A 72089-nucleotide genomic window follows, 5' to 3' on the forward strand; every position below is an offset into this window, starting at 1 on the left:
GTCCGTCTAGTCAAGGCTATGGTTTTTCCAGTGGTCATGTATGGATGTGAGAGTTGGACTGTGAAGAAAGCTGAGCGCCGAAGAATTGATGCTTTTGAACTGTGGTGTTGGAGAAGATTCTTGAGAGTCCCTTGGACTGCAAGGAGATCCAACCAGTCCATTCTAAAGGAGATCAGTCTTGGGTGTTCATTGGAAGGACTGATGCTAAAGGTGAAACTCCAATACTTTGGCCACCTCATGCAAAGAGTTGACTCACTGGGAAAGATTCTGATGCTGGGAAAGGTTGTGGGCAGGAGGAGAAGGGGACGACAGAGAATGAGATGGCTGGATGGCATCATCGACTCTGTGGACATGAGTTTGAGTGAACTTTGGGATTTGGTGATGGACAGGGAGGCCAGGCATGCTGTGATTCATGGGGTCGCAGAGAGTCAGACATGATTGAGCGATTGAATTGAACTGAACTGAACTGAAGTATATTAAATCACTTTGTATATCAACTTATTGGGGAATAAGTGAGATGGTTTAATTACATTAATATATTTTACCAGGAGTCTCCAAATCAGTATATGAACGTCTGTATGAATTTTATATTAAAACAGGTATGTATTAATATTTTTAGTCAATGAAGTGAAATAGCATAGGTAAAAAAGCAAAAAAAAAAAAAAGTCAAATGTTGCTAATTCTAGGGAGAAGGTAATGGCAACCTACTCCAGTACTCTTGCCTGGAAAATCCCTTGGATGGAGGAGCCTGGTAGGCAGTCCACGGGGTCGCAAAGTGTCGGACAAGACTGAGTGACTTCACTTTCACTTTTCACTTTCATGCATTGGAGAAGGACAGGGAAACCCACTCCAGTGTTCTTGCCTGGAGAATCCCAGGGATGGGGGAACCTGGTGGGCTGCCGTCTATGGAGTCGCACAGAGTTGGACACAACTGAAGAGATTTAGCAGCAGCAGCTAATTCTAGATAAGCTAAATAAAAAACAAAAGCAATATTGATAAATAATAACGATATCAATAACTGATCAAAAACAAGTTTTATTAATGAATTACTGAGTGATCTGCATTGTGCCTAAGAATTTCACTGCATGACTTTACCTAAATGGTCGTGACTAAACAACTTCTGTTACATGACCCAGCAGTGTCTTATACTTCACTGAAATCCTTGCAGTCTTTCACCTGCTTATTTAGTTGTAATGTATTTTTAGGTTTTTATGATATAGTAACATTTTTATTTTATTGAAGGATAGAAGAGGATAAAATGAAGCATTTATAATAGTATAGAAATGAGAGTGTTAATAGCCTCAGTTAGGGAAGCCAGAGGTCCCCAAGGAGCCGTAGGAAACAAACTGAAAGTGACAAACTGCGAGTGGCAGACATTTTTTTTTTTCCTCTTCTAATCCTGTGTTGACTGTATAGAGCTTCTCCATCTTTGGTTTCAAAGAATATAATCAATCTGATTTCTGTATTGACCGTCTGGTAATGTCCATGTGTGTCTTCTTTTGTGTTGTTGGAAGAGGGTGTTTGCTAGGACCAGTACATTCTCTTGGCAAAACTATGTTAGCCTTATAATGGTGTGATCACTCACCTAGAGCCAGACATCTTGGAATGTGAAGTCAAGTGGGCCTTAGAAAACATCACTATGAATAAAGCTAGTGGAGGTGATGGAATTCCAGTTGAGCTACTTCAAATCCTGAAAGATGATGCTGTAAAAGTGCTACATTCAATATGCCTGTAAATTTGGAAAACTCAGCAGTGCCCACAGGACTGGAAAAGGTCACTTTTCCTTCCAGTCTCAAAGAAAGGCAATGCCAAAGAATGCTCAAACTACCACACAATTGCACTCATCTCCCACACTAGTAAAGTCATGCTCAAAATTCTCCAAGCCAGGCTTCAGCAATATATGAACCATGAACTTCCAGATGTTCAAACTGGTTTACAAAAGGCAGAGGCACCAGAGATCAAACTGCCAACATCCTCTGGATCATGGAAAAAGCAAGAAAATTCCAGAAAAACATCTATTTCTGCTTTATTGACTATGCCAAAGCCTTTGACTGTGTGGATCACAATAAAGTGTAGAAAATTCTGAAAGAGATGGGAATACCAGACCACCTGGCCTGCCTCTTGAGAAACCTATATGCAGGTCAGGAAGCAACAGTTAGAACTGGACATGGAACAACAGTTCAGTTCAGTTCAGTTCAGTCACTCAGTCATGTCCGACTCTTTGCGACCCTATGAAGCACAGCACGCCAGGCCTCCCTGTCCATCACCAACTCCCGGAGTTCACTCAAACTCATGTCCATCGAGTCGGTGATGCCATCCAGCCATCTCATTCTCTGTCGTCCCCTTCTCCTCCTGCCCCCAATCCCTCCCAGCATCAGAGTCTTTTCCAGTGAGCTAACTCTTCACATGAGGTGGCCAAAGTATTGGAGTTTCAGCTTTAGCATCAGTCCTTCCAATGAACACCCAAGACTGATCTCCTTTAAGATGGACTGGTTGGATCTCCTTGCAGTCCAAGGGACTCTCAAGAGTGTTCTTCAACACCACAGTTCAAAATCATCAATTCTTTGGTGCTCAGCTTTCTTCAAAATCCCACTGTCACAGCCATACATGACAACGAGAAAAACCATAGCCTTGACTAGATGGACCTTTGTTGGCAAAGTAATGTCTCTGCTTTTTAATATGCTATCTAGGTTGGTCATCGGAGAAGGCAATGGCAAGCCACTCCAGTACTATTGCCTAGAAAATCCCATGGATGGAGGAGCCTGGTAGGCTGCAGTCCGTGGGGTCGCTAAGGGTCGGACACGACTGAGCGACTTCACTTTCACTTTTCACTTTCCACTTTCACACATTGGAGAAGGAAATGGCAACCCACTCCAGTGTTCTTGCCTGGAGAATCCCAGGGACGGGGGAGCCTGGTGGGCTTCCGTCTATGGGGTCACACAGAGTCAGACATGACTGAAGTGACTAAGCAGCAGCAGCAGCAGGTTGGTCATAACTTTCCTTCCAAGGAGTAAGCGTCTTTTAATTTCATGGCTGCAATCAGCATCCTCAGTGATTTTGGAGCCCCCCAAAATAAAGTCTGACACTGTTTCCACTGTTTCTCCATCTGTTTCCCATGAAGTGATGGGACCAGATGCCATGATCTTAGTTTTCTGGATGTTGAGCTTCAAGCCAACATTTTCACTCTCCTCTTTCACTTTCATCAAGAGGTTTTTGAGTTCCTCTTCACTTTCTGCCATCAGGGTGGTGTCATCTGCATATCTGATGTTATTGATATTTCTCCCAGCAATCTTGATTCCAGTTTGTGCTTCTTCCAGCCCAGCATTTCTCGTGATGTACTCTGCATATAAGTTAAATAAGCAGGGTGACAATATACAGCCTTGACGTACTCCTTTTCCTATTTGGAACCAGTCTGTTGTTCCATGTCCAGTTCTAACTGTTGCTGCCTGACCTGCATATAGGTTTCTCAAGAGGCAGGTCAAGTGGTCTGGTATTCCCAGCTCTTAAAGTATTTTCCACAGTTTATTGTGATCCACACAGTCAAAGGTTTTGGCATAGTCAATAAAACAGAAATAGATGTTTTTCTGGAACTCTCTTACTTTTTCCATGATCCAGCGGATGTTGGCAATTTGATCTCTAGTGCCTCTGCCTTTTCTAAAACCTGGTTGAACATCTGGAAGTTCACGGTTCACGTATTGCTGAAGCCTGACTTGGAGAATTTTGAGCATGACTTTACTAGCGTGTGAGATGAATGCAATTGTGTGGTAGTATGAGCATTCTTTGGCATTGCCTTTCTTTTGGATTGGAATGAAAACTGACCTTTCGATAGATACATTAAAAATCATTTGACAAAATTTAATATAATTTAAAAATAAAAATTTTCACAAATTATGTAGAAGAAATGTACTTCAACATAATTTATGCCAAATAAGACAAACAGGGTTAAAATCATACTCAGTGATTAAAGATTGGAAGCTCTGCACTTGAACTAGAAACAATATTAGTTAACCTCTCTTAAAATTGCCATTTAACAAAGAATGAGACATTCTGGAAAGACCAATGAGGGAATAAAAAGAAATTAAGAGGCACCAAAATCAGAAAGACTGAAGTAAAATTTTCTCTGCTTCCAGAAAATATTATCTTATATTTTTAGAAAAATCCCAAGGAGTACACAAAAATTTTGTTAGTGCTCGTAAAGTAATTAAGTGAAGTTTTTGAATAAATATCATTATATCAAATCACTGGTCTTTTAATACATGAACAACAAAACATCTGAAGAAGAAACAGTCTCACTTATAATAGCATAAAAATATTAAAAGATTTTGGAGTAGGTTTGACAAAAGAAGGGTAAATCAGTACAGTGAAAATACAAAATACTAATGAGAGAAACTGAAGATACAAATAAAAATTAAGATATATTGTGCTCATGGTACAGAAGAATAATTATTTTCAATATATCCAACTACAGAAATCTATTTTTAGATTCGTTAAGTCACTATCATAACTCTAATGGCATTTTTACAGAAGTAGAAACAATACTGAAATTTGAATGGAACCATGAAAGACCAGAGTAGACCAAGCAAACCTGAGAAAATATAATAAATCTGGAGGCACATTAAAGCCTGATTTCAAGTTTTATCAAAAAAGTGTAGAAATCAAAGATAAGGAGTCCATAAGTGCATGGATTTATCTCTAGGCTTTCTATTTTGTTCCCTTGATCTATATTTCTGTCTTTATGCCAGCACCATACTTTCTTGATGACTGTGGCTTTGTAGTAGAGCCTGAAGTCAGGCAGATTGATTCCCCCAGTTCCATTCTTCTTCCTCAAGATTGCTTTGGCTATTCAAGGTTTTTTGTGTTTCCATACAAATTGTGAAATTATTTGTTGTATCTCTGTGAAAAATACCATTGGTATCTTGATAGGGATTGCATTGAACCTATAAATTAGTTTGGGTAATATATTCATTTTCACAATATTTATTCTTCCAATCCACGAACCGGGATATTTCTCCATCTATTAGTGTCCTCTCTGATTTCTTTCACCAGTGTTTTATAATTTTCTCTATATAGGTCTTTTGTTTCTTTAGGTAGATATATTCCTAAGTACTTTATTCTTTTCATTGCAATGGTGCATGGAATTGTTTCCTTAATTTCTCTTTCTATTTTCTCATTAGTGTATAGAAATGCAATGGATCTCTGTGTGTTGATTTTATATCCTGCAACTTTTCTATATTCACTGATTAGCTCTAGTAATTTGCTGGTAGTCTTTAGGGTTTTCTGTGTAGAGGATCACGGCATCTGCAAACAGTGAGAGTTTTACTTCTTTTCCAATTTGGATTCATGTCTTTTTCTGCTCTGATTTCTGTGGCCACAACTTCCAAAACTATGTTGAATACTAGTGGAATCAGTACTAATGAGGTGTATGAAACTGGAGCCTATTATACAGAGTGAAGTAAGCCAGAAAGAAAAACACCAATACAGTATACTAACGCATATATATGGAATTTAGAAAGATGATAATGATAACCCTGTATATGAGACAGCAAAAGAGACAGATGTATAGAATAGTTTTTGGACTCTGTGGGAGAGGGTGAGGGTGGGATGATTTGGAGAATGGCATTGAAACATGTATATTATCATATGTGAAATGAATCGCCAGTCCAGGTTCAATGCCTGATACAGGATGCTCGGGGCTGGGGTACTAGGATGAACCAGAGGGACAGGATGGGGAGGGAGGTGGGAGGGGATTTCAAGATGGGGAACACATGTACACCCGGGGCAGATTCATGTCAATGTATGGCAAAACCAATACAATAATGTGATAAAAAATAAATAAAATAAAAAAATAAAGTTTAAAAAAATTGTAGAAATCAAAAGGATATACTACTGGCATTTAAAGAGACCAATGGAACAGAAATGAAACCCATAAATAAACTTACATATATACAGTCAACTAACATTTTTAAAAGGAGACAAAAATACACAATGAGAAATAAAATAGTGCATTTAATAAATGGTGGCAGTAAGCTATATATTCACATGAAAAAGGATGAAATTACATTTGTAAATTTATAAGTTTCGAGGAATTCTTATGTGACGGTCTAAGGTACTGGCCTTTGGTTTTTGCAGCGTATTTAGATTACTAATTCAGTTTCACTAAGTGATCAGTCTGTGTTTCTTTCCGATTCAAATTTGGAAAACTGTATGCTTCTAGACATTTATCCATTTCTTTTAGGTATTACAGTATATTAATATATAACTTTTCACTAGATAGCAGATTTTTTTCAGAAATTTCTTATTCCTTAAGTTAGAACTGTGTTCCTGAAAAATTTCCCCTTAGAACTGCTTTTGCTGCATCCCATATATATAATATATATATTACATTGTCTAGAGGTATTCTGTAAATATTTCATTGATCTTCTCATTAACCCATTGTTTTTGTTTCTTTTTAGTAGCAAGCTGTTTAGTCTTCAGATGTTTATGTTTTCCAGTTTTTCCTACTTTCTAGCTTTATTCTGTCATGGGCAGAAAAAAATGCTTGTTATAATTTCTATCACTTTAAATTTGTTGAGATTATTTTTTGTGACCCAGTTTGTATTCTATGCTGGAGAATCATCCACTAGCAGTTGAAAAGAATGTTTTGAAAAGTGAAAAGGAAAGTGAAAGTCGCTCAGTCGTGTCTAACTCTTTGCGACTCCATGGACTATGCAATCTATGGAATTCTCCAGGCCAGAATATTGGAGTGGGTAGCCATTCCCTTCTCCACAGGATCTTCCCAACCCAGGGATCAAACCCAGGTCTCCCTCATTGGCAGGTGGATTCTCTACCAGCTGAGCCACCAGGGAAGCACAAAAAGAATGTGTACTCTGCTGTTTTTTTGGTTTTGTTTTTTAATGGAGTTTTCTAAGTCCAATGGATCTAATATGTCATTCAAAGATTCATGTCAATGTATGGCAAAACCAATATAATAATGTAAAGTAATTAGCCTCCAATTAAAATAAATTAATTTAAAAGAACACTTTTTCTGTATTGATTTTTTTAACCTGGGTGTTCATTCACTGATGTAAGTGGGGTGTTACATTTCCCTTCTATCATTATCAATTTCTCCCTTTATGTCTGTTAATAGTTGTTTATACATTTGCATGTCCCAAGGTCCGTCTAGTCAAGGCAATGGTTTTTCCCATGGTCATGTATGGATGTGGGAGTTGGACTATGAAGAAAGCTGATCGCCGAAGAATCGATGTTTTTGAACTGTGGTGTTGGAGAAGACTCTTGAGAGTCCCTTATACTGCAAGGAGATCCAACCAGTCCATTCTAAAGGAGATCAATCCTGGGTGTTCATTGGAGGGACTGATGCTAAAGCTGAAACTGCAATACTTTGGCCACCTCATGCGACGAGTTGACTCACTGGAAAAGACTCTGATGCTGGGAAAGGTTGGGGGCGGGAGGAGAAGGGGACGACGGAGAATGAGATGGCTAGATGGCATCACCGACTCTGTGGACATGAGTTTGAGTGAACTCCAGAGATGGACAGGGAGGCCTGGCGTGCTGTGATTGATGGGGTCGCGGAGAGTCGGACACGACTGAGCGACTGAACTGAACTGAACTGATATTTGCGCATCCGCTTTCCTCATGGCTCAGTGGTAAAGAATCCAGCTGCCAGTTTATGATACATTGTTTCCATCCTTGTGTGGGAAAGATCCCCTGGAGAAGGAAATGGCAACCCATTCTTTGGTATTTCTGCCTGGGAAATCCCATAAACAGAGGAGGTTGGCAGGCTATAGTTCTTGAAGTCACAAGTCAGACATGACCTCGCAACTCAACAGCAACAATTTGTATGCATGTTGTTGTTGTTCAGTCATCAGTCATGTCCGACTCTTTATGACTCCATGGACTGCAGCATGCCAGGCTTTCCTGTCCCTCTCCATCTCTTACAGTTGGCCCAAGTTCATGACCATTGAATCAGTGATGCCATCCAACCATCTCATCCTCTGTTATTGTCTTCTCCTTCTCCTTCAATCTTTCCCAGCATCAGAGTCTTTTCCAATGAATTGTCTCTTTGGATCAGGTGACCAAAATATTGGAACTTCAGTATCAGTCCTTCCAATGAATATTCAGGGTTTATTTCCTTTAGAATTGACTGTTTTGATCTCCTTGCTGTCCAAAGGACTCACGGGAATCTTCTCCAACACCACAGTTCGAAAGCACATTCTTCAGCGCTCTGCTTTTTTTATGATCCAACTCACATTCGTACATGCCTATTGGAAAGATCATAGCCTTGATTATATGGACCTTTTCCAAAAAAGTGATGTCTTTGCTTTTTAATACACTGTCTATGTTTGTCATAGCTTTCCTTCCAAAAAACAGTCATCTTCTAATTTCTTGGCTGTAGTCACCATCCACAGTGACTTTAGAGTCCAAGAGAGGAAATCTGCCACTGCTTCCACCTTTATCCCCTCTATTTACATGAAGTGATTGGGTCATATACCAGTTTCTTTTTTTTTCTTTTTTTAAATATTCAGTTTTAAGCTGGCTTTTTCACCTCCTCTTTCACACTCATCAAGAGGCTTTTTAGTTCCTCTTTGCTTTTTGCCATTAGAGTGATATCTTCTGCATATCTGAGGTTGTTACTGTTTCTCTTGGCAATCTTGATTCTAGCTTGTAACTCATCCAGTCCAGTATTTCAAATGTGCTCTACATTTAAGTTAAATAAACAGGTTGACAATATACAACCTTGTCATACTCCTTTCTCAATTTTAAACCAGTCAGCTTTTCCACTTAACGTTCTAACTTGCTTCTTGACATGCATACAGGTTTCTCAGGAGACAGGTAAGATGTTCTGGTATTCTCATCTCTTGAAGAGTTTTCTACAGTCTGTTATGATCCACACAGTCAAAGGCTTTAGTGTGAAAAAGATGTAGATGCTTTTTGGTTCACTGATCCCTAAGATGTTGATGTTTATTCTTGTCATCTCCTGCCTGACCACGTCCAATGACCAGTGACTATGACCAATGTGTTCCCTTGACCAATGACTACTACCAGTGTGTTCCTTTGACAAAACTCTGTTAGCCTTTGCCTTGCTTCATTTTATACTCCAATGCCAACTTTTCCTGTTATTCTGAGTGTCTCTTGACTTTCTAGTTTTGCATTCTAATTCACTATGATGAAAAGGTCGTCTTTTATTCTGTTAGTTTTAGATGGTCTTGTAGGTCTTCAAGTAAACGGTCAACTCCAGCTTCTTCAGCATTGTTGGCTGAAGATTTTTGGTAGCTGCATGAATAGCTTTTTAGTAACTTGTTTTTAGTGTGGATATTTGATAACTGCGATGCTGAATGGTTTGCCTTGGAAATGAACCAAGTTTTTTTTTTTTTTTTAAGATTGTGCCCAAGTAGTGCATTTTGGTTGCAGCATGTGGGAGCTAGTTCTCTGACTAGGAATCATAACCAGGTCCTCTGCATTGGGGGCGTGGATGCTCAGTCACTGCCTTTGGAATCTTTTTTGACTTCCAGTGGATTACATTTTTTCAGAACTCTTCACAATGACCTGTTCATCTTGAGTGACCCTGAATAACATGACTCTTAGCTTTATTGAATTACACAAGCCCTTCTACAATAACAAGATTGTGATTCATGAAGGGGTTGTGTACAATACCAAAATGTTGTTTACCTTAAAGATACTGATTGGTGCAAAAAAGAGTGGAATATATGGCTGGGAGATACTGGGCCACATCTAATAAAAGTTCTTAGCTTAAGTAATTTCTTATGACCCTATTAATTTTACTAGCTCTATTGCTTGTATTCTACTTTATTACAATTGTTTGCATTATCAAATGTGTGGCTGAGTCTCTGATAAAAGTAGTGATAATCAGTGGCTTGATACAATTGATCAAATATATGGTTGTATATGATCAATGATTGTAATATTGTAACTCTAAATATGGGAGGAAGCAACAGAGAGAACCATTTCCTGGACCATAACATAAGAGGAAGATAAGAAGTCAAGAAGCTTTTGGCTACGCTGTTAAAAGAGCCTAATCCAGTAATAGCTCACTGAGTGACCTATCAACAAAATCCTTAGCTGATCTGGGCATAAGCATTCCTACCACTGTGAGAAAAACTGGTCAAAAAATGCCTTCCCCAATTTGGTCAAAGTAAAACTAAAAGGGAGGAGATTGTAAAATGAAGACACTTTCTCACCATCCCATTGTACAAATCATTAACCACTGCAGTTGCTGACATAAATACACCCTGAAAGGAATTCAGGGCAAAGATCAGGATGTGGAATCTTGAGCCTGTAGAAAACTGTTAGAACTGGCCCTCAGATTTGTTTCAGGAAAAAATTTTATGAATTTTGCCTCTTCCTATACATAGAAATGTGGAGAAGGCAATGGCAAGCCACTCCAGTACTCTTGCCTAGAAAATCCCATGGATGGAGGAGCCTGGTAGGCTGCAGTCCGTGGGGTCGCTAAGGGTCGGACACGACTGAGCGACTTCACTTTCAATTTTCACTTTCACACATTGGAGAAGGAAATGGCAACCCACTCCAGTGTTCTTGCCTGGAGAATCCCAGGAATGGGGGAGCCTGGTGGGCTTCCGTCTATGGGGTCACACAGAGTCGGACACGACTGAAGTGACTTAGCAGCATACATAGAAAAGAACTAAACTATCCTATTATCTAAACTATCTATCCATTGCAAATAGAATTTAAACATCTACCAAAATGTGATATGATTTTATTTAAAAATTCCAAATATTCTTACAAACATCACGTGTCATCTATCAGTAAACAATAAAGTTGTGTTTCCTTTAGAAATTTGAGAATGTTATTTTCTTTTTTTTTTTCAAAAACTGAATGAACCATTAACAAAGGAAGACATATAAATAGGCATTAAGCTAATGCAAAAGTCTGCAGCATCATTACACATTCAGTCAGTTCAGTTCAGTTCAGTCTCTCAGTCGTGACCGACTCTTTGCGACCCCATGAATCACAGCATGCCAGGCCTCCCTGTCCATCACCAACTCCCGGAGTTCACTCAAACTTACGTCCATCGAGTCGGTGATACCATCCAGCCATCTCATTCTCTGTCGTCCCCGTCTCCTCCTGCCCCCAATCCCTCCCAGCATCAGAGTCTTTTCCAGTGAGTCAACTCGTCGCATGAGGTGGCCAAAGTATTGCAGTTTCAGCTTTAGCATCAGTCCTTCCAATGAACACCCAGGACTGATCTTTAGAATGGACTGGTTGGATCTCCTTGCAGTCCAAGGGACTCTCAAGAGTCTTCTCCAACACCACAGTTCAAAAGCATCAATTCTTCAGCTATCAGCTTTCTTCACCGTCCAACTTTCACATCCATACATGACCTGGAAAAACCATAGTCTTGACTAGACGGACCTTTGTTGGCAAAGTAGTATCTCTGCTTTTTAACATGCTATCTAGGTTGGTCATAACTTTCCTTCCAAGGAGTAAGCGTCTTTTAATTTCCTGGCTGCAATCAGCATCCGCAGTGATTTTGGAGCCCAAAACAACAAAGTCTGACACTGTTTCCACTGTTTCCCCATCTATTTCCCATGAAGTGATGGGACCAGATGCCATGATCTTAATTTTCTGAATGTAGGGAAATACAAATTAAAACCAAATGAGTTACATTAAATAACATAGACAAAAAGGTTAGCATTAATTATACCCAACTGTGGCCCGTCTGGAGCAACTGCTGCTCATGTGCTCTGCTGGCAAGTGTTTAAATCAAATAGCCACACTAAAAACAAGTTACTAAAAAAACTATTCATGCAGCTACCAAAAGTAAACACATATGGTCATAGAGAGAAAAGGATAATAGCAGTTTTAGTCATAACAATCACACACTGAAAATATAGCCCAGTTATCTATCAACAAAATAGTACATAAGTAAATGGTGATACATAAAAATAAGAAAGTACTACTTAGCAAAGAAAAAACTAAAATGCCTATAGTGTAAAGTTGTATAGGAATATTTAAAAATATAGCAGTTAAAAAAAAGGCTTAAGATATATGAAAAATACCTACTGCACAGTTTCGTTGATATTAAATTCTAGTATAGATTAGACTAATTGATAGAGATATGAATCAGACCAGTGTTTGTTTCTTGGTTGAGTGACTTCACTAGAAAAGGAGATGTGGGACCATTCTAGTCTTGTGAAACTTTTATCTCTTGGTACTGGGTGTAAGCTATACATGCATGTACTATTGAAACTAGTTGAAAGCCTAAACATGTGAGTATTCTAGGGTTTATACGTTTTCCTCAATTAAAAAAAAACTTCAATATTGCTTGACTAGTCATTCTTTCAACAAATATTTATTGTGAGGGGGGATGTAGGAACATTATAATAAAGATTTGTGATCAACAGATTTTTAATAACCAGTAATCTAATTTGTTGATGACAGTTTAGTAAAAAATCCAAAACTAGATGTCTATCTCCATTTCAAAGTACAACAGAAACAACATTTACAGATATATTGTGTATGTAACTTCTCTCAAGGATTTCTTGTATAATCACTTTGCACAGCCTTGAACTCTAGGGCAAGTCAACGTAATCTTATTCATAGGCAGCACATCGGTCCATACACTTTTGCAGAGCTCCCTTGACCTCACTGTTCCTCAGACTATAGATGAGGGGGTTCAGCACAGGGGTAAAGATAGTATAGTACACTGATACAACCTTATTGTAGTTAGCTGACCTATAGGATTTAGGTTTCATGTAGGTAAAAATTCCAGCTCCAAAAAAGAGTCCCACCACAGACAGGTGTGAGGAGCAAGTGGCAAATGCCTTCTTGAAGGCTTCATTAGAATGCATCCGGAGAACGGCAGCAAGGATAAGACTATAGGAAATCAAGATGAGGGAAATGGGGATCAGGAGCATTAACACACAGCAGATGTACATGACATACTCAAAGACAGAAGTGTCAGCACAAGCTAAACGCACAAGAGTGGGAGCGTCACAAAAGAAATGATCAATCTCATGTGTGCTGCAAAATGAGAAGTTCAGGGTAGCAGAAGCCTGCATGAGTCCATCAGCTGCGCCAAGGAGCCAAGACCCCAAAATCATACTGAGGCATAATTTCCAACTCATGAGGACTGGGTATCTCAGTGGATGACAAACAGCAACATAGCGGTCATAGGACATGGCTGCTAAGAGGAAGCACTCACCCCCTCCTAAAGTGAGAAAGAAGAAGATCTGGAACCCACAGCTAGTGGGGGAGATAAACTTCCTGCCAGTCAAATAGTCAACGGCCATTTTGGGCACAATGGTGGAAATCAGCATGAGGTCCATGAGGGAGAGTTGGCTCAGTAGGAAGTACATGGGCCTGTGGAGTCGGGGGTCCAGGAGAATCAGGAGAAGCATGAGGGCATTGCCCACTAGGGAGGTGAAGGCAACTATCAGAACCAACACAAAGAGAAACTGGTGGGCTCCAGTGTGGTTAAAGAGACCTAGGAGAATGAAATCTGCAGTGATATTCCAGTTTTCCATGATTTCAAACAAGAGAGATGCTGCAAATGGAGAAATAGATGATGATTACATATAAATAACATACTGAAATCTATTGAAACACACTAAAATCCAATAATTCTTGACACTGATTAAACTTTAAAGGCATTTTTACTTTCAAAATAAGAAGACTTATATTTTTATGCCTAGGTCATGGAAGAACTGAGTCTGCAAATGGAAATACAATTTGCAAATGTTAGTGCATTTACTTCAAACTTGCCAAGCTATACACTGAAATCAATAATGACCTTCTTACAACATTTCCCCCCAAAGTAATCCCATAACACTAAATGCAAACTTTCATAACTGAAAGGGCATTTTGCGTAGGGAGAAGTTTTACCTGCAAAGTCACAGAAACACAAACTTTACTGAATAAAGAAAAATAAATAAATAAAGCTTATTATTTCTTTATGTAAGTTCAGTCACTCAGTCGTGTCTGACTCTTTGCGACCCAATGGACTGCAGCACGCCAGGCTTCCCTGTCAATCACCAACTCCCAGAGCTTGCTCAAATTCATGTTTTTATGTAAACAGAGCTACAGAGCTAAATTAATTTCTTCTTCAGTTTCAGGAAGATCTAAGTCCTTAAAAGCAATTCCATCTCTGAAATCCTGGAACCAAAACTGTTCTATTAATAGCTAGTTGAATAAATGCAACAATAACTGCAGGAGTAAGATGCTAATTCAGCTTCAAAGCTAAGCTGTGATTCGATGAAGTTACATGGTAGAGGGAGTCCACTTCTTCCACAGTTACTCCTTTTACCCCCACCTTTTACATCCATCCCATACTAGACTGCAATTAGGAAGTAGAAAAGTACCGCAAAAGGCTCATTCAATCCTTTATTCTATAGCTTGATTATCATCATTGTACTGGCAGCATCACACTGAAGGGTTTTAGCCAGTTGTTTTAAAGTTAAATATCATGAAAATACAATTTCTATTTGTAAAATGTATTTCATTTTCCAGAGCTTAGTGATCTGCACACTATCATATCTCTAATAATCAGTTTGAACCACTAATAACTATATACAATCCTAATTACAACCCTCAGTATCATTCTTCTGAGGACCTCAAAATATCCTAACATACTTTTGAGTTGAAGCCTTATTTTTTATTGTTTTCATTACTTTTATTGTTGAAGGTTGATAGAAGTTAATTGTTTACAATTTAATGGGTAACTCAGTGACTGCAGGGTGTTTGGCAAGTTTCTAAAATTAGCTTAAGTATACCATCAATACAATGAAATTAAGTGCTTCCACACTGTTGTGAATCCATCACTGATATTAATCCCCAGACTCCTCATCATTTCCAACTGACACTATTAACAATTAAACAATAACAATAATTATCTGTTACCCCTTCTCATCAGTTCCTGGAAATCACTGGTCTACTTTCTATCTCTATAAATTTGACTATTATAGGAATAATAGATAAATCATACAGTATTGTTTTTATTTTCTTTTCGATTATCTGATTTCACTTATCATAATATCCTCACAGGAATAATAGATAAATCCTACAGTATTTTTTTTTATTATCCTATTTACCTTATCATAATACCCTCACAGTTTGTCCATGCTGTAACATGACTGTGTAGATCACAATAAACTGTGGAAAATTCTTCAAGAGATGGGAAGAGCGACCACCAGACCTACCTCTTGAGAAATCTGTATGCAGGTCAGGAAACCACAGTCAGAACTGGACATGGAACAACAGACTGGTTTCAAATGGGAAAAGAAGTATTTCGGGGCTGAATATTGTCACCCTGCTTATTTAACTTAGATGCAGAGTACATCATGATAAAAGCTGGGCTGCATGAAGCACAAGCTGGAATCAAGATTGCCAGGAGAAATATCAATAACCACAGATATGCAAATGACACCACCCTTATGGCAGAAAGTGAAGAAGAACTAAAGAGCCTCTTGATGAAAGTGAAAGAGGAGAGTGAAAAAGTTGGCTTAAAGTTCAACATTCAGAAAACTAAGATTATGACATCTGATACCATCACTTCATGGCAAATAGATGGGGAAACAGTGGCTGACTTTATTTCTTGGGGGCTCCAAAATCACTGCATATGGTGACTGCAGCCATGAAATTAAAAGACGCTTACTCCTTGGAAGAAAAGCTATGATCAACATAGACAGCATATTAAAAAGCAGAGACATTACTCTGCCAACAAAGGTCCGTATAGTCAAAGCTATGGTTTTTCCGGTAGTCATGTATGGATGTGAGAGTTGGACTATAAAGAAAGCTGAGCACCAAAGAATGATGTTTTGAACTCTGGTGTTGCAGAAGACCCTTGAGAGTCCCTTGGACTGCAAGGAGATCCAACCAGTCCATCCTAAAGGGAATCAGTCCTGAATATTCATTGGAAGAAGTGATGCTGAAGCTGAAACTCCAATACTTTGGCCACCTGATACGAAGAGATGACTCATTTGAAAAGACCCTAATGCTGGGAAATATAGAAGGTGGGAGGAAAAGGGGACGACAGAGGATGAGATGGTTGGATGGCATCACTGACTCAATGGACATGAGTTTGGGTAAACTCCAGGTATTGGTGATGGACAGGGAGGCCTGGCGTGCTGTGGTCTGAGGGGTCGCAAAGCGTCGGACACGACTGAGCAACTGAACTGAACTGAACTGAACATGGGTCAGAATTTCATTCCATTTTAAGAATGAGCAATGTTCTTTTGTAAGCCTGTACTACATTTTATTTATAAATTCATTCCATTTATGGACATTTGTGTTGCTTCCCCTCCATTTTTGCATATGGGTATCAATTAATTTAATGGGACTTTTTTGTTACCACATGTGTATGTCTGTGCATGCTCAGTTGTATCCAATTATTTGTGCCCCCATGAACTGTAGCCCACCAGGGTCCTCTGTCCGTGAAATTTTCCAGTCAAGAATATTGGAATGGATTGCCATTTCCATCTCCAAGGGATCTTCTAGACCCAGGGATCAAATCCAGGTCTCATGTGTCTCCTGCTTTGGCAGAAAGGTTCTTTACCAGCTGAGCCAACAGTGAAGCCCTCACACATGGTAATTATTTTTAATTTTGTAAAGATAAATATATATAGTATAACTATTTTAAACTTTGTGCTTGATTTTTGCTTATATCATTCAAGAAAGGTTTTTATGTTTTTAAATAATAAGTATAGCTTACACGAATTTTCATTTTACAAAGTATATTTTCTTATAACTATACCACTTGTATTGAAATGCATTATCAAATATGAGATCATTAACTCCTAACTTTACAATGGAAATAGTGATATAGCTATACATTTCATTTTTAGGTTTAATACATATAAACACAAGCAGTCATCATGAATATAAATGATCAGTCAGCATGATAATAGTGTTCAGATGATTTTATGGGAAGGTAAAGGTCAACTAACTGTATCAATTAAACAAATCAGTAGTAAATTATTTTATTTCCTAAGATGTGATAGTGTTTCATTTTTTAATTAAAATTTCTATCTTTTCATATTACTAAATGAAATATTTGCCACTATTTAGAACATTTATGACACGTTTGAAGTGTGCATTCAGTTGTATCTGACCCTGAGATCCTGTGGACTGTAGCCCATCAGGCTCCTCTGTCCTTGGGATTTTTCAGGCAAGAATACTGGAGTGGGTTATCATTTCCTACTCCAGAGGATTTTCCTGACCCAAAGATCAAACCCTCATCTCTTTCCTCTCCTTCATTGGAAGGCTGGTTCTTTACCAGCTGACCCACCGGGGAAGTCCCCAGAATGCCCCTATTCTGAAGGATAATTTTTAACAAAATTGACTATGGAATCACAATGTGGTGAAATTGTAAATGAGAACTCAACTCATCTTCAAATAAAGTATTTACAATGATATTAAGGGCAAGTATAAAAGCTCACTTCTACCTAGTGTAGGAATAGAAATACTCTAAAATAAATGTTTTCTTTTTTGTCACATGGTTTCAGGATGCTAGAAATGTTCTGTCATTTCTTCTGTCTTTATAGTCCTTCATTTAGAATGGAGCTAAAATTGTGATATTTTTACTTTAAGTCACAAACACATCTCTTTTACTATAGTACCAGAAGGTTCAGGTATAACCTCTCTTATTTTCTCATAATCACAGAATATTTAAATTGCCTATGATTTTTTCTATATTTTTCTAATCTTTGTTGCCTTAACATTAAAACTTTAAATTTTCCCCCAGAATGTTGAGAGGATTTATTAATCTAGTCTGTAAAAAATAAAATAGCAACAGCCAAATCAAATGTGGAATTGGCAGGTTTATACAAGTATTTTAATCTGATGACTGTATCAGGTAACATGTTTTAGTTCTTCAGATTATAGAATAGATAATTAATTGGATTTTGTTTGTAAAAGTATAGAGAAAATAATATGACTATGGACTTTCAAGAACTCAAATTTCATAAGCATAGCTGATAAATATTTAGAGATTAATATCACTTACTCATGTAAGATATAAAGTATGAACTCCAACAGTCTGGATCTGCATCCTATCTGAGTGGCATCCTCCTAATGTTCCTCTTTGAGTGGAGGAAGGCTTTTCTAGTCTTGCAGCACCAAACTTACTCAATAATACTCACCTGCAGTGACCTATTAAGGGTTCTGGCCTATTGCCATTTTTCTAAATTTACTATCCCATTAATATGTTAGAGCTGCATAAGTATGACTTTTTGGATGCTGAAGTTGTTTACTTTTCAAGGTTTTCAGAGATCCTCAGAGCTGTTTACTTTTCAAGGATTTTAGAGATCAATATACATCCCTACATGCTTTCAAAATAATAAAGAATTCATTACAAGAAAACAGTAAAATGAAAATAAGCCTGGAAAGAGATTTCTATTTGAAATACTCTAAGGAGTGGATTGATCTGATCCTAGTATTACCTGTTTGAACTTTAATGAAGAGTGTATTATTGAAAGACGAGTTTTGGTCAAATTCAGCAGTTACATTGATAAAGTCTATGGTAGAATTCAGCTTTTTTTCCCTGAATTTACTAATATTTGGTAGAATCACTATGTATTATAAGTTCTATTTAGTTTGTGTCTATGTAATATAATTGTATATAATTTTATATTTATATGTTTGTGTCTATGTAATAAAATCCATTATCATAATAAGGGCATTATAGCAGATAATATATATTCTGCAAAAAACTTTGCAATTTGATTCTATCTGGGATAAATTTTGCAATTTTAATATTGTTTTACTTCGCATTTTAAAAGTCAAGGAAAAGCATTTTTTTTCATTGCATTTTTACCACCTCAGTGATACTGTCTAAGAGTAAATATAAGTATGACCTTCCACAATTGTAAGATATGTATGCATATATATATATATATGACTACTGTCATGAAATTAAAATTAAAAAATGTTTGTTCCTTGGAAGAAAAGCTATGACAAACCTAGACTCTGTTAAAAAGCAGAGACATTATTTTACCAAAAATGTCCATATAGCCAAAGCTATGTTTTTCCAGTAGTCATGTATGGATGTGAGAGCTGGACCATAAAGAAGGCTGAGTATTGAAAAATTGATGCTTTTGGACTGTGCTTTTGGAGAGACTCTTGAGAGTCACTTGAACTGCAAAGAAATCAAACCTGTCAATCCTAAAGGAAATCAATCCTACATATTCATTGGAAGGATTAATGCTGAAGCTTAAATACTTTGGCCACCTTATGTGAATAATTGGAACATTAGAAAACACCCTGATGCTGGGAAAAATTAAAGGTGGGAGGAGAAGGGGACAAGAGAGGATGAGATGTTTGGATGGCATCACTGACTTGATGGACATGAGTTTGAGCAAACTCTGGGAGATTATGAAGGACAGGGGAACCTGGTACATGGCAGTTCATCAGGTTGCAAAGAGTCAGACATGACTGAACCACTGAACATATATCTATTTATCTATCTATATGTATATTTTTCTAATGGAATAGTTATTGAAAAAAGATGACTCTGTAAAAACATATGATATTGTAATTGCTTAATCCAAGTGAGATGTAATAGTTATTTTGTTTGTTTAAGGAATCGAGAAAAGCCCAGATTTTAGTTGTCAACATTATAGGAATCAGTGAACTAAAGTGGATGGGAAAGGGCGAATTTAATTCAGATGACCATTACATCTACTACTGTGGGCAAGAATCGCTTATAAGAAATGGATTAGCCCAAATAGTCAGCAAGAGAGTCTGAAATGGACTACTTGGATGAAATCTCAAAAATGGCAGAATGATCTTGGTTCATTGTCGGGGCAAATATATAAAGTAATCCAAGTCTATGCCCCAACCAATGATGCTGAAGAAGCTGAAGCTGAATGGTTCAGTGAAGACCTACAAGACCTTCTAGAACTAACACCATCATAGGTAACTGAAATGCAAAAGTAGGAAGTCAAGCGATACATGGAGTAACAGGCAAGTTTGACATTGGCATACAAAATGAAGCAGGGAAAAGGCTAACAAGAGTTTAGACATGAGGATGCACTGGTCATAGCAAACACCCTCTTTCAACAATACAAGAGATGACTCGACACATGGATATCACCAGATGGTAAATACCGAAATCATATTGATTACATTCTTTGCAGTTGAAGATGGAGAAGCTCTATACAGTCAGCAAAAAACAAGACTGGAATCTGACTGTAATTCAGATCATGAACTCCTTATTACAAAATTCAGACCTAAATTGAGGAAAGTACAGAAAACAACCAGGCCATTCAAGTATGACCTAAATCAAATCCCTTATGATTATACAGTGGACATGACAAATAGATTCAAGGGATTAGATCTGATAGACTGAGAGCCAGAAGAACTATGGATAGAGGTTCATAACATTGTACAACAGGTGATAATCCACAAGAAAAAGAAATGCAAAAAGGTGATATGGTTGTCTGAGGAGGCTTTACGAACAGCTGAGAAAAGAAGAGGTGAAAAGAAAAGATATACCCATCTGAATGCAGAGTTCCAATGAAGAGCAAAGAGAGATAAGAAAGTATTTTTAAGCCATCTTCTTAAGCAAGTAGTGCAAAGAAACAGAGGAAAACAATAGAGTGGGAAAGACTAGAGATCTCTTCAGGAAAATTAGAGATAGCTAGGGAATATTTCATGCAAAAATGGGCACAATATAGGACAGAAATGGTATAGGCCTAACAGAAGCAGAAGAAATAAAGAAGAGGTGGCAAGAATACACACAACTATACAAAAAAGATCTAATGACCCAGATAACCACGACTCACCTAGAGCCAGACATCCTGGAGTATGAAGTCAAGAGAACTTTAAGAAGCATCATGACAGACAAGTTGGCAGAAGTGATGGAATTCCAGCTGAGTTATTTCAAATCCTAAAAGATGACGTTGTTAAAGCGCTGCACTCAATATGTCTGTAAAGATGGAATACTCAGCAGTGGGCACAGGACTGGAAAAGGCCTATTTTCATTCTGATCCCCAAAAAGGGCAATGTCAAAGAATATTCATGCAATTGCACCATAGCACTTATTTCACATGTTAGCAAGATAATGCTCAAAATTCTTTAAGCTAGACTTCAAGAGTACATGAAATGAAAACTTCCAGATATACAGGCTGGATTTAGAAAAGGCAGAACAAGAGATTAAATTGCAAACAACCACTGGATCATAGGAAAAGCAAGAGAATTCCAGGAAAATATCTACTTTTGCTTCACTGATTATGCTAAAACCTTGTGTGGATCACAACAAACTGTGGAATATTCTTAAAGAGACTGGAATAACAGATCACCTTACCTGCCTCCTGAGAAACCTGTATGCAGTCAAGAAGCAACAATTAGAACTGGACATGGAACAATAGCTTGGTTCAAAATTGGGAAAGGAATACATCAAGGCCGTATGTTGTCACCCTACTTATTTAACTTCTATGCAGTGTTCAGTTCAGTTCTGTTCAGTCACTCAGTCGTGTCCAACTCTTTGCGACCACATGGACTGCAGTACACCAGGCTTCCCTGTCCATCACCAACTCCCAGAGCTGACTCAAACTCGTGTCCATTCAGCCGGTGAATGCCATCCAACCATCTCATCCTCTGTCATCCCTTTCACCTCCCACCTTCAATCTTTCACAGCACTAGGGTCTTTTCAAATGAGTCAGTTCTTTGCATCATGTGGCCAAAGTATTGGAGTTTCAGCTTCAGCATCAGTCCTTCCAATGAATATTCAGGACTGATTTCCTTTAGGATGTACTGGTTGGATCTCCTTGCAGTCCAAAGGACTCTCAAGAATCTTCTCCAAGACCACAGTTCAGAAGCAGCAGTTCTTCAGTGCCCAGCTTTCTTTATAGTCCAGTTCTCACATCCATACATGACTACTGGAAAAAGCATAGCTTTGACTAGATGGACTTTTGTTGGCAAAGTAATGTCTCTGCTTTTCAATAAGTCTAGGTTTGTCACAGCTTTTCTTCCAAGGAGAGTCTTTTAATTTCATGGCTGCAGTCACTATCTGCAGTGATTTTGGAAACCCCCAAAATAAAGTCTCTCAGTGTTTCCATTATTTCCCTATCTGTTTGCCATGAAGTGATGGGATTGGACGCCATGAAGTGATGGGATTGGACTCCATGATCTTAGTTTTTTTAATGTTGAGTTTTACGACAGCTTTTTCACTCTCCTCTTTCAGAGTACATCATGCAAAATTCTGGGTGAATGAAGCACAAGCTGGAATCAAGATTGCCATGAGAAATATAAATAACTTTCAGTTATGCAGATGATACCATTCTTATGCAGAAATCAAAGAGGAACTAAAAAGCCTCTTAATGAAAGTGAAAGTGGAGAGTGAAGAAGTTGTGTTAAAACTCAACATTCCAAAAACTAAGATCTTGGCGTCTGGTCCTATCACTTCACAGCAAATATATGTGGCAGACTTTATTTTTGGGGAGTCCAACATCACTGCAGACAGTGATTGCAGCTATAGAATTAAAAGGCGCTTTCTCCTTGAAAGAAAAGCTATGATAAAGTTCAGTTCAGTCGCTCAGTCGTGTCCAACTCTTTGCGACCCCATGAATCACAGCACGCCAGGCCTCTCTGTCCATCACCAACTCCCGGAGTTCACTCAAACTCATGTCCATCGAGTCGGTGATGCCATCCAGCCATCTCATTCTCTGTCGTCCCCGTCTCCTCCCACCCCCAATCCTTCCTAGCATCAGACTCTTTTCCAGTGAGTCAACTCGTCGCATGAGGTGGCCAAAGTACTGGAGTTTCAGCTTTAGCGTCAGTCCTTCCAATGAACACCCAGGATTGATCTTCTTTAGAATGGACTGGTTGGATCTCCTTGCAGACAGGGTTAAAAAGCTGAGATATTAATTTGCCAACAAGGTCTATATAATTAGAGTTATGGCTTTTCCAGTAGTCACGTACAGACGTGAGAGTTGGACCATCAAGAAGGCTGAGTGCTGAATAATTGATCCTTTCTATCCGTAGTTCTGGAGAAGACTCTCCAGAGTCCCTTGGACAGCAAGGAGAGCAAGCCTGTTAATCTAAAGGAAATCAATGATGAATATTCATTGCAAGAACTGATCCTGAGGCTGAAGCTCCAATACTTTGGCTACCTGATGTGAAGAGCCAACTCATTGGAAAAGACCCTGATGCTGGGAAAGATTGAAGGCAGGAGGAGAAGGGGACGATGGAGGATGAGATGGTTGAATGGCATTACTCGCTCAGTCAACATGAGTTTAAGCAAACTTTGGGAGATGGTAAAGAACAGGGAATCCTGGCATGCTGCAGTCCATGGAGTTGCAAAGTCAAACACAACTGAGTGACTGAATGACAACAATAAACTGTGGGCATAGCTTTCAGAAACCAAATTTCTACCAGACCCTCATTTTAGTGAGAGGAGGACAGGATGTTTTCCAACTCTTCTCTGGGAGACATGTGGAAGTTAGATATTCAAGCTTTTGAAATTTTCAAAATTTTGAGAAGAACATCTAACACCTGGCTAGAATGTAGAGTCAAGAAGTCACATATGAATGGACAGGAAGCAAGGGTAGTAAACATTACTCTATCGTTGCCTTCTCTACTCTCAGAGTTAGGGGACACTTTAGGGGGGACATGTTAGTTCATGGTACATAGACTCTGAGACTGAGATAGTAATGTTCTTAGCTTCTCAGTTGTGTCCTACTCTTTAGGACTTCATGGATTGTAGCTTGCCAGGCATGGAGGAAGTTTATTGTTCTTAGAATCAACTTGCTTGGAATAAAAGAAACAGAAATGGGCACAGTGATGTTGAACCTTGATATTGTCAGAAGATTAACCCAGGAAGATTTAAGACATGCCCCCATCAATTTCCTGTAGTAGGTCAAGAGGTCTCCTTTGTGCCCCCACAGAAGCATTGGTTGAATGTGGCCTTTTCCCAGTGAGGAAACATAACTTTACACAACATAGTTTTTCTCACATAAAAACAATGTTATGAGAAGGACTAGCAAGAATATTTGATGCTAGTACCCTTAGTAGGCAGGGGAATAAGTACTTCTGTCCTGAAAGGGGAAGGGGAATATGGGAGCACAGAGCAATATATGGAACACTCCATAAACCATATTCAGTAAGAAGTCTAAGTGAAGGGACCCTTGATTGTCATTCACAGAAGTTGGTTTCTGGTAGCACAGACCAGGTACATCATGTGATTTTAGAATCAGAACATACCTAGCAAGTATGATTATTTCAGTAAAAATATGGCTTCTTTCCTGTACAAAATTATAGGGGAGTTAAGAATTTGTCCACAAGGAGCATGCTCAAATGAAGAAATCAAATCATCTTTTGACACACCTAGCTTTTGATTTAAAAGAACTGGCTTTTTCTTTTTTTTTGCTTTCTGTTTTTGCTTTTACTGATGTATAATTGCTTTAAAATGTTGTGCATTTTCTGCTGTATAAGGAAGTGAATCAGACATGTGTATACATATATCCCTTCTTTCTTGAACCTCCCTCTCAGTCCCTTCATCCCACCCATCTAAGTCATCACAGAGCACCAAATGAGCTCCTGGAGCCTTAAAGCAGTTTCCCACTAGCTATCTGTTTCTAACATGGCAGACAGTGTACATTTGTTCTTTTTTGTTTAGTCACTAAGTCACGTTCTGACTCTTTTGTGACCCCATGGACTGTGACCTACTAGGCTCCTCTGTCCATGGAATTTCCCAGCCAAGAACACTGGAGTGTGTTCCATTTCTTTGTCCAGGAGACCTTCCTGACCCAAGGATTGAACCCATGTCTCCTGCATTGCCTTGTATTGCAGTGATTTCTTTGGGATTGAGCCATCAGGGAAACCCAGTCAGTACACATATGCAAACTCAATTTCCTGAATCACTGATTGAGCCTATAGCCTTACTTCCTGCCCCAGGCTTGTTTGCCAGTTCTCTGCCTCTGTATCTCTATTCCTGCCCTGCAAATAGGTTCATCTGTACAATTTTTCTAGGTTTCACATATATACAAGGCACATATCTGATAACAGCATCAGTTTTATTTTTTATTTATTTTTATTTATTTTTTATTGGAGGCTAATTATTTTACAATATTATATTGGTTGGTTTTGCCATACATTGACATGAATCCGCCCCGGGTGTATATGAGTTCCCCTTATTGAACCCCCCTCCCACCTCCCTCCTCCCTTTATCCTCCCTCTGGGTCATCCACGCACACTAGCCCCGAGCATCCTGTAACATGCATCGACCCTGAACTGGTGATTCGTTTTACATATGACAACATACATGTTTCAATGCCATTCTCCCAAATCATCCCACCCTCACCCTCTCCCACAGAGTCCCAAAGACTGTTCAATACATCTGTGTCTCTTTTGCTGTCTCGTATACAGGGTTATCATTTGCATCTTTCTAAATTCCATATATTTGCGTTAGTGTACTGTATTGGTGTTTTTCTTTCTGGCTTACTTCACTCTGTATAATAGGCTCCAATTTCATCCACCTCATTAGAACTGATTCAAATGCATTCTTTTTAATGGCTGAGTAATACTTCATTGTGTATATGTACCAAAGCTTTCTTATCCATTCATCTGCAGATGGACATCTAGGTTGCTTCCATGTCCTGGCTATTATAAAAGTGCTGCAGTGAACATTGGAGTACATATGTGTCTTTCAGTTCTGGTTTCCTCGGTGTGTATTTCCAGGAGTGCGATTGTTGGATCACATGGCAGTTCTGTTTCCAGTATTTTGAGGAATCTCCACACTGTTCTCCATAGTGGCTGTACTAGTTTGCATGCCCACCAACAGTGTAAGAGGGTTCCCTTTTCTCCACACCCTCTCCAGCATTTATTGCATGGAGAAAATAATAGCAAATGAAGCAACTGATAAAGGATTATTCTCCAAAATATACAAGCAGCTCCTGCAGCTCAATTCCAGAAAAATAAATGACCCAGTCAAAAAATGGGCCAAAGAACTAAACAGACATTTCTCCAAAGAAGACATAAAGATGGCTAACAAACACATGAAAAAATGCTCAACATCCCTCATAATCAGAGAAATGCAAATCAAAATCACAATGAGATACCATTTCACACCAGTCAGAATGGCTGATAACAGCATCAGTTTTAAACTAGGAAACTGGAACTCTATCCAAAAGACCTTAAAGTAAATCTAATAGAAAGCAACAAAGTCCCAAATAGACGAGTGGGAGTAGTAAGGAGAAAGCACTCTATTTTAACCCTTTAGTGTCAATTCAGAGTCTGTAACCAACAATTCTCAAAAGATCTAAGGATTTTGCTCATGCTAGTCTGTGGAAAATTCTGAAAGAGATGGGAATACCAGACCACCTGACCTGCCTTTTGAGAAACCTGTATGCAGGTCAGGAAGCAACAGTTAGAACTGGACATGGAACAACAGACTGGTTCCAAATAGGAAAAGGTGTACGTTAAGGTTGTATATTGTCACCCTGCTTATTTAACTTATATGCAGAGTACATCATGAGGAACGCTGGGCTGGAAGAAGCACAAGCTGGAATCAAGATTGCCGGGAGAAATATCAATAACCTCAGATATGCAGATGACACCACCCTTATGGCAGAAAGTGAAGAGGAACTCAAAGGCCTCTTGATGAAAGTGACAGAGGAGAGTGAAAAGGTTGGCTTGAAGCTCAACATCCAGAAAATGAAGATCATGGCATCTGGTCCCATCATTTCTTGAGAAATAGATGGGGAAACAGTGGAAACCATGTCAGACTTTATTTTTTGGGGCTCCAAAATCACTGCAGATGCTGATTGCAGCCACGAAATTAAAAGACGCTTACTCCTTGGAAGGAAAGTTATGACCAGCCTAGATAGCATATTAAAAAGCAGAGACATTACTTTGCCAACCAAGTTCCGTCTAGTCAAGGCTATGGTTTTTCCAGTGGTCATGTATGGATGTGAGAGTTGGACTGTGAAGAAAGCTGATCACCGAAGAATTGATGCTTTTGAACTGTGGTGTTGGAGAAGACTCTTGAGAGTCCCTTGGACTGCAAGGAGATCTAACCAGCCCATTCTAGAGGAGATCAGTCCTGGGTGTTCATTGTAAGGACTGATGCTAAAGCTGAAGCTGCAATACTTTGGCCACCTCAAGCGACGAGTTGACTCACTGGAAAAGACTCTGATGCTGGGAGCGATTGGGGGTAGGAGGAGATGAGGACGACAGAGAATGAGGTGGCTGGATGGCATCACCGACTCGATGGACATGAGTTTGAGTGAACTCCGGGAGTTGGTGATGGACAGGGAGGCCTGGCGTGCTGTGGTTCATGGGGTCGCTAAGAGTCGGACACAATTGAGTGACTGAACTGAACTGAACTGAACTGAGTGTGTCTATGCTCTGCGCTATTTCCTGAATTTCATTACCCAAATTTTTATGTTGGATACTCTTGCTCCAAATGTGAATGTTTTTGGAGAAAAAGCTTATAAAAAGCTCATTTAAGTGAAATTAAGTAATGCAGTTGGGTCCTTGATCTGTAGGATTTGTGTGCTTGTAAGAGGAAGGGAGAGCAAAGCTCAACCTTTCTCTCTTCACAGACACTGAGAAAAAGCCATGTGAGGATATAAAGATAAGGCAGCCTCTATAAATTCTGAAGTGAGGCCTCCCTGGGAACCAAGTTAGCTAGCACCTGAATCTTAGACTTCTCAACACCCAGAGCTCTGAAAAATAGGTGTTTTGATCCTCCCTGTCTATGGCATTTTGCTACGCAAGCCCAGGCTAAAAATTCCACCCACTCTGGTAAATGGCTACTGTATCCCTGAGAAAGATCGGTTTATATTTGAACATATAAAATTATTGTTGAATTGTTAGCCCTTTCTCCGGGTGACCTGGTCTCTTTCATTGGGTGAACTCTGGGACTGAAAAATAACTCGAAGCATGAGACAAGGATATAGATCTTATTTTTTTCTTTCTCATGGTGCCTGTATCACTTTTTCACTCCCCAAGTCTTTATCTTTGCTGGTTCTATAAATTAATCAATATCTCTTGTGACTGCACATATATCTCACCTGAAGAGTGTCATTTTCATGAACAGTATGTAAATTATTCATCATGCCTCAGAAGTGTCTGTGGCATGGTCTGTAGAATTCTCAGATCCTTTACTTCTCACACGGTTTTTCCAGTAGTCATCTATGGATGTGAGAGTTGGAGTATAAAGAAAGCTTAGTGCCAATAAATTGATGCTTTTGAACTGTGGTGTTGGAGAAGACTCTTGACAGTCCCTTGGACTGCAAGGAGATCCAACCAGTCCATCCTAAAGGAAATCAGTCCTGAATATTCATTGGAAGGACTGATGCTGAAGTTGAAACTCCAATACTTTGGCCACCTGATGCAAATAACTGATTCGTTGGAAAAGCCCCTGATGCTGGGAAAGATTGAAGGCGGGGGAAGAAGGGGACGACAGAGAATGAGATGGTTGGATGGCATCACTGACTCAATGGACATAAGTTTGGGTAAACTCCAGGAATTTTTCAAAGGACAGGGAAGCCTGGAATGCGGCAGTCCATAGGGTCGCAAAGTGTCGGACACGACTGAACTGAATTGCATTGATTTCTAATTTTATTGATTTGAATCTTCTCCCTTTATTTTCTTAATTATTCTGGCTAACGGTTTATGTATTGTATTTATATTTCAAAGAATCAGCTTTTAGTTTTACTGATCTTTGCTATTGCTTTCTTCCTTTTTCATTTACTTTCACTCAGATTTTATGATTTCATTCCCTCTAACTTTGTTTTTGTTGTTGTTGTTGTACTTATTATTCTTTTTCTAATTATTAGGCCATTTATTTGAGATTTCTCTTGTTTTGTGAGGTAAGAATTTTTCTTTTCCCCCTTCAAGTGGGTTTATACACTTCCCTCTTAGAACTGCTTTTCACATATCCGGTATATTTGGGTCATCTTATTTTCATTTTAATTTGCTTCTGGTTACTTTTTTTATTTCCTTTTTTATTTCTGCAGAAACGCCTTGGTTGTTTTGAAGTGTATTACTTATCCTCCGCATGTTTGTGTTTTTTGCATTTTTTCCCTGTTTTTGATATGCAATCTCATATTATTGTGGTCAGAAAAATAGGCTTGATACAACTTCAATTTTCTTAAAACTACTGAGGCCTAATGTGTGACCAAAGGTGTGATCTATTGTGGAGAATGTTCCCTGTGGACTTGAGAAAGAAGTGTATTCTGCTAATATTGAATGGAATGCCCTATAAATACCAGTTAAGTTCATCTAGCCTAAAGTGCCTTTTAAGGCTTGTATTCCCTTATTCACTTTCTGTCCAGAGGATCTATCTATCGGGGTCCAGCCCCGATATGACCCAGGGTATCCTCGGGATGAACGGCGTCGGCGTTAGAGAGAGAGAGAGAGAAAGAGAGAGAGAGAGACAGGGGCTGATGATTCCTTGGTTTACGCTGGAAACCAATAAAACCCCAGCACGGGGCTTGCTCTGTTTACGTAGGCCGCAGGCGCCCTCTCGAATCACTTGAGGCACCCCACCAGGGCACCCCCTCGAGTGGGTCTTAGAAGCCCAGGCAGATAAGTAAACTCAGAGGGCCCAGCGCTCCAAGGATCTCAACCAGAAAAAGGAGAATAGAGAAAAGGATGGAAAAAGAGAAAGAACGACACGGGGAGACCAAGCTTCAGTGAGCAAGGCCCAAAACTTTATTTTCCAGTGCTGCTTTTATACCCTAAGTTATGCGCATAAGAAACAGAGAAAGGGAGGTATAGATTCACACCAAAATCACGTGGGGTCAGCAGTCTTGACCCTTATCAGGATCAGGGCTTATTTTTGTGTGATAAAAGTTTTAGGTGATTTACATCATCTTCTGGCCAGGGGGCCTGCTAACAGTTTTATGGCCCTCTCTCCTGACAATAGGTTAGTTAGCAAGTAAAAGACTTTTCTTTTAAGGTGACTTTCCTAAAGTTAGGTGGTAGACACATAACAAAGTTACATTCCTATAAGGCACCGGTGTAGTGAGCTGCAAGAAAGGAACTTATTAACTTAAGATCTGATGTGGTTAAGTCAAAGGATTAATATATTTCCAAGGATACAATAGATAGAGGAAACTGCAGCAAGCATTGATTCAACAATGAAATCTTTTCTAGTACTATTCTAGTGATTTTAACTTCTTCAACAGATTCCTGCATTTTAGGAGCCCGGACAAACTTGTCATGCAAGTTAGAAAGCTATCAGAGGGGCTTGGATTGGAATACTCCTATTAAGCCGAGGAGAACTTTTAAACTACAGCTCTGAATTAATGTTTTCAGAGAAAGGTGGTTGGGGGGAAACCCCCGTAAGTATTAGAGGACTTGGTAAGAGGCGTAAGATAGTAAATCAGTCAGATTCCGGTTTTCTTTGGGGTAGATGCTCAGGTAAGTCCAGGGGGCTCCTCGAGCCCTGATTAGCCTTTGCCCGTCAGGCCTCTTCCCCAATTGACCTTTGCCACGGGTAGGATTTCCCTCGCTGGCTCCCGGCATCTATCCATTGGTGTAAGTGTGGTGTGAATGTCCCCTAATAGTATTGTGTCAATTTCCCCTTACATGGCTGTTAGCTTTTGCCTTATGTATTGACATGGCTTTATGTTGGGTGAATTGTTGTTGTTCAGTCACCAAATCGTGTTCAACTTTTTGTGACCACATGGAACGCAGCACACCAGGCTTCCCTGTCCCTCATCATCTCCCAAAGTTTGCCCAAGTTCATGTCTACTGCATCAGTGATGCCATCCAGCTATCTCATCCTCTGACACCCTCTTCTCTTTCTACCCTCAACCTTTCCCAGCATCAGGGACTTTTCCAATAAATTGGCTCTTCACATCAGGTGACCAAAATACTGGAGCTTCAGCCTTAGCATCAGTCCTTCCAATGAGTATTCAGAATTGATTTCCCTTAAGATTGACTGGTTTGATCTCCTGTTGTACAAGGGACTCAGTTTTCTAAAGCACCACAGTTTGAAGGCATCAATTCCTTGGCGCTCTGCCTTCTTTACATTCCAACTCTCACAACTGTACATGAACACTAGGAAGACCATAGCCTTGACTATATGGACCTTTGTCATCAGAGTAATGTCTCTGCTTTTCAACATGCCATGAACTGTATAAAAAGACAAAAAAATATGGCACCAAAAGATGAGTCCCTCAGGTTGGAAGGTGTCCAATTTGCTACTGGGGAAGAGCAGAGGACAACTACTAATAGCCCCATAAAGAATGAAGTGGCTGGGCCAGAGTGGAAACAATGCTCAGTCGTCTGGTGATGAAAATAAAATCCGATGCTGCAAAGAACAGTATCGCATAGGTACCTGAAATGTTAGGTCTGTGAATCAAGGTAAATTGGACGTGGTTAAGCAGGTGGTAAAATAAGCATCAACATCTTAGAAATCAGTGAGCTGAAAAGGATGGGAATGGACAAATTTAACTCAGATGACCATTATATCTACTACTGTGGGCAAGAATCCCATGGACGAAATGGAGTAGCTCTAATCAGCAAAAGAGTCTGAAATGCAGTACTTGGGTGCACTAATGTTTACAAATATTATGTATTCTTGGTTTGATCTCTTGATAATCATGTTGTGTCAAAAAAAAAGTCTATTTTTTTTTCTGAAATGAGTGATGTTAGTCTAGCTTTCTTTGATATCCATTTACATGGAAGAACTTTTTCCATCCCCTTATTATCAGACTGTATGTATCCTTAGGTCTTAAGTGGATCTCTTGTAGAGGACATATTTACAGGTCTTATTTTTGTATTCATTCAGCCAGTCTCTGTCTTTTGGTCAGAGCATTTAATTCATTTAATTTCAAGTTACTTACTGATATGTAAGTTCCTGTTATTATTTTCTTAATTGTTTGGGGTTTGTTTATGTACATCTGTTAGTTCTCTTATTTTTCCCACCTAGAAAATTCCTTTCACTTTTATTGTAAAGCTGGTTTGATAGTCCTGCATTCTTTTTGCGTTGTTTGTCTGCAAAGCTTTTGGCTTCTCTGTCTAATCTGAATAAGATCCTTGCTGGATTGAGCAATCTTGGTTGTAGGGTCCCCACCACCCTTTTCATTGCATTAAATATGTGCTGCTACTCCATTCTGGCCTTCAGAGTTTCTGCTGAAAGTCACCAGTTAACCTTATGGGGATTCCTTTGTATGTTATTTATTGCTTTTCCCTTGCTGCTTTAAATATTTCTTGTGTGTGTGGTTAATTTTTGTTAGTTTGATTAATTCATTTCTCAGCATGCTTCTCCTTGGATTTTTTAAAGACAATCTCTTCAAATATTTTATCATACTTGTCTTTCTTTTCTTCTGGGACCCCTATAATTTGAAAATTGGTATGGATAATGTTGTCCCAGAGGTCTCTATGACTATCCTTAATTCTTTTCATTCTTTGTCTTTATTCTGCTCCTCAGCTTTTATTTCTAGCATTCTATCTTCCAACTCACTTATCCATTCTTCCATCTCAGTTTTTCTATTGATTTTTTTCTAGTATATTTTTAATTTCAGTTACTTTGTGCCTTTAATCACTGTTTGTTCCCCTGATGCAGGAATCTCTCCCCTGCTTCAGCCCCCCTCAACCCCCCCACCATGGTGCAGGTCTGGTCCTACTTCCTCCCCTTCTCCTTCTCCATTTTGTTCTTTCATCCTGCCAGTTAGTCATGGATCCTTATAGGCCTTTCCATTGACCAAGGCTTTCTGCTAGTGTTCAAATAGTTTTCTATGAGAATCATTGCATCTATAGATGTATCCTTAATGCATCTGTAAAGAGAGATGCATTCTATGTCCATCTACTCCTCTATCATCTTAGAACTCCTCAAGGATAAACACCTTTAAGTGAATGAATAAAACAGAAAATCTCAACAAAGAAAGAATAAAGTAAAAATGAATGGCCTTTATAGAACCAAAATGGACAGTAACAAAATAACTGGAGGAGGACATGGCAACCCACTCCAGTATTCTTGCCTAGAAAATACCCCTGGTGAGCTACAGTCCCTGGAGTTGCAAAGAGTTTGACACAGCTGAGCAACTGAGCTCAGCGCAGTAATAATAATAATAATAATAATATTTCTCTCTCTAGATTTGTTCAATAGCAAAATGGAAATGACAGATTGAGAATTGGTCATAATGATGACAAATCAATAGCAATTATCCAATCTAAAAAACAGCATAAAAAATTACTAAAAAAAATGAAAAGGCCTTGGAGAACCATGGGTCAATAACTAGATAAATATTTTAGACTTTGAATTGTTAAGGGAGAATAGAAAAGATTTAGTACTTAAGACAAATTTATAGAAATAGTGACTGAAAATTTCCCAAAAAACATATTTACAAAGCATTGAATGAGACCTTTCTCTAAAGTTGAGATGAATTGTAGTAGACTAAATACTTGTCCGTCAAGATATCAAGTACTAATCTCCTGTGACAATGGTCTTATATTACAAAGTTCTTGCAGATGTCATTAAGGAATTCAAGATGGGAGGATTATTTTAGTGTTGTCAGGATGGACGCTAAATGTCATAACATGCATCCTTACAGGAGGGAGACAGAGATTCAACAAAGTCAGAAGAAAAGAAGGCAATGTGAATAACTGGCACACAAGCAGAGTTTGGAGTCCTTCAACCACAAGACAAGAAATTTTGGCAAACACATGAAACTAGAACAGACAATGAAAAGATTATTCTCTGGGACCTCTTGAAGTAGTGAGCCCTACTGACACCTTGATTTCAACATAGTGGAATTCATTTTGGATCTTTGGCCTTTAAGAGCATGAGATAATACATTTCTGTTGTTTTAAAGCACAAAATTTTGGTAATTCATTTCAGCATCCACTAGAAACAGTGAATCTTGAGAATCATGGAACATCTTCAGCTGATTAATGTCAATCTGCCACCCAGTATGGAGAAGGGGATGAATAATAAATAATAATAATAAACAGTATACACATTAGAGTGTATATGCAAATTGCATATTTAAATATTTTACTTGTACAAATAATATAAAAGTATAAAATAGTATTTTTCACCATAGATTGCTACATAAATCCATAAACTTTTAAAAAATTAAATTATTCATTTTAATTGGAGGCTAATTACTTTATGATATTGTGGTGATTTTTGCCATACATCAACATGAATAAGCCATGGGTGTATATGTGCCCTCCCTCATCCTGAACACTCCTCCCACCTCCTTCCTCACCCCATCCCTCTGGGTAGTCCCAGAGCACCAGCTTTGAGTGCCCTGCTTCATGCATCGAACATGCACAGGTTATCTATTTTACATGTGGTAATGTACATGTTTCAATGCTATTCTCTCAAATCATCCCACCATTGCCTTCTCCCACTGAGTCCAAAAATTTGTTCTTTACATGTGTGTCTCTTTTGCTGCCTTGTACATGCAGTGATCATTGCTGTCTAAGTTCCATATATATGCATTAATATACTGTATTGATGTTTCTCTTTCTGACTTACTTCACTCTGTATAATAGGCTCCAATTTCATCCACCTCATTAGAACATAATTTTCTGTCTATATGATCTGCTTATTTGTGAAAGTGGGGAGTTAAAGTGCTCCAATATTATTATGTTACTGTTGATTTCTCTTTTTATGGTTGTTAGTATTTGCCTTTTATATTGAGGTGGTCATATGTTTGGTCCATATAAATTTATAATTTTTATATACTCTAGTTGGATTGATTCCTTGATCATTATGTTGTGTATGTCTTTGTTCTTCTAACAGTTTTTATTTTAAAGTCTATTTTGCTTCATGTGAGTATTGCAACCCCAGCTATCTTGTGATTTGGAATGGAACCTTGTGATTTGGAACTTGCATGGAATACCTTCTTTCATTGCAACACTTCCAATCTGTATGAGTTCCTAGGTCTCAGCTGAGTTCCTTGTAGACAGCATATATACAGGTCTTGTATTTGTGTGTATTTGTGTCCACTCAGTCAGTGTATATCTTTTGTTTGGTGCATTTAATCCATTTTCATTTAAGAAATTATCAATATGCATGCTTCTATTGCCATTTTCTTTGATTGCTTTGTGTTTTGTTTTTACAGGTTTTTTTTCCTTTCATCTTTACTAACATTTTATCTTCAAGGCTCTGACATGACATGTAAAATCAGAATCATTGAACCTATACACACACATGTTGTTTTCATTTAAAAAATAATTTATTCCCTGAAGATCTAAAATGTAATATCTATATTAATTTATGTGTATGCTATACATGTCTCTCTTTCATTCCTTTTTTTCCTCCCCACTCACTCCCTCTTCTCTCTCCCTTTCTTTCTTCCTTCCTCTCTTATAAATAAAATACCTTAAAAGAAACTTGTCAAGAGCTCATGAGATAAAACTCATCCAATAATATTAACTCCATTCAGTTAACCCAAAAACCGGAAACCTCAGGCCTAAGACTTTCCTTGTGATCAAAGACAAGGATCTTTTCTTTTTATTTACAGCATTTCATATTAATTAGATACTCCTATTAGCAAGTGAAGAAATAGTTCATCCTTTTTAAAAAATATTACTGTGTATAAATATATTATCTATATTAACATGTGATAATATTTATCACATATTAATCATTTTAATTAGAGTTGCTTTTTTTAGACAAAGTTGTTGAATTTTTCCTTTCACGATTACTACATATTTTAACCTACATATTTATAGTCCCATCTGCTTATTTTTTACCGAATGATTTTTTCTAAATCACATATAATCACATTTAATCACAAGGTAAGTTCAGAAAAATAATATGACAAGGTATGGAAAAGATTACAAATGTAATTTTTATTAACTTATCTAACATGTAGTAGTTTATCTAACACATTTTTAAAAAGCAGCGCAAATTGGCAAAGGAGCACCAAGTATATTGACACACAAAATATTTTGTAACCTGAATCTAATTTGAGTGATGACATATTAGCAAATTATGTTCACTATGTAGATGACTGAAAACGTTTCTCCAGCCACTTTCTACAAGCCCCCTTGACTTCTATATTTCTCACACTGTATATAAGGGGGTTCAACACAGGTGTCAAAATTGTGTAAAAGGCAGAGACAACCTTGTCACAGCCCACTGAATGGTAAGATTTGGTCCGCATGTAAACATTCTAGTGCCATAGAAGAGCCTCACGACAGCCAAGTGGGAAGAACAGGTCGCAAAGGCCTTCTTCCTGGTTGCAGTGGACTGCATATGAAACACAGCAGCCAGGATGAGACTATAGGAAGCCAAAATGAGAGACAGTGGGATTAAGAGCATCAGAATGCAGCAGACACACATGAAGAATTCAAAAATCACAGGCAAGGTGAACAAGTGATGGTGCCTCACAAAAGAAGTGGTTGATTTCTCGAGAGTGGCAGTAAGGGAAGCTTAGGGTGGCACCAGCCTGCATCAGCCCATCCACCTCTCCCAAAAGCCAGGAGCCTGCTGTAGTGTGCAAGCAGAGCTTCTGATTCATGAGGATTGGGTATCTCAGGGCGTGACATACAGCCACATAGCGGTCATAGGCCATGGTGGCTAAGAGGAAGCACTTGCCTCCTCCCAGAGTGAGAAACAGGAAGATTTGAGTACCACAGCCAGCAGGAGAGATAGACCTATTGTGCATCAGGTAGTTGGCTGCCATTCTGGGGACAATAGTGAGAATCATGTCCATGAGGGAGAGCTGGCTAAGCAGAAAGTACATGGGTGTGTGAAGTCGAGGATCCACATAGATGAGAATGATCATGAAGGCATTGCCCATCAGGGAGGTGAGGAAAGTCATGAACACCACGGAAAAGAGGAACAGATGGGTCTCTGTGTAGTTAAAGAGTCCTAGAAGAATGAAATTTATTCCTGTGGTGACATTTGTATTTTCCATGTCTCAGTTATTCCTGGAAGACAAAGAATTTTAGGAAATTCCTGCTTAAAAGGAAGCTTGGACATTTCCTTACAAAAGCTGGATCAAATAACATAGAAAAAAATGATACTGGGAGGCATAATTATGACTTTAACATTTGCATTCATAATTGTTTGCCTTAGCATCCTATCTTCCATCTCTTTGTAATTACACTTTATTTTGGATGCAAATAGATTTGATAACGTGTATGTATAATAGCTCTTTTGTCGTTAAGGCGTATCTGACTCTTTTGCGACCCCATGGACTATAGCCTGCCAGACTCCTCTGTCTGTGGGATTTCCCAGGTAAGAGTACTAGAGTTGGGTGCCATCTCCTTCTCCAGGGCATCTCCCCAATTCAGGGATTGACCCCATATTTCCTGCATCAGCAGGTGAATTCTTTATTGCTGAGCTACCAGGGAAGCCCATATATAGTAGTACTAACTGCATTTCTATAATTTTGTGTATTTTGTCAGTATATCACACATCATTTACACCTAGAGTTGGGAAACATTATTGGATGATGACAGCTTTCTATAATTTTGGGACTTTTATGTTGAGGGAGCTACAGATACATTCATTCATTCATTTTAGTCAATGTTGATGTGATATATCTGATGAATATTGTGTAGTTTTCCTATATTTGTTTAAGTTATTTTCACAAGTTCAGTCAATGTCACGATGTACAAATTTTGATTAATAAATATGTGGAAAACAAATATAGAAGTTCTAAAACTCAGTTTTCTGGGAGGAGAAGAAACTGTTAAATTTCTTTCTTCCACACCTGCAAGCAACCCATGATCTCAGTACTCCAGACCTGAGTGCAGCTGTCTTTCTGATCACAGGGACTTTCTCTCAGTTTAGAGACCTTTCAACAGTTAACATTCATATCTAATATGTCCTCCCAAAATGAATGTGAATTTAGTTAAACATATGCATTACAAAAAGTTCATAATTTCTTACATATGTGTAAAGGAAAATAAAAAATTGATTTTACTTGTAGCTTGTTTGCACTTTATTACCAGTAATCATACATCCTTAAATGTAGGAGATATATCAATCTGTCACCTGATCTAATTATTAATTAACAGATTAATTATCATACTCATTTAACTGATTAATTGGTTAAGTACTTTTTACTTGCCTAAATTAATTTATATGCAAAATTAATATAGTACCACCTACATATAAAATTTGCAGCATTATAGTTACTTCCAGGGATTAGTTATCTTTTCACTAAAGCATCTAGCTTCTGTTACCTGTAAGTGTCTATGGTAACTGAACTGGATTTTTACGCAAATAGCTTGCTATCTTATGTGACATTTATCTTTTCCTTTCAAATCAAACTTTGGAAGAGAGTAATAGATTAGTATTTTAATCTTTGGGCTTTATTCATAATCTATGGTTTAGCAATACTATTTTACTTCTGCTGTAAGTTAATTTATGAATTGTGGAAGTTTTGAAAATAAGCACCATATCTTTAATAAATATTGGCATTGCTTTAGTATCTAGCATATACCACCAATGTCCATTATGCTATTAAAAGATTTAAATATTCTGTTAATCAAAATAGTTGTAAATAAGATATAATTATAAGCATACCAATTTCTTGCTTCATAAGTTTAATAATATGTATCTACCCTTCATGGATCACTGCCTTGTCATGATGAAGGGGCTTGTGTAGCTCAATGAAGCTATGAGCCATGTCATGTAGGGCCACCCAAGATGAACAAGTCATAGTGGAGAGTTCTGAAAAAACATGATCCACTGGAGGAGGGAATGTCAAACCACCCAAAGGATACTTTCCATGAGAACCTCATGAGGTCTATAAGAATACAAAAAGATATAACACTGAAAGAAGAGGCCCCCATATCAGAAGGTGTTCAATTTGCTCCTAGGGAAGAGCAGAGGACAACTACTAATAGTCCCAGAAAAAAATGAAATGCTGGGATATGATGCTCAGTTGTGGATGTGTCTGGTGATGAAAGTAAAATCTGATGCTGCAAAAAACAGTATTGCATAGGAACCTGTAATGTTAGATCTGTGAATCAAGGTAAATTGGACATGATTAACCAGGAGATGGTAAGAATAAACATAGACATCTTAGGAATCAGTGAACTAAAATGGACAACACTGGGAAAATTTAGTTCAGATGACCATTATATTACTGTAAGCAAAGAATCCCATAGAAGAAATGCCCTCATGATCAGCGAAAGAGTCCAAAATGCTGTACTTGTGCACAGTCTCAAAAATGACAGAATAATCTGTTTCCAAGTCAAACCATTCAACATCACAGTAATTCAAGTCTATGCCCCTACCATGAATGCTAATGAAGCTGAAGTTGATCAGATCTATGAAGACCTAGAAGACCTCCTAGAACTAACACCAAAAAAAGATGCTCTATTCATCATTGGGGATTAGAATGCAAAATTAGGAAGTCAAGACATACCTGAAGTAACAGGCAAATTTGGCCTTGTAGAAAAAAATGAAGCAGTGCAAAGGCTAACAGAATTCTGCCAAGAGAATGCATGGTTCACAGGAACCACCCTTTTGCAACAACAAAAGTGATGACTTTACACATGGAAATCACCCAATGGTCAATATAAAAGTCAAATTGATTACATTCTTTGTAGCCGCAGAGAGAGAAGCTGTATACAGCAAAAACAAGACCTGTAATTGACTGTGGCTCAGATTATCAGATTCTCATAGCAAAATTCAGGTTTAAACTAAAGAAAATCAGGAAAACCTTTAGGCCAGCAAGGAATGACTTAAAACAAATCTATGAATATGCAGTTAAAGTGATGAATAGATTCAAGGGATTAGATGTAGTAAACAGTGAGCCTGAAGAACTACAGTTGAGATCTGTAATATTGTATAGAAGGCAGTGAGTAAAACCATCCCAAAGAAAAAGAAAAGCAAGAAGGCAAAGTGGTTATCTGAAGAGGTTTTACAAATAGCCAAAGAAAGAAGAGAAATGAAAAGCAAGGGAGAAAGGAAAGGTATATCCATCCAACTGAACACAGAGTTCTAAAGAATAGCAAGGAAAGACAAGAAGGACTTCTGCAATGAACAGCACATAAAAATAGAGGAAAACAACAGAAATCAAAAGTCTAGAGATCTCTTCAGGAAAATTAAAAATATCAAGGAGATGTTTCATTCAAAGATGGGCACAATAAAGGACAGAAATGGTAGAGATCTAGTAGACACTGAAGAGGTCAAGAAGAGATGGCAAAAATACATAGAAGAACGGTACAAAAAAGATCTTAATGAACCAGGTAACTACGATGGTGTGATCAGTCACCCAGAGCCAGACATTCTGGAGTGTGAAGTCAAGTGGACTTTAGGAAGCACTGCTGTTAATAAATATAGTATGCAATGGAATTCCAGGAAAGCTATGCAAAACCCTAAAGGATGATGTTATCAAAGTACTGCACTCAATATGTCAACAAATCTGGAAGACCCAGTGGCCACAGTACTGGAAAAGTTCAATCCTCATCCCAGTTCCCAAAAAGGGTAGTACTAAAGAATGTTCTAACCACTGGAAAATTGCACTCATCTCCCATGCTAGTAAGGTCATGCTTAAAATCTTGAATGCTAGGCTTCAGCATTACATGAACCAAGAACTTCCAGATGTCCAAGCTGAGTTTAGAAAAGGCAGAGGAGACAGAGATCAAATTGCCAACATTCGTTGGAACACAGAGAAAACAAGGGAATCCCAGAAAAAACATCTACATCTGTCTCATCAACTAAGCTAAAGCCTTTGACTGTGTGGATAATAACAAAGTGTGGAAAGCTCTTAAAGAGATAGGGATACAAGAGCATCTTACCTGTCTCCTGAGAAACCTGTATGCAGGTCAAGAAGCAATATCAAGAATCTCGTATGGAGCAACTGACTTGTTCAAGTTTGAGAAAGGTGTACAACAAAACTGTACTGATGTCACTCTGCTTAATTAACATATATGCTGAGCACATCATGAGAAATGTTGGGCTGGGTGAGCTGCAAGCTGGAATCAAGATAGGTGGGGGAAACATCAACAACTTCTGATATGTGGATAATACCACACTAATGGCAGAAATCAAAGAGGAACTAGAGGAACTTCTTGATGAGGGTGAAGAAGCAGAGTGAAAGAGCTGACTTAACATTAAATATTAAAACAACTAAGATCATGGCATCCAACCCCATTACTTCATGGCTAAAAGAAGGGGAAAATGTGGAACTGGTGACAGATTTCCTCTTCCTGGACTCTAAAATAACTACAGATTGTGACTAGAGCTATGACACAGAAGATGATTGCCTCTTGGCAAGAAAGCTATGACAAACCTAGACAAGGTGTTGAAAAGCAGAGATATTACTTTTCCAAGAAAGGTCTGTATAGTCAAGGCTATGATGTTCTGAGTGTTCACATAGGGGTGTGAGAACTGGACCCTAAAGAAGGCAGAGCGCCCAGGAATTGATGCCTTTGATATGTGGTGATAGAGAAGACTCTGGAGAGTCCCTTGGACAGCAAGGAGATTAAACCATTCAATCTTTTTTTTTTTTTTTGTATTTTATTTTATTTTTTTCTTTAGGTTCAGCCCTGGAAAGCTCCAGTCTTTATTGTTTTTTTAAATTTTTTTTTAAAATTAAAGCTAATTATTTTACAATATTATATTGGGTGGTTTTGCCATACATTGACATGAATCCACCCTGGGTGTACATGAGTTCCCCCTCCCGAACCCCCCCCCCCACCTCCCTCCTCCCTTTATCCTCCGTCAGGGTCATCCCCGCACACCAGCCCCGAGCATTCTGTAACATGCATCGACCCTGAACTGGTGATTCGTTTCACAAATGACAACATACATGTTTCAATGCCATTCTCCCAAATCATCCCTCCCTCACCCTTTCCCACAGAGTCCCAAAGAATGTTGTATACATCTGGGTCTCTTTTGCTGTCTTGTATACAGGGTTATCATTTGCATCTTTCTAAATTCCATATATATGTGTTAGTATACTGTATTGGTATTTTTCTTTTTGGCTTACTTCACTCTGTACAATAGACTCCAGTTTCATCCATCTCTTTAGAACTGATTCAAACGCATTCTTTTTAATGGTTGAGTAATACTCCATTGTGTATATGTACCAAAGCTTTCTTATCCATTCATCTACAGATGGACATCTAGGTTGCTTCCATGTCCTGGCTATTATAAACAGTGCTGCGATGAACATTGGAGTACATGTGTCTCTTTCAATTCTGGTTTCCTTGGAATGTATGCCCAGGAGTGTGATTGCTGGATCATATGGCAGTTCTATTTCCAGTTTTTTGAGGAATCTCCACACTGTTCTCCATAGTGGCTGTACTAGTTTGCATTCCCACCAACAGTGTAAGAGGGTTCCCTTCTCTCCACACCCTCTCCAGCATTTATTGCATGTAGACTTTTGGATAGCAGCCATTCTGACGGGTGTGAAATGGTATCTCATTGTGGTTTTGATTTGCATTTCTCTGATTATGAGAGATGTTGAGCATTTTTTCATGTGTTTGTTAGCCATCTGTATGTGTTCTTTGGAGAAATGTCTGTTTAGTTCTTTGGCCCATTTTTTGATTGGGTCATTTTTTTTTTGGAATTAAGCTTCAGGAGCTGCTTGTATATTTTGGAGATTAATCCTTTATCAGTTGCTTCATTTGCTATTATTTTCTTCCATTCTGAAGGCTGTCTTTTCACCTTACTTATAGTTTCTCTAGCTGTGAAGAAGCTTTCGATTTTAATTAGGTCCCATTTGTTTATTTTTGCTTTTATTTCCAATATTCTGGGAGGTGGGTCTTGGAGGATCCTGCTGTGATTTATGTCCGAGAGTGTTTTGCCTATGTTCTCCTCTAGGAGTTTTATAGTTTCTGGTCTTACATTTAGCTCTCTAATCCATTTTGAGTTTATTTTGGTGTATGGTGTTAGGAAGTGTTCTAGTTTCATTCTTTTACAAGTGGCTAATCAGTTTTCCCAGCACCACTTGTTAAAGAGACTGTCTTTTCTCCATTTTATATTCTTGCCTCCTTTGTCAAAGATAAGATGTCCATAGGTGCGTGGATTTATCTCTGGGCTTTCTATTTTGTTCCATTGATCTATATTTCTGTCTTTATGCCAGTACCATACTGTCTTGATTACTTTGGTTTTGTAGTAGAGCCTTAAGTCCGGCAGGTTAATTCTCCCAGTTCCATTCCTCAAGATTGCTTTGGCTATTAGAGATTTTTTGAATTTCCACACAAATTGTGAGATTATTTGTTCTACCTCTGTGAAAAATATTGTTGATAGCTTGATAGGGATTGCATTGAATGTATAAATTACTTTGGGTAGTATACTCATTTTTACAATATTTATTCTTCCAATCCACAAACACGGTACATTTCTCCATCTATTAGTGTCCTCTTTGATTGCTTTCAGTAGTGTTTTATAGTTTTCTATGTACAAGTCTTTTCTTTCCTTCAGTTCAGTTCAGTTCAGTTCAGTCGCTCAGTCGTGTCCGACTCAGGTAGATATATTCCTAAGTATTTAATTCTTTTCGTTGCAACAGTGAATGGAATAGTTTCCTTAATTTCTCTTTCTATTTTCTCATTATTAGTGTATAGGAATTCAAGGGATTTCTGTGTGTTGATTTTATATCTGGCAACTTTACTGTAATCATTGATTAGCTCTAGTACTTTTCTGGTAGAGTCTTTATGGTTTTCTGTGTAGAGGATCATGTCATCAGCGAACAGTGAAAGCTTTACTTCTTCTTTTCCAGTTTGTATTCCTTTTATGTCTTTTTCTGCTCTGATTGCTGTGGCCAAAACTTCCAAAACTATGTTGAATAGTAGTGGGGAGAGTGGGCACCCTTGTCTTGTTCCTGACTTTAGGGGAAATGCTTTCAGTTTTTCACCATTGAGGATAATGTTTGCTGTGGGTTTGTCATATATAGCTTTTATTATGTTGAGGTATGTCCCTTCTATTCCCACTTTCTGGAGGGTTTTTATCATAAATGGCTGCTGAATTGTGTCGAAGGCTTTCTCTGCATCTATTGAGATAATCATATGATTTTTATTTTTCAGTTTTTTAATGTGGTGTATTACGTGGATTGATTTGCGGATATTGAAGAATCCTTGCATTCCTGGGATAAAGCCCACTTGGTCATGATGTATGATCTTCTTAATGTGTTGTTGGATTCTGATTGCTAGAATTTTGTTAAGGATTTTTGCATCTATATTCATCAGTGATATTGGCCTGTAGTTTTCTTTTTTTGTGGGGTCTTTACCAGGTTTTGGGATTAGGGTGATGGTGGCCTCATAGAATGAGTTTGGAAGTTTCCCTTCCTCAGCAATTTTCTGGAATAGTTTGAGTGGAATAGGTGTTAGCTCTTCTCTAAATTTTTGGTAGAATTCAGCTGTGAAGTCGTCTGGACCTGGGCTTTTGTTTGCTGGAAGATTTCTGATTACATCATGTATTTCCGTGCTTGTGATGGGTTTGTTAAGATTTTCTATTTCTTCCTGGTTCAGTTTTGGAAAGTTGTACTTTTCTAGGAATTTGTCCATTTCTTCCAGGTTATTCACTTACATCTATGGATTGATCAACTAAACAGAAAATTAACAGGAAACACAGACTTTAAATGATACAATAGACCAGTTAGACCTACTAGATCTTGATAGGACATTCCACCCCAAAACAATGAATTTCTCCTTTTTCTCAAGTGCACACGGAACCTTTTCCAGGATAGATCACATCCTGGGCCATAAATCTAGCCTTGGTAAATTGAAAAATATTGAAATCATTCCAAGCATCTTCTCTGACCACAATGCAGTAAGATTAGATCTCAATTACAGGAGAAAAACTATTAAAAATGACAACATATGGAGGCTGAACAACACGCTGCTGAATAATGAACAAATCATAGAAGAAATCAAAAGAGAAATCAAAATATGCATAGAAATGAATGAAAATGAAAACACAACAACCCAAAACCTCTGGGACACTGTAAAAGCAGTGCTAAGGGGGAAGTTCATAGCAATACAGGCACACCTCAAGAAACAAGAAAAGAGTCAACTAAATAACCTAACTCTACATCTAAAGATACTAGAAAAGGAAGAAATGAAGAACCCCAGGGTCAGTAGAAGGAAAGAAATCGTAAAAAGTAGGGCAGAGATAAATGCAAAAGAAACAAAAGAGACCATAGCCAAAATCAACAAAGCCAAAAGCTGGTTCTTTGAGAAGGTCAATAAAATTGACAAACCACTAGCCAGACTCATCAAGAAACAAAGGGAGAAGAACCAAATCAATAAAATTAGAAATGAAAATGGAGAGATCAAAACCAACAACACAGAAATACAAAGGATTATTAGAGAATACTATCAGCAATTATATGGCAAACCATTCAATCTTAAGGGAAATCAGTCCTGGTTACACTTTGGAAGGATTGATGCTGAAGCTGAAGATCCAGTATTTTGGTCATCTGATGCAAAAAGCCACGTCATTAGAAAAGTCCCTGATGCTGAGAAAGATAGAGGGCAGAAGAAGAAGAGGGCATCAGAGGATAAGATGGCTGGATGGCATCATGGATTCAGTGGACATGAACTTGGGTAAACTTTGGGAAATGGTGAAGGACAGGGAGGCCTGGTGTGCTGCAGTCCATGGGGTCTAAAAGAGACAGACACAACTGGGTGAATGAGCAATAGCAATATTATATCTATCTAGGTTTGGAAATTAATTATGCCTCTGTTTTTTTATAATGTAGCATACAGCATATTGGTGAAGACTTCAGTTTAGTTCAGTCGCTCAGTCGTGTCCGACTCTCTGCAACCCCAAGGACTGCAGCACGCCAGGCTTCCCCATCCATCACCAAATCCCAGAGCTTGCTCAAACTCATGTCCATCGAGTCAGTGATGCCATCCAACATCTCATCCTCTGTCGTCCCCTTCTCCTCCTGCAATCTTTCCCAGCATCAGGGTCTTTCCCAGTGAGTCAGTTCTTCTCATCAGGTGGCCAAAGTATCGGAGTTTCAGCTTCAGCATCAGTCCTTACTTCAGTTCAGTTCAGTTCAGTCATTCAGTCGTGTCCGACTCTCCGCGACCCCATGAATCACAGCACGCCAGGCCTCCCTGTCCATCACCAACTCCCGGAGTTCACTCAAACTCATGTCCACAGAGTCGGTGATGCCATCCAGCCATCTCATTCTCGGTCGTCCATTTCTTCTCCCGCCCTCAAACTTTCCCAGCATCAGAGTCTTTTCCAGTGAGTCAACTTGTCCCATGAGGTGGCCAAAGTATTGCAGTTTCAGCTTTAGCATCAGTCCTTCTAATGAACACCCAGGACTGATCTCCTTTAGAATGGACTGGTTGGATCTCCTTGCAGTCCAAGGGACTCTCAAGAGTCTTCTCCAACACCACAGTTCAAAAGCATCAATTCTTCGGCGATCAGCTTTCTTCACAGTCCAACTCTCACATCCATACATGACCACTGGAAAAACCATAGCCTTGACTAGACGGACCTTGGTTGGCAAAGTAATGTCTCTGCTTTTTAATATACTATCAAGGTTGGTCATAACTTTTTTCTAAGGAGTAAGTGTCTTTTAATTTCATGGCTGCAATGAGCATCCACAGTGATTTTGGAGCCCCAAAAAATAAAGTCTGACACTGTTTCCACTGTTTTTCCATCTATTTCCCATGAAGTGATGGGACCAGATGTCATGATCTTTGTTTTCTGAATGTTGAGCTTCAAGCCAACCTTTTCCCACTCCTCTTTCACTTTCCTCAAGAGGCTTTTGAGTTCCTCTTCACTTTCTGCCATAAGGGTGATGTCATATGCATATCTGAGGTTATTGATATTTATCCCAGCAATCTTGATTCCAGCTTGTGCTTCTTCCAGCCCAGCGTTCCTCATGATGTACTCTGCATAGAAGTTAAATAAGCAAGGTGACAATATACAGCCTTGACGTACTCCTTTTCCTATTTGGAACCAGTCTGTTGTTCCATGTCCAGTTCTGACTGTTGCTTCCTGACCTGCATACAGGTTTCTCAAGAGGCAGGTCAGGTGGTCTGGGATTCCCATCTCTTTCAGAATGTTCCACAGTTTATTGTGATCCACACAGTCAAAGGCTTTGGCATAGTCAATGAAGCAGAAAGAGATGTTTTTCTGGAACTCTCTTGCTTTCTCCATGATCCAGCGGATGTTGGCAATTTGATCTCTGGTGCCTCTGCCTTTTCTAAAACCTGCTTGAACATCTGGGAGTTCATGGTTCACATATTGCTTAAGCCTGGCTTGGAGGATTTTGAGCATTTTACTAGTGTGTGAGATGAGTGCAATTGTGCGGTAGTTTGAGCATTCTTTGGCATTGCCTTTCTTTGGGATTGGAATGAAGACTGACCTCTTCCAGTCCTGTGGCCACTGCTGAGTTTTCCAAATCTGCTGGCATATTGAGTGCAGCACTTTCACAGTATCATCTTTCAAGACTTGAAATAGCTCAACTGGAATTCCATCACCTCCACTAGCTTTGTTAGTAGTGATGCTTTCTAAGGCCCACTTGACTTCACATTCCAAGATGTCTGGCTCTAGGTCAGTGATCACGTTATCGTGACTATCTTGGTCGTGAAGATCTTTTTTGTACAGTTCTTCTGTGTATTCCTGCCACCTCTTCTTAATATCTTCTGCTTCTGTTAGGTCCATACCATTTCTGTCCTTTATCGAGCCCATCTTTGCATGAAATATTCCCTTGGAATCTCTAATTTTCTTGAAGAGATATCTTGTTTTTCCTATTCTGTTGTTTTCCTTACTTAGTTCTTTGTAATTTTCTATCACTATATTATATGCCCTTGTGCATGGACAAGAGTTTTCTTCTATTAAATAATTTAAAATTTGCACTTTGAAGCCTTTGGGTAACTGAATTCCTAACTTTTTCACTCTCATCAACTTCTGAATTTTTATTTCAATTGCTCCATGTTTGGCACTGCTAGATATTGTTAGGTACAGTAATTATGGCCATAATTTTTAAAAAATAATTAATTTTGTTTTTATTTAAAAGTTTATCAATGATACGGAGCAAAGTATTCATTAACCTCTTGGATTACTCATCCAAGTTTACTGTGAATATCTCATGTCCATATTTTCTACTGAATTGTTTGAATCTTCCTTATAGATTTATTTTTTTATTTGTGTACAATGTTCTGACTTGTCATTATGCATGTTAAGTATCTTCCTCAGCCCATTTAAACTAGTAAACACTTTAAATTGTTATATCATTTTGAACAAAAGTTTACATTGAATATTATATGTATTTGAGATACTTTTAGCTTATTATTTATTTAATACTAGTGGTTTAGATTACATTAGTAAATTTTCTAATGTTAGACCATGTGAATATTATTGGGATAAAAATACTTGTTATTGTTGTTTGAATTGTTTGAATCTAAGATCATGATCAGGTTGGTATTATTTTTGAACTATCTTTTACATCTATGCTTATCAACTATATTAGTGTTATTAAATGTATTGTCTAAAATTCATTTTTATGACACGATATGGAGAGATGGAGTTTTGTTTCTATGAATTTGATAATACAATATAAATTCCTCCAGTTAATCCAGCCCAGAGTCAGGGCCAACAGAGGATAGAAATCTGAATTAACAGAATATGTAAATAAAATGAGAAAATTCCAAATCTGGGTCAAAACTGACTTAGATAATATTTGTGAGATTTCAGTAGGTTACCCCCACCTTTGTTGAGTTAGTCTACTTATTTCTGATTCAGGAAGTTTATACTTGCAAATTGTCTTCCAACATTGGCTTCATTTGCTTGATTGGGTTTCACTTTGTGCTCTCTATTTGAATCAAAACTAAAAGATAATATTCATGCTTAAGTTCATGTTCTCAATATACCTTTCAATGATGAGTTATTTAATTATGATTTTTGAGAGTCTAATGTGGGTTTACAATTGAAGAAGAAGCTATTTTAAACTAACAACACTTTAAAAAGATCATTGTGGTAACAACAGACATTTCATGCATTCAATCTTGTATTTCCAAATAAAAAGTCATGTAAAATACTGATGTATTTCAAATTTAGTCAGTAGGAAATCTAAAGTCTAAAAAGTTATGTAACCCACTAGCAATATACATTAAAAAGTAAAGAACTGACAGCAGCGTTTTTCTTTTTGATTCTTATTTCAATGGACTTTCTCTTTGATTTTATGAAATAGAAACACAGAATGAAAGAGAAACCTTTAAGAATTTAAGAGTAGCCTACTCTTAGCCTAGGCTAAATACCTATGTCCCTGACAAATAGTTGGATGAATTTAGGTGATTTAAATTTAAATATGCTTAAATATCAGCTTTATTATGTACAAAATGGAATGAAATATATTATTGATCTTATTTAAGATTATTTGTTGATTAAAAGATAAAATACTTAAAAGTGCACAGCTAAGTGTGGCATAATGCAATACTTATACACAGATTAGCCTGATTTTTTTTTTACTATTAAAAATATTGTTTCTCATCAAGCATTTTGAAAGTAAAATCAATATTTATTTGAAAATTAACATATAATAAAATTCTACGTATTTTAACTTAGTAATAGTTTAGGTGACAAAATATTGGCAATATCTCTTTGGGTTGGACTCTACAATCCATCCACCATTTATGAATTCTTTGAACACAGAGCAAACGCACATGATCATGGTAAATTTAATCATTCTAAGGCTATATATAGGTACTTGGTAATATTTGAAATATTCTCTTATGTATTTAATACAAAATAGATGATAAGAATTTTAATATGTTATGGAATTTGTCATGCATACACTAATAATTTTTCCTTTTATAAGTTTTAAAGCACTAATATAAAAAGATGATCTTACATGTTTTATTTCATATTTCATAACTGCTTTACCCAAGTCGATTTGATTTTATATAATTCGACAGGTTCAATTTTCAGGATAGATTTGCAAGTCAAGAGTATATTTGGTCACCTGCAGCTGTGATTCATGGGGTCGCAAAGAGTCGGACACGACTGAGCGACTGAACTGAACTGAATTGAATGTTGCTCTCCCATTGAAAACAGTATAAAATCACTTGCTATTTATTTTCTAGCTGCATAAAGTCTTTGATTACACAGAACTAAAATTCCTCTTAAATTCATTTCTATCCACACGTCTCACTGTTGTAGGCTGGAATAAATGAATATCTTTCATGCAATTAGTAAATTAGTTCAAATTATAGAAAATATTTTTCAGTTTAAGATTGGGCAAATGCAGTACACTCAGTTGTACCAGCAACAAATCTCATTGCAAAGATAAAATATGGAATGAATATTTTAAAAATATATTTATGAATACCTGAAGAAACATAATTATAGGAATGTTAATTTAACCAACAGAACATAAGAACTCCGGTCCTTTCATAGTTAAAGTCAAATGTGTAGAGCTCCATCAGAAGAGTCTATAGACATCATCCACAAATCAAGCAGAGGGAATTAAAGAGGTAAGTGAGCTCTTTCTATTTCACATTCAAGTAACTGCTGAAGCTGAAACTCCAATAGTTTGGCCCTCTGATGTGAGGAGCTGACTCATTGTAAAAGACCCTGATCCTGGGAAAGACTGAGGGTAGAACGAGAAGGGGGTGACAGAGGATGAGATTGTCGGATTGCATCATCAACTCAATGGACATGAGTTTGAGCAAACTCTGGGAGATAATGATGGACAGGGAAGCCTGGCGTGCTACAGTCTAAGGGGTCACAAAGAGTCAGACACGACTGAGTAATTGAACAACAACAGTAACTGCAAGTCCTATGAACTTAGAATCAAGTTCTATGAACTATGGGCTTCAAGTTTTTATTTTAAAAATGAGTACAAAACTATTAATACATCACATGACTGTTGTAAGAATAAAGTAAGATGGTATAAAAACAGTGCTTTACTGATCATTGGGAATTAGTTTTCAATAAATATTAGGCAGTATCATTATAATGTACTAAAACACTGTCACTTTTCCTAACAAATCATTATAAATAGATGCAAGTGATTAATTAATTGCATCCATTAACCTAGGACTTATGTATGAACAAAATCCCAAGTCTCCTGAAAAGTTCATCAATATATTGTGCAATTTGACAGATAAATGTATGTAACATACCCAAATCAAAATTGTAGTCAGTCTCTTTGGAAATTAAAATTAAACAAAATAATTATTTTATACAGTCAAACTTTGGATTTGATTTTTCTTGATAATATGCATTACCAATTGGAATAAAGTAAAAATTAATATGGGATAAAAGTTAATATATATAAATATACATTTAAATATATAAGTGGGCTTCCATCATAGCTCAGTTTTGTAAAGAATCCATCTGCAATGCAGGAATCTGCCTGTGATGCAGGAGACCTGGTTTTAATTCCAGGGTCTGGAAGATCCCCTGGAGAAGGAAATGGTAACCTACTCTAGTATTCTTGCCTGGAAAATCCCATAGAGGAGTCTAGTGGGCTAAGTCCATGGGGTCACAAGAGTTGGACATGACTTAGAGACTAAGCCACCATATCTAAAATCAGTTTGGAAATATTGAGAACTGTAGAACTACCTTTGTCCCTTATGCAATACAATAGGCAGAATGATCTTAAATATTATAATAAGTGAAAGAGACGAACCCATGCTTTGCAAATTATGAAAGGTATATGTCAGAAAGTAAAAAGGACTAATTATGACTTCATTATGTGACATAATTTCTCTTCAAATATGATGGATTATGATACAGTTCTTAAGATTATTGAGGCAAAATAGAATACAACCCTAAGTTTGATGCACTCAATTCTGACGCTCAGGAGCAGCCTCAGGAGCAGCCACTGTGTGGAAGAGCTAATCCTGGATTTCTCTGAATTCTGGATCACTGTCCAGAATTCACCAAATATAACATGCAAGGAACCTATGTAAAACCTTAGAAAGTTCTGAATTCCAGGCTCTGGAAATGACCAAGAGAACATATTTAGGAGAATACAGATAACCAAATACTTTCTCCTTTTGTTACCTCCGTGCAGATAATTTTCAGTCTTAAGATATATGATTTTTACAGAAAATATATTGTTTGACTCATGTAAGATTTATATTGTCACCCTGGTTATTTAACTTATATGCAGAGTACATTATGAGGAACGCTGGGCTGGAAGAAGCACAAGCTGGAATCAAGATTGCCGGGAGAAATATCAATAACCTCAGATATGCAGATGACACCACCCTTATGGCAGAAAATGAAGAGGAACTCAAAGGTCTCATGATGAAAGTGAAAGAGGAGAGTGAAAAGGTTGGCTTAAAGCTCAACATTCAGAAAACGAAGATCATGGCATCTGGTCCCATCACTTCATGGCAAATAGATGGGGAAACAGTGTCAGACTTTATTTTTTGGGGGCTCCAAAATCACTGCAGATGCTGATTGCAGCCATGAAATTAAAAGACGCTTACTTCTTGGAAGGAAAGTTATGTCCAACCTAGACATAATATGCTAGACAGCATATTAAAAAGCAGAGACATTACTTTGCCAACCAAGGTCCGTCTAGTCAAGGCTATGGTTTTTCCCGTGGTCATGTATGGATGTGAGAGCTGGACTGTGAAGAAAGCTGAGCGCTGAAGAATTGATGCTTTTGAACTGTGGTGCTGGAGAAGACTCCTGAGAGTCCCTTGGACTGCAAGGAGATCCAGCCAGTCCATTCTAAAGGAGATCAATCCTGGGTGTTCATTGGAAGGACTGATGCTAAAGCTGGAACTCCAATACTTTGGCCACCTCATGCGGCGAGTTGACTCACTGGAAAAGAGTCTGATGCTGGGAGGGATTGGGGGTGGGAGGAGACGGGGACGACAGAGAATGAGATGGCTGGATGGCATCACTGACTCTGTGGACATGAGTTTGAGTGAACTCTGGGAGTTGGTGATGGACAGGGAGGCCTGGCAGGCTGTAATTCACGGGGTCGCAAAGAGTCGGGCACGGCTGAATGACTGAACTGAACTTAACTGAACTGAATAATGAACAATATTGAGCATCTTATCATGTGTTTGCTAGCCATCTTTATGTCTTCTTTGGAGTTGTATCTGTTTAAGTCTTCTGCTCACTTTTTGATTGGGTTGTTTGTTTTACTGGTAATGAGCTATGTGAGCTGCTTGTGTATTTTGGAGATTAATTCTTTGTCAGTTGTTTCATTGTTATTATTTTCTCCCATTCTGAGGGTTGTGTTTTCATCTTTCTTACAGTTTGCTTTGTTGTGCAAAAGATTTTAAGTTTAATAAGGCCTATTTTGCTTATTTTTTCTTTTATTTCCATTATTCTATGAGGTGGATCATAGAGGGTCTTGATGTGATTTATGTCAGAGTATTCTGCCTGTGTTTTCTTCTAGGAGTTTTATAGATTTTGGTCTTACGTTTAATCCATTTTGAGTTTTATTTTTATTATGGTTTTAAAAACTATTCTATTTCCATTTTTTGCACATAGTTGACCAGTTTTCTCAGCACAACTTGTTGAAGAGACTGTTCTTTTTCCAATGTACATTTTTGCTTCCTTTGTCAAAGATTAGAGAAATACAAATCAAAATTACAATGAGGAATCATCTCACACTGGTCAGAATAGCCATCATCAAAAAAAGCCTACTAACAATAAATGCTAGAGAGGATATGGGAAAATAGAATCCTCTTACACTGCTGGTGGGAATGCAAATTGATACAATCACTATGGATAATAGTATGGAGCTCTCTTAAAAAAACAAAAAACTAGGAATTAAGCTACCATACAACCTAGCAATCCCACTTCTGGGCAGATGTACCCCTATGTTCATTGAAGCATTATTTGCAAGAGATAGGACATAAAAGCAACCTAGATGTCCATCAACAGATGAATGGATAAGGATATTGTTTACATATATACAATGGAATGCTACTCAGCTATGAAAAGGGATGCATTTGAGTCAGTTCTAATGAGATGGATGAACTTAGACTCTATTATAAAGAGTGAAGTAGGTCAGCAAGAGAAAGATTAATATCATATATTAACACCTATATTTGAAATCTAGAAATATAGTATCAACAATTCTATCTGCAGGGCAGCAACGGAGATACAGATATAAAGAATAGACTTTTAGATATGGTATGGGAAGGTCAGGATGGGATGATTTGAGAGAATATCATTGAAACATATACCTAGTGGGAGTTTGATGTGTGACACAGGGACCCCAAAGCTGGTGCTCTGTGACAACCTCAACGGATAGGTTAGGGAGGGAGAAGGGAGGGGGGAACAAGAGGGAGAGGACACAGGTATAACTATGGCTGATTAATGCTGATGTTATGGCAAAAACCATCACAATATTATAAATAAATTATCTTCCAATTAAAAATAAATAAATGAATGACATGATTGGGAATATGGAGAGGTCATTTAATTATAGTAAATAATTTTGCTAGAAGTCACCAAACCAATATATAAAGGTCTATATGCATTTTGTATTCTAAGATCTATGGTCGATGATGGGAGAGAAGAGAAATTTAAAAAAGCAAAAATACAAATCAAATGCTGATAATTCTAGAAAATTTAAATAAGAAAAAGAATGATAGCAATATTGGTTACTTATAGTAGCATCAATAACTGTGATCAATATTGTATTTTTACTGAGAAATTGCAAAGTGATCTGCATTGTACCTGAGCTTATTTGCATGAATTTACTTAAATAATTATGATTAAGGGACAACTTTGTTACATGTCCCAACAGTACTCTATACTTCAATGAAATCATAGCAATCTTGCACTTCTGTAAGTATTTAGTTGAAATCTGTTTTAAATTTTTATTGATGTAGCAACATTTTTAATTATACTGAATGAAGTAAGCCAGAAGAAAAACACCAATACAGTATACTAACGCACATATATGGAATTTAGAAAGATGATAAAGATAACCCTGTATATGAGACAACAAAAGAGACACAGATGTATAGAACAGTCTTTTGGATTCTGTGGGAAAGGGCAAGGGTGGAATGATTTGGGAGAATGGCAGTGAAACATGTATATTATCATATATGAAATGAATCACCAGTCCAGGTTCAGTGCATGATGCAGGATGTTCAGGGCTGGTGTACTGGGATGAACCAGAGGGATGGTATGGGGAGGGAGGTGGGAGGGGCTTCAGGATGGGGAATACATGTACACCTGGGGCAGATACATGTCAATGTATGGCAAAACCAATACAATAATGTAAAGTAATTAGCCTCCAATTAAAATAAATGAATTTTAAAAATAATAAAAAATAAAAATCTGAAAAAATTATACTGAAGTATATAAGTGGTATAATAAAGTGAAAAAATTACAGTAGTACAGTAAGATAAATTAACCCTCTAAAATCTACCCACCTAATGCAACACAAGTGATCTAGGTAAAGAGATACAATATTCTTCCTCTGAGAAATGAATCCACTGAAGTTCAGAGCTGGACAGATATTATCAGTTAGGTTTTAATGTTGCTAGGAGAAAGCCGTGATATTCTTCCATTAAAATACACAACTTCACTGACATTGATGCGGTCAGCATAAGCAAGACAGCCTATTGCTGCCCATGTTCTAGCATCTGGATCCTGTGGATATGCTAAGTTCCTTGCAAAGGAAAATTAAGATTACAGGTAAAATTAAAATTGCTCATCAGCTGTCTTTAAAATAGAAAGGTTAGCTTAAGTTGTACAGGTAGGCATAAAGTAATCACAAGAATCTTTGTAAGTAGAAAGGGAGGAAAATGAATGGATCAGAGAAATGGCAGTGTGAGAAGGACTCAACACCATTGCTGCCTTGAGTTTGGGAAAGAGGGTTATTGACTAGGGAGTGTTGGAGGGATCTAGAAGGTGGAAAGACAAGGAAACATTTCTCTCGTAAAGCTCCCACGAAGAATGGTGCCTGTTCCTTCCTTGAATTTAGTACTGTGAGATCAATTGTAGACCTCTGACCCTTTGAAATGTAAGATAATATTTCCTGTTGGCTCTGATGGTAAAGAATCTGCCTGCAATGCAGGAAACCCAGGTTCAGTCCTTGGAGTGGGAATATCCTCTAGAGAAGGAAATGGTAACCCACTCCAGAATTCTTGCCTGGGAAATCCCATGGACAGAAGAGCCTGGTAGGGTACAGTCCATGGGTCACAGGCTACAGTCCATGGGATCACAAAGAGCCGCACATGACTGAGTGACTAACACACATACACACAATGTTCTATAACAGCATTAGGAAGCTAAGACCTTCATCAGGAAAAACAACTCTGACCATGGTAGACCAAGGCAAAAGCAAGGCCACTCCACAATCCAAACTGAAAACAGACATAATGTGAACATTGTTTAAGCTCCAAAGTTTACTAAACATGCCCATTTTCTATATAGTATCAATGACAAAGTATTACCAATTGTTCTGTTAGCTTTGGTACAGCATGTTCTCACTATAGATAAATATATTAGCCACCCAATCATAAAATTTTGCTTCCTGATACAGACAGTCTAAAGAAAAACATCAGTTCTTAAATCCTTCAACATCACATCAGTTCAGTTCAATGCTGTCACTCAGTCGTGTCTAACTCTTTGCGACCCCATGAACCGCAGCATGACAGGCCTCCCTATCCATCACCAACTCCCGGAGTCTACCCAAATCCATGTCCATTGAGTCGGTGATGCCATCCAACCATGTCATCCTCTGTCGTCCCCTTCTCCTCCTGCTCTCAATCTTTCCCAGCACCAGGGTCTTTACAAATGAGTCAGCTTTCTGCATCAGGTGGCCAAAGTATTGGAGTTTCAGCTTCTATATTAGTCCTTCCAATGAACATCCAGGACTGACCTCCTTTAGGATGGACTGGTTGGATCTCCTTGCAGTCCAAGGGACTCTCAAGAGTCTTCTCCAGCACCACAGTTCAAAAGCATCAATTCTTCGGCACTCAGCTTTCTTTATAGTCCAATTCTCACATCTATACAAAACCACTGGAAAAACCATAGCCCTGACTAGATGGACCTTTGTTGGCAAAGTAATGTCTCTGCTTTTTAATATGCTGTCAAGGTTGGTCATAACTTTCCTTCAAAGGAGTGTCTTTTAATTTCATGGCTGCAATCACATTCTGCAGTGATTTTGGAGCCCAGAAAAATAAAGTCAGCCACCATTTCCACTGTTTCCCCATCTATCTGCCATGAAGTGATGGGACCAGATGCCATGATCTTCGTTTTCTGAATGTTGAGTTTTAAGCCAACTTTTTCACTCTCCTCTTTCACTTTCATCAAGAGGCTCTTTAGTTCTTCCTCACTTTCTGACATAAGTGTAGTGTCATCTGCATATCTGAGGTTATAGATATTTCTCCCAGCAATCCTGAATCCAGCCTGTGCTTCTTCCAGCCCGGCGTTCCTCATGATGTACTCTGTATATACATTAAATAAGCAGAGCAACAATATACAGCCTTGACATACTCCTTTCCCTATTTGGAACCAGTCTGTTGTTCCATGTCCAGTTCTAACTGTTGCTTCCTGACCTGCATACAGATTTATCAAAAGGCAGGTCAGATGGTCTGGTATTCCCAAATCTTTAAGAATTTCCCACAGTTTGTTGTGGTCCACACAGTCAAAGGCTTTGGCGTAGTCAATAAAGCAGAAATAGATATTTTTCTGGAATTCTCTTGCTTTATCGATGATCCAGCGGATGTTTTCACTTTGATCTCTGGTTCCTCTGCCTTTTCTAAAACCAGCCTGAACATTCGGAAGTTCACGGTTTAAGTACTGTTGAAGCCTGGCTTGGAGAATTTTGAGCGAACTTTACTATCATGAGTTGAGTGCAATTGTGTGGTAGTTTGAGCATTCTTTGGTATTGCCTTTCTTTAATATTGAAATGAAAACTGACCTTTTCCAGTCCCTTGGCCACTACTTAGTTTTCCAAATTTGCTGGCATATTGAGGCAGCATTTCACAGCATCCTCTTTTAGAATTTGAAATAGCTCAACTGGAATTCCGTCACCTCCACTTGCTTTGTTTGTGGCAATGATTCCTAAGGCCCACTTGACTTCACATTCCATGATGTCTGGTTCTAGGTGAGTGATCAAATACCATCGTTGTTATCTGGGTCTCTAAGATCTTTTTTGTATAGTTCTTCTGTGTATTCCTGCCAACTCTTCTTATTATCTTCTGCTTGTTAGGTCCATAACATTTCTGTCCTTTATTGAGCCCATCTCTGCATGAAATATTCCCTTGGTATCTCTAATTTTCTTGAAGCAATATCTAGTCTTTCCTATTCTATTGTTTTCCTCTATTTTATTGCACTGATCACTGAGGAAAGCTTTAGTTTCTCTCCTTGATATTCTTTGGAACTCCACAGTCAAATGGGTGTATCTTTTCTTTTCTCCTTTGTTTTTCACTTATCTTCTTTTCTCAGGTATTTGTAAGGCCTCCTCAGACAGCCATTTTGCTTTTTTGCATTTCTTTTCCTTGGGAATGATCTTGATCCCTGTCTCTTGTATAGTGATCACAAACCTCTGTCCATAGTTCTTCAGGCACTCTGTCTATCAAATCTAATCCCTTGAACCTATTTCTCATTTCCACTCTATAATTATAAGGGATTTTATTTAGATCTTTATAAATAGTTTAGTGGTTTTCCCTACTTTCTTCAATTTAAGTCTGAATTTGGCTATAAGGAGTTCTTGATCTAAGCCATAGTCAGCTCCTGGACTTATTTTTGCTAACTGTATAGAGCTTCTCCATCTTCGTCTGCAAAGAAAATAATAAATCTGATTTTGGTATTGACCATCTGGTGATGTCCATGTGTAGAGTCTTCTCCTGTGTTGTTGGAAGAGGGTGTTTGCTATGACCAGTGCATTCTCTTGGCAAAACTCTTGTTAGCCTTTTCCCTGCTTCATTTTGTACTCCAATGTCAAACTTGCCTGCTACTCCAGATGTTTCTTGACTTCCTACTTTTTCATTCCAGTCCCCTATAATGAAAAGCATATCTTTTGATGTGTTAGTTCTAGAAGGTCTTGTAGGTCTTCATAGAACCACTCAACTTCCGCTTCTTCAGCGTTACCGGTCAGGGCATAGACTTGGATTACCGTGATATTGAATGTTTTGCCTTGGAAACAGAGATCATTCTGTCTTTTTTGAGATTGCATCCAAGTACTGTATTTTGGACTCCGTTGTTGACTATGAACACTACTCCATTTCTTCTAAGGGATTCTTGCCCACAGTAGGCGATATAATGGTCATCTGATTTAAATTCACCCATTCCAGTCCATTTTAGTTCACTGATTCTTAAAATGGCGATGTTCATTCTTGCCATCTCCTGTTTGACCACTTCCAATTTGCCTTGATTCATGGACCTAACATTCCAGGTTCTTATGCAATACTTTGCTTCCATCACCAGTCACATCCACAACTGGGTGTTGTTTTTGCTTTGGCTCCATGTCTTCATTCTTTCTGGAGTTATTTCTCCACTGATCTCCAGTAGCATATTGGGCACCTACCGACCTGGGGAGTTCATCTTTCAGTGTCCTATCTTTTTGCCTTTTCATACCATTCACGGGTTTCTCAAGGCAGAAATACTGAAATGGTTTACCATTCCCTTCTCCAGTGGACCAACCACATTTTGTCAGAACTCTCCACTTTGACCCGTCCATCATGGCTGATCCTACATGTCATGGCTCATAGTTTCTTTGAGTTAAACAAGGCTGTGGTCCATGTGATCAGATTGTTTAGTTTTTTGTGATTGTGGTTTTCAGTCTGTCTGCCCTATGATGGAGAAGGATAAAGGGCTTATGGAAGCTTCCTGATGGGAGAGACTGACTGAGGGGTAACTGGGTCTTGTTCTCATGGGCAGAGCCATGCTTACTACCTGGTAAGCACTCTGAATTTACACATGGGGGCTTGAACCCAAATGATGGACTGGGAGATAGTCAAGGACTCTTGACTTCCATATTTCAACCCTTTAACTTCACACAACCAGTGAAACGAAACATAAAAAGATATCCTGTTATATTTGGTCAAATAAAATAGTAGTTTAAACATATATATCATGAAGAAAGTTGATTAGATGAATAAATATGTCAAGAGTGCTTTCCTTTATGCATATTAAGATCATAATAGCACTTTTACCCTATAAGGTCAAGGATGATCTGTGCAGAATTTTATAAAAGTATAACTCAAAAGCAAAATAGTGTTATCATGGCATACAGATTATTTAAAATAAAGATTTCAAGTTTGGTTTTTCAGAGTACTCCAAGTCATCTTTACATTGTAACTCACCAATTTTTTTCAGAGAATACATTCTTTGTCGGTTATTCACTTATTCATTGATTTATATATTCAGTATAATTTACAAATTACCAAATATTAGCATTTGGAAGACTATTTAGTGCTGAAGCACAAAGTTATCTATATAACTGTTTTCCTCAAGAAATCTAGTATGAGAGATACAGATAATCAGATCATAGTGATAAGTTACAGAGATACACATGTGTTCACTGCCTTCAGGGGGAAGTACCTCTAACTCTGCCAGGGCTGAAAGAAAGAAAAGTGATGGAAAGTGTAGCAACCAGCTAACGGGGGATGATTTTATGAAATTTGTAAAATCTAAGAGGAGACTTTGAATAAGATTTAAATTCAGAGTTATACAATGATGTGGGAACCAAAGAAAATTTAAAAAAAAAAAAGAACATTTTCAACTATACTCCAATGATTTTTTTTTTTTTTTTAACGTGTGGGGATATCCAAGGCAAATTAGTATTTTGGAAACAGTCAATGTTGTAAAACTTCCATATTTACTTAGAGAAAAAATCAGTTACTACATTGAGTAGGCATAACAAAAATGATTGTTAAGGTACAGCACTCTATTATAAGGGTTAATATTTTTCATTTTAACTCATGTTAATGCTCTATTTCTCATTTAAAAACAGACAAAACAAATCAACCTACAAACAATAACATCATACTCAGCAGTTAAATAGACTATATCCCTTGGAAAAGATTTGTTTGTATGTTGACTCTCTTGGATGACCTTCTCTCTGACATAATACTATGACTCACTTATGTACCTCAGCAAATCGCCTTTTTCATCCATATTCAATAATCATCATTATAGACATCATGACGAATACAGCACTCTCTCCATTAAAAGTAAAAATGATCATATTATGACTAGTTACAATAACATCCTAGGTAGCTCTCCAACTCTTCCATCCCTTAAGTATAATTTTACTAATTTCTATAAAAATGTAACCTTTTATGAAACACATTTGTTATACAATTTGCTTGGACTTTCCTCGTAGCTTAATCAGTAAAGAATCTGCCTGCAATGCAGGAGACCTGGGTTCAGTTCCTGGGTTGGGAAGATCACCTGGAGAAGGAAATGGCAACCCACTCCAGTATTCTTGCCTGGAAAATCCCATGGACAGAGGAGCCTGGCGGACTATAGTCCATCGGATCACAAGAGTCAGACACGACATTATAGACATCGTGATGAATACAGCACTCTCTCCATTAAAAGTAAAAATGATCATATTATGACTAGTTCCAATAACATCCTAGGAAGCTCTCCAACTCTTCCATCCCTTAAGTATAATTGTATTAATTTCTATAAAAATGTAATCTTTTATGAAACATTTGTTATATAATTTGTTTTAATGTTAATTGCATTATAAAATGCAATTCTTACAAATTCTAACAGTTTGTATGGGAGAGATTTGAAGGCCTTAAGTCACCTTTGGCTTTTATACATGCTTTGAGTGAATATAATGGGTATGTCAGAGGGACTGATACATTTTTTGAGGCATGTATTTACAAAACCCAAACATACTATAACTTTGCACATTGTAGTTTTGGAAATATGAACTTCCACCTTTTAGAGATACAAAACTTGATATTCTTCTCAGAAGAATCTACTGTTGAATCTCTTCTAGGTAGTAAATATAGAAATATATAAAACTAAAGTTCTGAGCATTTTTTTTTACTATTTTAATGAAGAAAGTTACTTTTACGAACTACAGTAATTAATTTATCCCTAACACTCTAGGCAATAGGGTTGAGTGTGGGAGTGAGGATAGTGCAGAAATATTGCCTAGTACACCCTTGCTTGGAGGATTGGTGGTATGACATGTTTGTCTGTGTATGTATGTGTGAGTATAATTGAATCATTTTGTTGTACACCGGAAACTAACACAATGTTGTAATCAACTAAATTCCAATTAAAAAAGGGTGAGGCCACTGCTGAAAGTTTGATTCTTATGTCCCATAATGAAATCTCTAATTTACCTAAAAATAGCAGTATAAAGAAACAATAGATAAATAGAAAAGAAGAAAAATTGTGCAAAAATCAAACTTATTTCCATATAGTGAAAGTGAAGTTGCTCAGTCTTGTTCAACTCTTTGTGACCCCATGGATTGTAACCTACCAGACTCCTCTCTCCATGGGATTTTCCAGGCAAGAATACTGGAGTGGGTTGCCATTCCCTTCTCCAGGAGATCTTGCCAACCCAGGGATTGAACCCAGGTCTCCTGCATTGTAGGCAGATGCTTTACTGTCTAAGCCACCATGGAAGTCCATATATCTATATATTTCCATATATCTGGATGCTAAAAATGATTTAATGAAGCATATTTTGCAATGAAGTTCAAAGACTCTCAATCAGCTTTGATTGGGCATATTACATAAGATGAGAAGGCATTTATTTAAATTTATTGATGATATTCAGTGTATGAAGTGGGTCCTTAGCTTCATGTAGAGTCTCAAAGAACTATTTTCACATATGTTGTCAAATGCAGTGTTTTATCATATGCAATTATCTCATGGAAAATTATTCAAGGATAGACCTCCTTGAATACACAGCCTTTGAGAGTCCCCTACTTGAAGATCGCTTCATTGGTCCAATGAATACCCCCAAAACCCAAATAATAAACCCACATGTCCCACCACTCTCCTGCTCACCCCTTGTGTGTATTCCAGAGTGCTGCCTGGAGAGTGGGCTTCAGAAGATAGGAAGCATTCTCAGATAATCAGTTCAGTTCAGTCAGTTTAGTTCAGTCGCTCAGTCGTGTCCGATTCTCCGCGACCCCATGAATCACAGCACGCCAGGCCTCCCCGTCCATCACCAACTCCCAGAGTACACTCAAACCCACGTCCACAGAGTTGGTGATGCCATCCAGCCATCTCATTCTCCGTCGTCCCCTTCTCCTCCCGCCCCCAACCTTTCCCAGCATCAGAGTCTTTTCCAGTGAGTCAACTCGCCGCATGAGGTGGCCAAAGTATTGCAGTTTCAGCTTTAGCATCAGTCCCTCCAATGAACATCCAGGATTGATCTCCTTTAGAATAGACTGGTCGATTCTTTGGCGATCAGCTTTCTTCACAGTCCAGCTCTCACATCCATACATGACCACGGGAAAAACCATTGCCTTGACTAGACGGACCTTGGTTGGCAAAGTAATGTCTCTGCTTTTTAATATACTATCAAGGTTGGTCATAACTTTCCTGCCAAGGAGCAAGCGTCTTTTAATTTCATGGCTGCAATCAGCATCTTCAGTGATTTTGGAGCCCAAAAATATAAAGTCTGACACTGTTTCCACTGTTTTTCCATCTATTTCCCATGAAGTGATGGGACCAGATGCCATGATCTTTGTTTTCTGAATGTTGAGCTTCAAGCCAACCTTTTCACTCTCCTCTTTCACTTTCATCAAGAGGCTTTTGAGTTCCTCTTCACTTTCTGCCATAAGGGTAGTGTCATCTGCATATCTGAGGTTATTGATATTTCTCCCAGCAATCTTGATTCCAGCTCGTGCTTCTTCCAGCCCAGCGTTCCTCATGATGTACTCTGCATAGAAGTTAAATAAGCAAGGTGACAATATACAACCTTGACGTACTCCATTTCCTATTTGGAACCAGTCGGTTGTTCCATGTCCAGTTCTAACTGTTGCTTCCTGACCTGCATACAGGTTTCTCAAGAGGCAGGTCAGGTGGTCTGGTATTTGCATCTCTTTCAGAATGTTCCACAGTTTATTGTGATCCACACAGTCAAAGGCTTTGGCATAGTCAATGAAGCAGAAAGAGATGTTTTTCTGGAACTCTCTTGCTTTCTCCATGATCCAGCGGATGTTGGCAATTTGATCTCTGGTGCCTCTGCCTTTTCTAAAACCTGCTTGAACATCTGGGAGTTCATGGTTTACATACTGCTGAAGCCTGGCTTGGAGAATTTTGAGCATGACTTTACTAGTGTGTGAGATGAGTGCAATTGTGTGGTAGTTTGAGCATTCTTTGGCATTGCCTTTCTTTGGGATTGGAATGAAGACTGACCTCTTCCAGTCCTGTGGCCACTGCTGAGTTTTCCAAATCTGCTGGCATATTGAGTGCAGCACTTTCACAGTATCATCTTTCAAGACTTGAAATAGCTCAACTGGAATTCCATCACCTCCACTAGCTTTGTTAGTAGTGATGCTTTCTAAGGCCCACTTGACTTCACATTCCAAGATGTCTGGCTCTAGGTCAGTGATCACGTTATCGTGACTATCTTGGTCATGAAGATCTTTTTTGTACAGTTCTTCTGTGTATTCCTGCCACCTCTTCTTAATATCTTCTGCTTCTGTTAGGTCCATACCATTTCTGTCCTTTATCGAGCCCATCTTTGCATGAAATGTTCCCTTGGAATCTCTAATTTTCTTGAAGAGGTCTCTTGTTTTTCCTATTCTGTTGTTTTCCTCTATTTCTTTGCATTGATCACTGAGGAAGTCTTTCTTATCTCTCCTTGCTATTCTTTGGAACTCTGCATTCAGATGCTTATATCTTTCCCTTTCTACTTTGCTTTTCGCCTCTCTTCTTTTCACAGCTATTTGTAAGGCCTCCTCAGACAGCCATTTCGCTCTTTTGCATTTCTTTTCCATGGGGATGGTCTTGGTCCCTGTCTCCTGTATAATGTTACGAACCTCCATCCAGAGTTCATCAGGTACTCTATCTATCAGATCTAGTCCCTTAAATCTATTTCTCACTTCCACTGTATAATCATAAGGGATTTGATTGAGGTCATATCTGAATGGTCTAGTGGTTTTCCCTACTTTCTTCAATTTAAGTCTGAATTTCACAATAAGGAGTTCACCATCTGAGCCACAGTCAGCTCCTGGTCTTGTTTTCGCTAACTGTATACAGCTTCTCCATCTTTGGTTGCAAAGAATATAATCAATCTGATTTCGGTGTTGACCATCTGGTGATGTCCATGTGTAGAGTCTTCTCTTGTGTTGTTGGAAGAGGGTGTTTGCTATGACCAGTGCATTCTCTTGACAAAACTCTAATAGACCATGCTTAATAGGCAAGAAAGAAGCTACCAATTCACAATATTGCCACCTTCTGGCATACTTAAGCGGGGTTTCTGAGAGCCAGCTTGGTGAATTCTAAGAATCAAAGACACAAAACTTTATTTAAGACTCTCTGCTACTTCAAAGTTGAGAGTGGAACACCTACCTACAAAAAACATAAAAAATAATGAGATATTAGTTTCACAAAAAACAAATAATAATTATTCTCAGCTAAAATGTTTGAGATAAATTGCAATTCAAAGTAGCTGTTATGGCTTTACCACAAACACTAAAGGAAATTCTCTAGGCAAGAGAAAGAAAAGACCTACAGGAAAAGAAACCAAAACAATTAAGAAAACAGTAATAGAATCAAAGATATTAATAATTGCCTTAAATGTAAATGGATTAAATGCACTAACTAAAGGACATACATGGGGGAGGGGTGTGGAGGAAAACATGTACATGTATGCAGTTCTACTTACCACATCACTCTACTTGACTCCCCAAATTGTATATAATTATTTTATATTGTTAAGCTAATCATGATTGCATTGTGGCTTGCAATTATAATTTTCTTTTTGTCTAACTATTGATTGTGAAAAATTATTAACATCCTTTACTATTGTGATTATGTAACTATTGCTCATTTAATACCTTTGTATAATGATTGATCAACAGAGAAATAATGGAAGTCTATATCACCAACACTACATCTGGTCCTATCGCTTCATGGGAAATAGATGGAAAAACAGTGGAAACAGTCAGACTTTATTTTGGGGGGCTTCAAAATCAATGCAGATGCTGATTGCAGCCATGAAATTAAAAGACACTTACTCCTTGGAAGGAAAGTTATGACCAACCTTGATAGTATATTAAAAAGCAGAGACATTACTTTGCCAACCAAGGTCCGTCTAGTCAAGGCTATGGTTTTCCCCATGGTCATGTATGGATGTGAGAGTTGGACTGTGAAGAAAGCTGATCACCGAAGAATTGATGCTTTTGAACTGTGGTGTTGGAGAAGACTCTTGAGAGTCCCTTGGACTGCAAGGAGATCCAACCAGTCCATTCTAGAGGAGATCAGTCCTGGGTGTTCATTGGAAGGACTGATGCTAAAGCTGAAACTGCAATACTTTGGCCACCTCATGCGACGAGTTGACTCACTGGAAAAGACTCTGATGCTAGGAAAAGTTGGGGGCGGGAGGAGGAGGGGACGACGGAGAATGAGATGGCTGGATGGCATCACCGACTCTGTGGACATGAGTTTGAGTGAACTCTGGGAGTTGGTGATGGACAGGGAGGCCTGGCGTGCTGTGGTTCATGGGGTCGCAAAGTGTCGGACACGACTGAGCGACGGAACTGAACTGAACTGAACCATTTAATAGAAAAACCTATAATCATTTTTGTAAAATTCAGATGCATATCAGAATTACCTTGAAAGTTTTTGAAATATACAAATGCCCAGGTGTTGTTTTTTGTTTTTCCTCCAGAGCTCCAGGTAAGTTTCTAATGAGCAGTGAAGTTTGAAAACATCTAGACTATATGATGATCTGTTGTCTAGATTGTTATAAATATATATTTATTTTAGAAAACTCATGAATTTTTGCCTAGCTAAAAAATTTGTGGCACTTTGATTCCCCCACTTGTTTGACTTAGTATGAAGAGAATGTCAGATTTCTAATTAAAAACTGTATGTGTAATAAGCACCAAAGTTCTAAATTTTAAAGATTAAAATTTGTAGCCATGAATACCTTATCCAGGAAAATTCTCTTTCAGATATAAAAGAGAAATAAAAGTTTTCCCGAGACCAAAAAAAAAAAAAAAAAAGCCATGGGAGTTATTTAATCATCAGTAGAATTGTCTTGCAAAATATGTTTAATCTAAAAAGCTTCTGCATGGCAGAGTAAAGGATCAACAAAGTAAAAGACAACTTACAGACTGGAAAAAATTTTATTTGTAAATCATATAACTGATAAGGAGTTAAAATACAAAAAGAATTTATACAACTTAATACCAAAAATTATTCCAATTAAATTTGAACAGAAGACCAGAATCTAATTTTCCCAGAGAATATATGTGAAGGGCATCTGGTACATAAAAAAGGTGCTCAACATTGCTCATTATCAGGGTAATACAAATCAAAACTAAAATGGCATGCCATCTCATTCATGCTAGAATGCTATCATCAAGACAAAATGTAATCAGTGTTGACAATGTGGATAAGAAGGAACTATTGTGTCCTGTCATTGGGAGTATATTTTGGTACAATCACTAAAAAAAAAAAAAAAAAAAGTAAGGAGGTTCTTCAGAATATTAAAAACAGAACTTCTTTACAGTATAGCAATCCCATTTCTGGCAATAATTCAAAATAAATTAGGATACTGAAAAGATATCTGCACTACATGCTTTTTGCATCATTATTCACAAATACTAAGGTATGGGAATAATTTAAGTGTTTCTGGAGAGAAGAATAGATAAGGAAATTGTGGTATAAATATGCAAGGAAATATATTCTGCCATGAATAAAAAGTAAATCCTGTCATTTGGATGATATTAAAGTAGCCTGAAGGGATCACGCTAAGTGAGAAAAGTTACACAGGAAAAAACAAATACTATATAATTAATTTTATGTGGTATATGAAAAAGCCATTTTAATGGAAACACAAGTTACAATATGGAACTCATGGATTGGAAGGTTCTTAAAATGGAGAGATGTTTTTCAAATGGTACAAACCTCCAGTTAGAAGATGAATAAGTTCTGAGATCTAATATGCATAGTGCTTGTTATAGTTAATAATATTGTATTGTGTAATTAATAGTTGTTCAGAGAGTAGATCTTAGTTTTTCTCATCTCGGATAAAATGATAATATGTGACATTGTGGAGGTGTTATGAAGGAGCCAATGCTATGCACAATTCAGTATCTTGTACAGGAAATTGTTACCAATTTTACTCACAACACCAAACATCTATATCGGATAAAAGCAATCATGGTATATTCATACAGTAGAAAGCTACTTGGAAATATAATAATTACATTATTTAGAGATATTAAAAATGGATCTTATAAACATATTGAGCAAATGCACCAGACACAAAGGAGAAGTTATTATTTGATTCTGTTAATAAAAGCTTTCACTCAAAGGGAATGGAAGCCATAATAATGTTACCATTACTGGGACAAAAGAAAGAAAAAGATAGTGCTAAGTCATGTCTGACTCTTACGATCCCATGAACTGTAACCTGCCAGGCTGTTCATGGGATTCTCCAGGCAAGAATACTGGAGCAGGTTGCCATTTCCTTCTTCAGGGGAGCTTTCCTACCAAGAATTGAACCCAGGTCTCCTGCATTGCAAACAGATGCTTTACCAACTGAGCTACATGGGAAGCCCAAAGAGCTAACATCAAAGGTAAACAAGGAATCCAATATTTCTGCTTTGGTTTTCTTGAACTATGTTTTTGGTAATTCCAGTGTTCCAGTTGTGCAGTCCATGACATTGGCTTAGTTCTGAAACCTTATAATTTCCTCAAATTTCACAAGGTTTTGTCAGTGTAGTCTGGCTAATTCATGCTCTTGCACTAATACCACTTCAGTCCAAGATGTTATTTTATCACAATGAGATGGCTGCAGTGGATTAACAGCCGATTTCAATCTTCTCTGCAAAACCCGACAATCTGTTTTATCTTTTTTAATGCCAGTTTTATACAAATCTACATTTTATTAAAAATTATGTATCCATTATATCCACTCATTTTCTACAGCTCAGTAATTGACACTTTGATCTACTGTGACTTTGCCAACCATTTTCTCTGCTCCTTGTTTCTTCCTCTACCTAGGAAACACATCACAAGATATCCAACTGATTATTTTCTCATCTCCCTTCAATGTTTTATCAAATAATATCCTTTCAGTTTCTGTTTTCAAGACAATTTTATAGAAGATGGCAAATTTCCTACCAAAATTCCCTACTTATTTTTTATAACAGCTATAACTTTCGATATAATTCAATATTTATTGCATTCATTGAATGCTCAGTCATACTGAAATTTGAAATTAGCTGATTTCAGAGATATGCTGGGAAAGGTTGGGGGCGGGAGGAGAAGGGGACGACAGAGAATGAGATGTCTGGATGGCATCACCGACTCTGTGGACATGAGTTTGAGTGAACTCTGGGAGTCAGTGATGGACAGGGAGGCCTGGCGTGCTGTGATTCATGGGGTCGCGGAGAGTAGGACACGACTGAGCGACTGAACTGAACTGAGAGATATGTCAGTGTTCATTTTTGATTATGCAGTTATCACCAGTGACACACATATTGTTAAACCACTAAAAATATGTTGAATGAATGCATTATATAACTTGCCTTGTATAAAATTTTTCACTTATAGAGTCTGTTAAAGGTATATTGCTGCTGCTGCTGCTGCTGCTAAGTTGCTTCAGTCGTGTCCGACTCTGTGCGACCCCATAGACGGCAGCCCATGAGGCTCCGCCATCCCTGGGATTCTCCAGGCAAGAACACTGGAGTGGGTTGCCATTTCCTTCTCCAACTTAGGATAAAGTATATTCCATATACTTTGAATGTGTGCTGGGTCTGTCAGTCATGTCTGTCTTTGGCGACGCTATTGACTGTAGCCTGCCATGTTCCTCTGTATATGGTATTCTCCAGCCAAGGATACTGAATACTGAAGTGGGTTGTCATTTCCTCCTCCAAGGTATCTTCCCAACCTTGGGATGGAACCCACATCTCCTGCATATCCTTGCATTGGCAGGCAGATTTTTTTGTCACTGAATCACCTGGGAACCCCATGCTTTGGATCACAGGTTTCAAATGTCCAATTCAAAATATTCATGATATGAAAGCATTGGATTAAAAGGGTTGAATTTTATTGCGTTCAAAGTTAAATAAATTGGACAATACAATGTTTCTCAAGCTTCTATAGTGAAAATGCTTTCTAGTTATAACAACAATGCTCAAGGCAATTTTGATATCAGGCATAATAAATATTTTTATCACTTTTTTCCTTCATAAACATTTCTTAGGATTCATATATTACTAGGCAGTTTTTGTTATCATTTACATATTCCAAGAAAGTGTTTTAAGGACAGCTTTTTTATATTATTCAGTCTCAGTCAATAAAGAATTCCTACAGTCATATTTTCTGTACACATACTCTCCTCAAGGCCCTTATAACTTCTTTATTCCTCAGGCTGTAGATAAATGGGTTCAGAAGAGGTGTAATAATGGTATAAAACACAGCTACTATCTTCTCCTCTTCTGGGGAATGCAAGGAGTGTGGCCTTGCATAGGTGGAGAGAGTGGTTATATAGAACAGGCTTGCCACAGTCAGGTGAGAGGAACAAGTGGAGATAGCTTTTGTCTGCCCTTTTCCTGAACTCATCTGGAATACCACAGTAAGGACACAGGCATAGGAAGCTAAAATGGCCATGAAAGGTAACAACAGAATTATAAGTCCACTCAGGAGTATTGTATGTTCATACTGAGAAGTGTCCTGACACACTAAAGGCAACATGGATGGAACTTCACAGAAAAAGTGATTAATAAGTCGAGATCTACAGAAGGGGAGTTGAAATGCATACAAGGTATGTATTAAAGAGTTGATAGAACAACTGGTCCATGCACATGTGATCATGAACCAACACATCTTCTTGCTCATGAGTACAGGGTAGTGTAAAGGATGACAGATGGCTACATAGCGATCATAAGACATGAAACCAAGAAGAAGAGCTTCAGTTCCACCAAGGACCAAGAACACAAATGCTTGAATCTCGCAACCTAAAAATGTGATGGTCTTACTATTGGACAGAAAGTTAGTTGCCATTTTGGGCACAGTGGTAGAGATGTACATCATGTCAATGAAAGAGAGTTGACTGAGTAGGAAGTACATTGGAGTGTGGAGTCTGGTGTCCAATTGAATGAGAAGAATCAGTATGATATTTCCCATCAGAGCCACTGAAAACAGGATTGCAATGACAACAAAGAGAACAGTGTCCATTGGGCCATATTGGAAAAGGCCAAGAAGCATAAAATCTGTTTTGACACTTTGATTTCCTGTTTTCATGACTTAAATAAAAATATAAAAGCAGACCATATCTGAGAATTCCATGTACAATATTGACTTTCCTTAAGAGAAAAAGGTGATGATTATAACATGTGGGAAAGTGTTCTTGAATCACCTTAGGTAATATATCTTCCTTTAGTCAATACACTGAATCTGTGTTTATTAAACTATAGAGAATTAACAAATTACAAAATAAAAATAAAGGTTTTACATAATGTAAAGTTCAAAATATTTTGATAATAGAAATAAGATAAAAATTTAGGTGATTTGCCAACATAAATTATTTTCTTCCTTTTAGAATATCTTCAAGGGGATACACTGAAGCTTTGTTTTCTTGTTATAAACCTAGCTTTCTACTCAATTCACTCTATATAAGTAATAAAAATTTTAATCAACATAAAATTTGGTTAAATACTATAATGTTAAATGTTTACTATGTTTCTCTATTTTGAATTTATATTGGCTGTGAACTGGTATGAAGAGAATGATAACATTTATAGCCTTTCTAATCAATTTGTCGTTGTTTAGTCACTAAGTCACGTGCAACTCTTGCGACATCATGGACTGTGGCCTGCCAGGCTCCTCTGTCAAAGGGATTCTCCAGGCAAAAATACTGGAGTGGGTTGCCATTTCCTTTTGCAGGGGATGTTCCCCACCCAAGAATCGAACTGGGTCTCCTGCATTGCAGGCAGAGTCTTTACCAACTGAGCTACTAGAGAAGCCCCATAATTCTAATCAATTAGTGTTTATTATTCCTGTGAATGTAGAAGATATTTAATGAATTAAAGAAAAAATAATCAGACAAAAGTTTGAGAATGAATTAAATACAAACTTAACTCTGACATTAACTTTGAATCAAATAGCATGAAAAAATGATTAATTCAAAGCTAATGAATTTAAATTTTGCTTTTTATTT

General features: G+C 37.9%; 2 protein-coding genes and 1 pseudogene across 2 annotated transcripts; all 3 read right to left on the bottom strand.

Moving 5' to 3' along the window:
* Positions 1–12569: 12569 nt before the first annotated feature.
* Positions 12570–13538, bottom strand: LOC129558736 (olfactory receptor 2T8-like). The gene has a single exon (XM_055430120.2). It carries the CDS (start codon positions 13500–13502, stop codon positions 12570–12572), a length of 933 nt encoding a protein of 310 aa, XP_055286095.2. The 5' UTR covers positions 13503–13538.
* Positions 13539–35885: 22347 nt separating this feature from the next.
* LOC129558906 (olfactory receptor 2T33-like) lies at positions 35886–36806 on the bottom strand (annotated as a pseudogene).
* Positions 36807–70243: 33437 nt separating this feature from the next.
* On the bottom strand, positions 70244–71218 carry LOC129558905 (olfactory receptor 2AK2-like). The gene has a single exon (XM_055430325.2). It carries the CDS (start codon positions 71171–71173, stop codon positions 70244–70246), a length of 930 nt encoding a protein of 309 aa, XP_055286300.2. The 5' UTR covers positions 71174–71218.
* Between the last annotated feature and the right edge of the window lie 871 nt (positions 71219–72089).

The sequence above is a fragment of the Moschus berezovskii genome, chromosome 8, assembly GCF_049115385.1.
Source record: "Moschus berezovskii isolate FMDL1 chromosome 8, NW_MosBer_1.0, whole genome shotgun sequence".
Taxonomy (NCBI): Eukaryota; Metazoa; Chordata; class Mammalia; order Artiodactyla; family Moschidae; genus Moschus; species Moschus berezovskii.

Bases quoted from the DNA above. Each gene is read 5' to 3' on its own strand.
- LOC129558905 (XM_055430325.2), bottom strand. From the start codon at position 71,173: ATGAAAACAGGAAATCAAAGTGTCAAAACAGATTTTATGCTTCTTGGC.
- LOC129558736 (XM_055430120.2), bottom strand. From the start codon at position 13,502: ATGGAAAACTGGAATATCACTGCAGATTTCATTCTCCTAGGTCTCTTT.